Source organism: Pinus tabuliformis, chromosome 9 (genome assembly GCF_031772625.1).
Source record: "Pinus tabuliformis cultivar Carrire ecotype Pingquan chromosome 9, CPIR1, whole genome shotgun sequence".
Classification (NCBI taxonomy): domain Eukaryota; kingdom Viridiplantae; phylum Streptophyta; class Pinopsida; order Pinales; family Pinaceae; genus Pinus; species Pinus tabuliformis.
In genome coordinates, this window is record NC_142307.1 from 826,503,920 (window position 1) to 826,576,008 (window position 72,089).

Below are 72,089 nucleotides of genomic sequence, written 5' to 3' on the forward strand. Positions count from 1 at the left end.
AGGTTGTATAAGTTTCACAACTTTGGGTCATCCAATCTTCCCTCAGTATTTGTTGCTCATAATGATGAAGTGAGCAAACTTTGGCATGAGCGATTTGGTCACTTAAACTATCGCTCCCTTCAGCATCTATGTAAAGAAAATATGGTGACAGGTCTTCCTATGGTATCTTGCAGAGATGGTGTTTGTTCCGGATGTGTACTCGGAAAACATCATCGGGACAGTTTTGACAAACGTGCCTCTTGGCACGCCTCAGCCCCTTTACAGCTTGTGCACAGTGATTTATGTGGTCCTCTTCCTGTTGCTTCATTCTCTGGCTGCAAGTACTTCTTAACTTTCATTGATGATTTCTCCAGACGCACTTGGGTATACTTCTTAAAACTCAAGAGCGAAGTATTTACCACTTTTTTGGCCTTCAAAGCATTTGTTGAAAAACAATCTGGACATCAAATTCTTAAGCTAAGAACTGATAATGGTAGAGAATATGTTAAAAACACATTCATCAACTTTTGCACCAAAAATGGAATTCAAATGCAACATACTGTTCCATACACTCCACAACAAAATGGTGTAGCTGAAAGGAAAAATCGCACTCCTACTAAGGTTCTAGAGAATATCACTCCAGAAGAAGCTTGGAGTTCCATTAAACCAGATGTAAGTCACTTTCGTGTGTTTGGAAGTGAAGCATGGGCCCATATTCCAGATGAAAAGCATAAAGCTTTAGAACCTAAAAGTGAGAAATGTACTTTTGTTGGATATTCTGAAGATGTAAAAGGTTATAGACTTATTCCATTTAAGTCCAAAAATGTTATCATTAGAAGAGATGTAAAATTTGATGAAAATAAATCGGCCTGCGAGCCTAGTCCGGCGGATGTGCCACCTCTTCCTATCTCTTCTATCTTTGAAAACATTTCTTCTTCAGATGATGAAAGCGAGGATGATAATCCTCCCCCACCTTCTCAGGATCCTCAACTTCCAAGATGGGTCCGTGCCACTCGGGATGCAGCAGGTGATCTTGCCGGTGATCCTACAGATCAGCGACGTACACGTTCTCAGTTTGAAAGAGCCTCTTCTTTACTGGCTCAAGCTCCAGTAAATCATGATCCTGACACTTTTGCAGAAGCTTCAGGCCATCCACATTGGGAAGCAGCTATGAATGAAGAATATCATTCATTGATGACAAATGATACATGGGATCTTGTTCCTCTACCAAAGGGACGCAAACTTGTTAGATGTAAATGGGTTTACAGAACCAAGTATGGACCAGATGGGAAAGTTGATAAACATAAAGCTCGTCTCGTTGCTAAGGGCTTTTCACAGGTTGAAGGCATTGACTACACTGAAACCTTTTCTCCTGTTGCCAAAATGAACTCCATCCGCCTTGTTCTTTCCCTTGCTGCCTCTTTAAAATGGGAAGTCCATCAGATGGATGTTAAATCTGCCTTCTTGCATGGGGACTTGCAGGAAGAAATCTATATGGAACAACCCATTGGCTTCATACAAACAGACTCCAGCCTTGTTTGTCGACTTAAGAAATCCCTTTATGGCCTCAAGCAAGCTCCTCGGGCTTGGTATGCCAAAATGGATAGCTTTCTTTTAGAATCTGGCTTTTCTAGGTGTCATTCTGACAATACTGTCTACACCAAGAAAGAGGGCAACTCTCTTATCATCCTTGTTCTTTATGTTGATGATCTTATTCTTACTGGTAGTGATCCCAACCTTATAAACCATGTGAAGTCCAGCCTTAAAAAGAAATTTGAAATGACAGACTTAGGACATTTACACTATTTTCTCGGTCTTCAAGTCTTGCAATCCCAAGAGGGTATTTTCCTTTCCCAGTCCAAGTATGCTTGTGATATTCTTCGTCATTTTCACATGGAAGACTGTAAGCCAGCCCCTTCTCCCTTTCAGTCTGGAGTCAAACTTTCAGTCTCTTGTACTCTCCTGAAGTTGATGCTACCTTATACCGTCAACTTGTCGGAAAACTCCTGTATTTAACCCATACTCGTCCTGATCTTTCCTTTGCTGTTGGCCTTGTTGCGCGTTTTATGCAAAACCCCCGTGAAAGTCATTGGAAAGCAGCTAAAAGAATACTTCGTTATGTTCGAGGTACAGTACAGTTTGGGATTCATTACAGTGCCAAAGCAGCTCCTCTGTTAGTTGGTTTCACTGATTCTGATTGGGCTGGTGACCCTGATGATCGGAAGTCTACTGCCGGTTATGTCTTCACTCTTGGTTCAGGACCTATTACATGGGCTTGTAAGAAACAGGCTGCCATTTCTCTTTCGTCAGCAGAAGCAGAGTATCGTGGTGCCGTGGAAGCTAGTAAGGAAGCCTTGTGGCTTCGTCAGATCCTATCAGAGTTTGGCTTTGAGCAGCAGCATTCAACCACACTTTGGTGTGATAATCAAAGTGCCATTCAGCTATGCAAAGATCCAGTCCAGCATCAGCGCAGCAAACACATTGAACTACACATGCACTTCATCAGAAAGCTCATTCATGACCATGTTCTTGAAGTGCAATATTGTCCAACAGATGATCAGGTTGCAGACATCTTCACAAAGGCTCTCACAGAGGCGAAGTTCACTAAACTTCGATATATGCTTGGAGTTCAGGAAGTTGTCACTAAGGGGGGATAGGCTCTAGTGCCTCCTTCCTTCTCCTATTGTGTCATATTTGTAAATCCTTCAATCCTATCCCAAGTTGTTCTTAAGGGGGGATGTTAGGATATTCCGACACATAGGATATAGTTAAGTTCAACTTGGTCTAGTATAGAGTTAGGTTAGAGTTAGGTAAAGTGTGTTTCTTTACCGTTGTACATTTTGTAACTTACAATCCGACGGTCACGATATGTAGTGATCCGACGGTTCACTCTCACCTCGGTATTACCGACACTTGATCCGTGGCTTGACACCCGATTGGTCCATGAGTTCTATTTAAAGCGCATGGAGGGTCATTGTTCGGGTAATCCGTGCATGAGAGAAGCTTATGTAAATTTTCATTCTTTGATTAATAAATTGCCTGTAGTACCCACGTTGGGACAGGCCGTGGACTGTTTCCCTCCTTGCACTCTGAGGGTTTTAACCACGTCAAAAATACTGGTGTATTGATTTGAGATCTAGTTGTGAGCGGTGTCCTTTTGGTATTCTTTCTGTGGAACTTACCCTGTAAATTCCTACAGGGGTAATGCTCAGGAAGAAAGGAAAAACAGGGAAGAGGAAGTAGAGGGATCCATATCAAAGGAGAATGATAGCACAAAAGACAAGGAGGAAACTAACAAAAAACAAGGAACAAAAGACAAAAATCAGAAGGGACCATGTAAACCCAAGGCTGAAATCACTCCGAGAGTAGTATTAAACAATCCTGAGCTACAGGCGCACAGGGAGCACATGCAGACTTATGCTATCATATGAAAATTCATGGGGCTATGGCCCACTGAAAAAGCATTACAAACTTGGATCAGATACCACTGGAAGCCTAAAGGAAGCATTGATCTTCATCTAGGGTCCAAGGGTTTCTTCACTGTGGTGTTCACCAACATGAGGATAAAGACAGAGTGTTTAAAGGCGGGCCCTACTTCTATGTAGCAGTAGGGCTCTATATGAGGCCATCGATGATGAATTTCATTCCGGAGAGGGAAACTTTCACTTCAATCCTGGTTTGGGTAAGACTCTATTCTCAACCTCTTGATTATTGGCAAATAGAATCACTAGCGGCCATAGGTAATAAATTAGGAAGGTTTGTAAAAGCTGCTAAAGCCACAAGGAGGGGAAAATATACCTCCTTTGCTAGGATCTGTGTGGAGATGGATCTATCTGGAGCTCTTTCGGATGAAGTCATCTTGGAGGTTTATGATGAGGAATGGGTGCAGACAATAGACTATGAGCATATTCCATTTAGATGTCATAGATGCCATGAACATGGGCACCTTCTAAGAGACTGCCCTCTTAGTAAAGCAAAAATCAAAAGAAATATTAACCCAATGAAAGACACAGACAATTTTCACAAAGTAATTCATAAAGGAAAAAGTGGCAAAAAAGGGCCAAAACAACACTAAGCGGGAGGAAAAAAGGCTAGTCAGAATCAGTTCCAAGTTCTCGAAGAGGAAGAAGAAATAGTAGGAGAAGATCAAGTAATGAAGGAAGGTTATGATAAGAGGGAAAAGGAAGAAGATAAGGAACAAACACAGGAAAATGCAAAACAAAAAGGGAAAATGATGAGTGATTCAGAACTGGAAATGGATTAGGAAATGAACCAGAGTGAGATGGAAACGGAAGACAATGAGCTACAAGAGATTCTTGACAGAGAAAACCTAGATCTAGAAGGGTTCTTGCATCAGGGAACTACAGGCGGGGTAGAATCACTACCACAAGAAGAGATCAATAGAATACAATAATTACTCCTATGGAAAACTCAGGCCAAGGGTTTGGAGGAAGTAAACAACACTAAAAGACAGAGTAATGAAGGGGTGAAAGCATTAAAAATAACTCCGGGACTAGCACCGAGATATTCAAGAAAAAAAGAGGGAGGAAAAAGCAGAACGAGCTTTTGATGGAATGCAGAAAGCTCATGGTAGACTTAGGTAAGATGAAAGATCTAACCAGTTACTCCTTTACCAATCTTTAATTATGAAGTTCACAACTTGGAATATTAGAGGTCTAGGCAGTAAGAGAAAACAAAGAATGCTGAATAACAGAATGAAGCAAGCAGCTCTGGATATAATTTTTGTCCAAGAAACAAAATGCTCTATTCAAAAGTTAAGACAAATCCATAGTAAATGGCTTAGTAGATTTGAGTTTCTAGAAGTTAAAGCTGAAAACACAGCTGGGGGTATCCTCACTCTCTGGAATCCCCTGAAGATTGGAATACTTGATGCGGAGGCATCCAGGAATTATTTATCAATGGTCATACAACCTGTAGGAGACAAAGACACTTATCTAGTCACGAATGTTTATGGCCCTCAAAGGTTAGATGATAGAATAAGGTTTATTGACTCCTTGGTGGATCTCCGAGCCAGACATGAAGGATTACCTTGGGTCATTGGGGGAGACTTCAATATGATCATATCTCTCTCAGAGAAAAAATGGGGCACAAGAGGTCTAAATAAATATTCCTCAACCTTCCAAAACTTTTCAGAAAACATGAAGCTTGTTGATATTGATACGAACAATGGCTTTTGCACATGGAATAATAAAAGAGGAGGGGATTCCCAGGTAGCCTCCAAGCTAGACAGATTCATGATCTCGGAGGATCTCATGCTTTTAGACAAGGAAATAATTACAGAAATTCTACCTTTTGGAGGCTCATATTAGTGGTCGATTCAATTGGAGATCAAGGGCATAGGCACCCCAAGAAACCAACCCTTCAGATTTGAAAATGTTTGGCTTTCACACCCAGATTTCAACAGCAACATTGAAAAATGGTGGATGGAATATTTGCAGATTCAGGGATCATCAATGTTCCTACTACACAAAAGATTAAAGCACATCAAGATGAAGCTAAAAGATTGGAACAAGAATGAATTTGGAAATATTTTTGCAGATAAGAAATCGGTTGAAAATAAAATCCAGGAGCTCAACCAAGCTTTGATCAAGGAAGGATTTGATAAGAACAAAAATGATCAGGTAGAGAAACATCATCAAATATGGGAATCGTTGTGTAAACAAGAGGAAATTTTTTGGAGACAAAAATCAAGAGTTCAATGGCTAAAGGAAGGGGAGCGCAAGACTAAACTTTTCCATAGATCCACCATAGCTAACAGGACTCACAACAGGATCTCTTCGATCAAGGACGAGGACAGGCAGATTCATCAATCCCAAGAAGATATAGAAGCAGTGTTAGTTAGACACTTCAGAGGTATTGCAGAGGAAAACATCTTAGTAAGGGAACCTTTCATCAAAGACTTCACTAAACACATCCCTAAGTTGGTATCTAGAGAGGACAATTTTAATCTAAACAGACCAATAACAGAAAAGGAGGTGAGTGAGGTACTCAAGGAAATGCAAAACGGCAAAGCTCCAGGTCCGGATGGATTTAATGTGGATTTCTTCAAAGTTTGTTGGAACATCGTCAAAAAGGATATTGTAAGGGTAGTGGAAGATTCCAGGCTAAACAGATCTATTTTGAAAGCTCTCAATACCTCCTTCATTTCCCTTATTCCAAAACAAGAAAATGCTCAAACACCAGAGAGGTATAGGCCTATAGCCTTATGCAATGTAGTTTACAAAATAATTTCCAAGGTGGTGGCCAACAGACTCAAACCTTTGCTGCCTACGCTTGTTTTGAGTGAACAATCTGGGTATGTGGAAGGCAGACAAATACTAGATAACATCATTCAAGCTCACGAAGTGGTTCACTCGTTAACTAGTAGAAGGAAAGCGGGTATGATAATGCAATTAGACATAGCCAAAGCTTATGATAAAGTAAACTGGACATATATCAAGAAAGTGCTCACTGCATATGGTTTTGATCATAATTGGATCAGATGGGTCATGGCCCTGGTGACTTCCTCCAGCTTTTCAATTTTAGTTAATGGCTCTCCCTCTGAAATTTTTCTTCCTTCTAGAGGTCTCAGACAGGGTGATCCGCTCTCTCCTTTTCTTTTCATCCTCATGATGGAAGGGCTGGGGTGGTCCATTAAGCGTGCTAAAGTAACGGGCAAAATTCAAGGACTCCAACTATCGGAGAATGGGCAAGTTCTGACCCATCAACAGTTTGTTGATGATACCATGTTACAGGGAATTCCCACAGTCAAGGAAGTGCTTGCTTACAAACAAATTTTGAATGACTTTGCTATGGCAACAGGTATGGAGGTCAATCTTTCCAAATCAAAAATTTTATTCTTTAACACCCACATTGCCATTCAAAGAAATGTCTCCAGAATTCTTGGCTTTCAAAGAGAATCCCTCCCCTCTATGTATTTGGGAGTTCCTCTAACGGCTAAACCTTTGCATAAGAGCATTTGGGAACCTTTAATCAACAAGATGCAAGATAATGTTAGAAAATGGACAATCAGATCGTTAAATCTGGCTAGTAGACTAGTCCTAACAAAGGCTATGCTTCAAGCTATCCCAGTCTTTATGCTATCTGCTCTCCCAGTTCGAAAAGGGGTCTTACAGCAATTTAGAAATACACACAGAGATTTTCTTTGGGGCAAGGAGGAAATCAGGAAAAAATGGGCTTTAGTTTCATGGGAAAAGATCTGTAAACCTAAGAACCAAGGAGGCCTAGGATTGGATGATCCAGAGATTCTTAGTAAGGTTCTCGGGGCCAAGCTTTGGTGGTGGTGGGTTAAAGATCCTAAGGCTCAATGGACAAGCATCTGGAAGGAAAAATATGCCAGCTCCTGGCATTATTTTGAGCTAATAAGAATGTCTGGAAATATAAAGGGCTCTCCCATATGGAACAAGGCCTGGGAGAACAGAGAGGTGGTTCAAAAAAATAGTTTCTGGGAAATTAGAAATGGAGATCAGGCACTATTCTGGGAGGATAAATGGCAAAAAGAACCAACACTCTTGAGAGAGGTTTTTCTGGGCCTCAGACATGAGACAGACAACAGAGGATTAGTAAAGGTAAAGGACTTCTGGGATCATGCTCACAATACAGGAAAATGGAGAACGTGGAGAAAAATAGATGGCAGAGAGGACATAATCATCAAAAGTAGAGCCGAGATCCTAAAGAAGATGTTGGATCAGAGGATGATTCTTGTCACTGAAGGGCAGGATCAACTAAGATGGGGTAACAACAAAGAGGGCAACTTTAATATTAAGGAAGCAAAAGGTATTCTCTTAGGGCTAGAATCCCAAGAACCGGTCAGAATTTGGCAGAAACTATGGAGGAGCAAAGGCTGGATGAAGATCAAACTCTTTATGTGGAAGGTTCACCATAGGAAAATCTTAACCTGGGACAATATTAGAAAGAGGGGTATGTTGGGGCCCTCCAGATGCCAGCTCTATGAAGCACAAGAGGAAACAATGGAACATCTTCTCTATAGCTGCATTTTCATCTCTAGGTTATGGGATTTTTCTGCCACCATCTTCAATCGGTCCGATAGAGACAAAGAGAGTATCACTAACACCCTAAAAAATTGGAGGAATAATGTTTTGGATAATGAAGTTCTTAACTCTTCCTGGGCTCTCCTGCAAAGTTTCATAATATGGAATGTGTGGAAAGAAAGAAACAAAAGAATTTTCAAAGAAGAGAAGAATTCCTCCAACTATTGGAGCAGATCTTGAAACAATTAAAAGAGATAGTGGGCACAACTGTTAGGGATCTCCCCAAGAATCCTTCCTTAGAAACTGAATTGAGAATACTCAGGCAGTTAGACATGGAAGGGTTCATTTCACAAGGTCTGGACAGGAAAATAAGCATGAGGGAAATGGTTAAAGATTTCTGGAGACCCCCACCGGAGGGTTTTTTGAAGTATAACATTGATGGAGCTTCAAAAGATAACCCGGGAATGGCAGGCTTTGGAGGAGTTCTACGGGATGAAAATGGAAGCATCATCTCCCTCTTCCATTGTCATTTAGGAAAATCCACCAATAACATGGCGGAACTAATGGCATTGGAGCAATGCTTAGATTTTCTGAAATAGGACAACTACCAAAATGTGATAATAGAAGCTGATTCAGAGTTAGTTATCAACGCAGCCAAGAAAATTAGTCATGGAACAGGGCCGGAAAAAGTCACAAAACACTGGAGGTTAATAAGGGTGCTCCAGAAAATACAAGTTCATCTTCAGGGACTACGCACACTCACATTCATTCATCTACGTAGAAAAGCCAACAAATTGGCGAACATTCTAGCCAACCAAGGTGTCACCTGCAAGGATAGAAGAAGTTCGATGGGTTGGCTTGCAATGCCACAGAGCTACCTAAAAGAACTTTGCCATAACCAGGTGGAAGAGGATAAAAAAGTGTATGAGCAAAAAACCAAGGAAGCCAATACACAATGAGCATATTGCTGCAGGATTCACATTTTTGGTCAGACAGGTCTACGGTGGTTGACTCGCCTGGGGCGGCCTCTGCAACTTTGGTTTTCACAAACACTGGAATTCCCTGGAGGTGGGCGATGGGTTGTTCACAGACTGGAGAATGGTTGAGAATTTTAACCGTTGGCGACACTTTCCCATTTTTTCCAGGGTTGGGAGACTAAACCACTTCTCGAATGGTTTGGGTGCGATCGCACTGCTTTCAAAACGAAGATGGTTTCGAATTCTCGGCAACGATACCATACAACTATGGATACGTGGATGAGGGTTGGGTCGGAAAACCACCCTCATCACACATTAAACTCCGATTATTTCAGGCGAGCGATTTTCAGCGCTGCTATTGGATCTTGGCAAGCCTGATCAATGATCAGGATTGTTCGAGCAGTTTGGTGGGGACGGGGGTTAAAATTCTTGCTTCTTTATGGAGTGAATTGCATCTCCAGCGTTGGGTTTAGAAAGGATAACGGATGGCAGAGATTTAGAGGCAGGTTAAGGGTTCGCTGGGGCGGGTTTTAGTGGGATGAGTTCTTGTGCCCACAGACTCCCGTCGCTTGTTTTTGTCGGTTCTCAAACATGTTTAGCGAGCACTTTTTAAGGTTAGAAGGCCTAGAGTCTATAGGATTTTTCCTTTTCACCTTTCACCACTCAGTTTGGTGGAAACGTGTAAATATTGGAATTATTAACTGATTTAATGAAATTGAAGGTATGACTCTTGCTTAAGCAAAATAAAAAATAAAAGATTCTACAATCACTCAATAAATCATCCATAAATCTCTCATGCTTTTCTTTTCAAGGTAGATTTGTTTTTTCCTTATGAACAAAATATCACTTATCCATAGCTTTTCTAAAACTATTACTCATTATTTCTAAAACTCATAAAATATACCAACTTGGAAATATAATTTATTTAGATAGAAGAATATAAATTCTTCTAAATAAAAGAATTAAGAATTAATTCTTGTAATATTCTTATAATTAAGAATTACAAGAATATTCTTCATGTAATATCAATATAAGAATTAATAATATTTAATTATTCAACAACCCTCATTTTACGAGAGTTTTTATGGTAGCTTAGGCGAGAGATATTACACATCTTCTTTATCGAGCAATGGTTAGATTTTGTGTTGGGAGAAAATTTTTGTGAGTTTCATAAAAAATTGCACTAAATCAATGGACATGCACGTGCATGATTAGTTGGATGTGGTCCGAAGGGATAGATCTCAGTGAACTTGAGAGGGGTCTTCGCTCATCAAAATAAAATAAATTAAATTTGTATGTTGGATTACAACATGAGAAGCGTGTAGTGTATTGTTTGTGGTTGCTACATTGAAGCATGGTGCAGTGAAACAAAAACATGGTATCCAATACTCTAATCATCTAATGAGAACTGAAAAGCATTAATGTCGTGGCTGAGATTTCTTAGCATTGCAGTCAATGAGACTCTAATGCATTCCCTGATATGGGTTATGTAGTTGTTGTTCCATAGCCATTGGTAAAGTAGTGGAAGCCTTCTAATCTTGAGCCTAAGGACAATGAGAACCATTTAGGAATGACATCGAAACAAGCCTAAGGAAGTGGAAGACCTTTGATGATTCATAAATGACCACCTTTGGAGTTAGGACTGATGTTGGAAGTTTTGATCAAAATATATTGAAGGCCCTAGTTCTGTGAGTGCAATATTATTCAGAAACTAGTTCCAGATTTAAAAGAAAGTGGTAACCTTTATAATGATTTTAGTTTTAGGTGTAATGTTTTTTTAAATGGTCCTAGCGGAATATAAATTCAAACTGTGGTGATAGATTCAATCTTATGTAACCATTTGTACAACACAAAACTCTGAACACATCTCTACCAAAGCCTGTAGTAGTGGTATGGTGCCTAACTAAATTGTTGGGTCGTAAGTGGTCCCATTAGAATGCTTTCACAAGTTGTTGCTCTTTTCATTTTTTTAAGTTGTTGTTTTTCCAATTGACAGACAATGCATTCAATTCCTACAATTTTTTTTAATCTTTTGTTATTTGTGCTTGTAAGGGATAGAAAGGCCTATACGACTAAGAGTAGGTTTAACTCCATATAAAGTTATGTCTACTAGGAATTAGAAAGTCATATTTTTGGTTGAAATTGATAATTTATAAGCATATTTCTTGTTTGAGTCATTTTGGGGTTTGAAATTGAGAATTTATAAGCATGCTTCTTGTTTGAGTCATCTTTTGGTTGAATTTGAGAATTTATAAGCATGTTGCTTGTTTGGTATGCATATGTTATTACACTTCTTAATAGAGAAGTATAATAAATTGAGAGTGTTTCTTCCTTGAAATAAAAAGAATAAAAGAAAAGAGGAAGGAGATAAATTGTTTAAGAAGTAAACTACTCGTAAGATCAATTATGCAAAGCATGCCACCTAGAGCTAGAGGAGTGGGAATAGGCCAAGGAATACCAAAAACCAACTAAATATTGCTTGAAGAAGTAAGGCACATACAGACAATATTAGATGCAATGGATATGACACGAAGTAGAGGCATCGACACCGACCGATTAGTGATCAAGAAGAGTCCTCAAAAAAAAAATTGACGTTGAAGAAGAAGCTCCAGTAGAAAAATGATTAAAATAATTGTAGGATTGAGCATCAAAACAAGATTGGAAGTGCCTAAGTATGAAGGCAACTTAAATGTTGAAGAGTTTATTGATTGGATTAGCACCATGGTTAAATATTTTGACCACGAGAATGTAGCCGAGGAGAAGAAGGTAAAAATTGTAGTTACCAGATTGAAGGGACATGTGTCACTATGGTGGGATAACATACACAAGCAAAGGAAGGAACAAATGAAAAAATAAGATTGCTAGTTGGGATCAAATGGTTGTGAAATTAAAAGGTAAATTTGTACCCCAAGATTATCAGTTAAATCTCTTTAGACAAATGCAAAACCTCGAGCAAAAAAAATGTTTGTGAAAGAGTATAAAGAAGAATTTTATAAAATAAGTATAAGGGCTAGTCATGTAGAAGAAGACGTTCAAAAGGTAGTTATATATAATTAATGGTTTAAGATATGAAATCCAAGAGGAGCTAAGTATTTTTCTTTTAAGAACCGTTGAGGAAGCATACCAGGTAGCTCTCAAGGTAGAAGAGAATCTAGCAAGAAAACATACACAAAGAGAAAAGGGGTGTAATACAATGGGAAGCAGAGGATAAACAAACAGTCGAGGAATATTTCCAGACCATGTAGTAGAAGGAAATAGTTCCCATCAACCATACTAGTCATTAAGAAGAGGATATTTTAGAGGAATAAGACCATATCAAAGATGTAGAAGAAGATATTTTTTTGTTATATGTAACACATACAACATAATTAGCCATAAATCAAATGGATGTCTAGAGATCATTTCCACAAATACAAAAAGTGTACACAATGCACAGATAGATACAAAAAGTGTGAAGGTCTTTGTACATGAGATGCACCAGAAGTCGAATAATCTCTTATAATGAAGAGAGTATTATTGAAACTTTCCAAAGAGATTAAGGAGCCTCTGCAAATAAAAGAATTATTCAGAACCATCTACAAATCGATAGGTAAATGTTGTAAAGTTGTTATTGACAATGGAAGTACTAACAATTTGGTGTCTACAAAGATGGTGTAGAAGATAAATCTAAAGAGGACAATAGATCCTACTCCATAAAAATGTCATGGTTGCAGAAAGGACATCATATATTGGTAAACAAACAATGTGAAGTAGATTTCGACATTGGATGCTTCAAAAATAAAGTACTTTGTCACGCCATGTCCATGGATGTACATCACGTTCTGTTAAAAAGACCCTAGAAATATGAAAGCAAAGCAATGCATGATGGAAGAAGCAACACATACACTTTTGAAAAGGACGGTGAGAAACACACCTTGCTACCATTGAAGGATGAAGGTGTAGTGGAAGAGAATAGTAATTAAGTGCTAATGATGAGTGAGAAGGAGTTTTTCATACAAGAAATTGAAGAGAAAACAAGGTATACATTACCAAATGAGACAGGACAATTGTTGAGGTAATTGATTTTCCTTTATAGAATTAGATTTTGTTAAATGAGCATGATATATGATGACTAACAAATTATGTAGTGGAATGTTGATGAAAGCAAAGATAGATCATCAAGTGATATCTACTACAGAAAGGAATTTTCAAAAAGAGATTATGAAGGAAGGAGATAGTGAAGAAATTGTAATGTGTGAACAACAAGAAAATGAAGAGAAAGAGGTTTCCTTGAGAGACAACAAGGGTTTTTTGTGTGAGAAACTTGAAATTGATACTGAACATAAATATTGTCGTGAATAAATTATAAAATACAAAGTATATTTGGGTTTGAGGAAGGATGAACATGAGAAAGTGATACAAGTTGAATTCCATGAGGCACCAAAATGAGATAGTGGAGCATATATGTGTGGAAGGAAGGATAAAGGAATATGAAGACAACTTTCTTTCAAGGTTTCCTAGAGGTTTTTTACATGGCAATGATTTTTATGGCCAAGGATGGGCTTCGGGCTTCAAAATCTTAATGAACAAATTATTTTCTTTAACATGTTTTCTTCATGTGTAGGTGAAATCAAAGAAGACAATAACAATTTAAAGATAAAAGATGAAGGAATAAATAATGAAAATACTTTAGTTATGCAGACAAGATTATTATGTTTTACCCAATTTCCAAAAGAAATTAATGTTCGAGATCGAAACACAAAAATACAAATTGAGAAGCAAACCATGTCTAGATCTAGCGAACAAACCTTGGGATCCAGGAGGAAAATAATTGAAGAACACTTTATTTTACCAATGCACCCAGATCATTTTAGACTTCTAAATGAAGGAAACAACAATGAAGAATTTATGGACAGAAGTCCATGAAGAAATTTGTTCCTCGGGAGTCTCATGCAATATCCTCTTACCTTATGAAAACTATATGTATTAATTTTCCGTCTAAAAAGGATCTAGAAAATACTAGATTATACAAAATTCTATAAAAGAAATGTAATAAAAAATAACTCTAATTTCTTAGAATATAGTTAGGATAGGTTCCTAAGTTTGAGAAGATTCCCGTCAACTTCCTCCAAATATGTAGGAGAGGAATTATCTCTTGAAAAATCAAGATCTTTCCTTCCCCAAGAATAAATAGGGATGTTCTCCCATGGTAGGTGACGAATCGAGCTGCATGTCATTGTAATGATGGGAACATATGGAATTAGTGGCCACTTGGCCCTCCAAACACTCTTTCCTGGGCATAAGTACAATTCGTTAAATCCTCACATGAAGTGGGAATTTATGGACTTCGGGTGGATGTACTATTTCCCCCATTCAACTTACAGACTCATGATATCACTCAATTATTACTAGGAAGGTTTCCTTATGAAGATAGAAGGGTATAATGTCATGTGGTGGTGGTGCCTTTCTTCGGATATGCCTCTGTTCTTCATGAGCAGTATTGTTTATCTTTTTGCGCGGTTATATATGCTTGTCTCAAGAAACTATGTCGGTTGTTCTCATTTCTTCCATGCATTATTTGGTTGGCTTGACTCTGGGCATCTATTTGTTCTCTTGGGCTTGGAGAATTTGCGTTGTTATGCACCTTTCGTTGGGTCCTCTTTATCATCTAGAATTCACTTGGATGCTCTAGGGTCTAAGTTGGCCTGCCAGATTCACTCTAATAGTATATCTCTCATGTTGAATTTCTTTCCTTATATAAATTTGCAAAATATTTTAACTAGGCTCCAAGTTAAATTTTGTGCCATGGTGGGTCTTAAATTGATTTTCACTCTCATCTCTGACTTTGGCCTAAACTTAACTATCAAGGATTTCCCTATGTCTAAAATCCTTAGGGTGGAAGCCTTCAAAGTTTGGTTTATAAGAATTCCAATGGTCATTCAACATGGGTCTCAGTTACATTGGTGTGCAATATGCTTTGGTGGTTAGTTAGTGGCTCAACTTACAACATGCTTTGGCAGGCATTCAGAGATTCACATTGTTGGGTGGCAATTCAACAACTTAGGCAGGAGAATTTTTGTAGCTTGTGGTTCAGGCGTTTGTGTCTTGTGGTTCAAGAGTCCGTGGTATAGCTGGTATCTATAGGAAACTTGAGTTGTGTGGCTCTAGGTAACTCACAACCCCACGACATAGCTCTGTTCATATATAGCTTGGCTTTGCCTATCCAAGTTTCAATATGGTGATCTTCTCAATCTAACAGTGCTCATGGAATATCTCATTTTTTACACTGATACATGCACACTCTTTGTTTTAGTTGGTTTGGTTGTGTAGAGTGGGGCCTTCATGCCTATTGCCTCTCAACACTCTGTGTAAGCTTTAACAATACTTTGTTTTTATCTCATGACATGGTTAAGCGGGGTCTCTGTAACCTCAAGACTATAAACCTGTGCTACAGGGTTGGTTTCCCATCGGGCATGCCAGTAGCATAGAGAAACCTCTTCTGTAATTCTCTATTTAAGTATTGAGACACCGAACTTTAAACAAAAACAAAGAGTAAATAGGGATGTGATGCAATTTATGAGCAAATAAGGAAAGTCCTAAGCTTCAATATTAAATAAAAGTTTGTTTTGTGAGTAATAAATGGAGTTATGACTAAATTTGTTTTAATGTGAGAGCATTAGTTCTTGATCCCATTAAATATAGGCCAAAATATAATTGTAGAAAGCAAATAAAACAAAACCATAGTATTTGAATAACCATTAGGCGAATTTTGAGGTCTAAAATGGGTCTCCTAAGAAAAATGTACAACCAAAATAAACTAGATAAGAACCAACAGGATTCAAGATGATGATGTCAACAATGGGGGATGATCCACCAATTTTTGAGTAAAAAAGTAAAAAGATTAAAAAGTAATAAAATAATAAAACTACTTTTTTCAACTCATATTTTCAACTTATCTCCCTAAGGTTTTACTCAAATTTCGAGCGGGAGTACTCATTGGATGCAAAATTCAATTTCTTATCCAAGGAGTACCCATGTTTCATACTTTCAATGGACCCTACTAAATGAAAAATGAGAAATACATGGAAAAACATGATTGCAATAACATTTTTCATGTATTTCTCATTTTTCGTGTAGTATGGTTAATTGAAAGTATGCAACATGGTAACTCCTTGGATGATGAATCAAATTTTGCATCAAACGAGTGCTGTCGCTCGAAATTTGAGTAAACCCATAGGGAGATAAGTTGAAAAAATAGTTTTTTCTTTTTTCCCTCTAAAATTTGATGAAGTAATCTAATATTATTTTATTATTTCCACTATTATGTTATAATTTCCTTAGGAGACCCATTTTAGATCTTAAAATTCCCCTGATGAATAATAAACAAACCTTTATTGATATTTTAACTACGAAATATTGTTCAGTTGCCTCTTTGAGGGAAACCTTTAATTAAACAAAACTGCAATACAATATCAATTATTTAAAACCTAATTACATAATTTTTCTTATTACAATCAACTTTTAACTAGTGAAAAGTTGCTTCTATTACATTTTTTTATTTTATAAATTGACATTTCAGACTATCAAATGTAGTTCATCACTAACTCTATATATATATATATATATATATATATATATATATATATATATATAATCTTACAAAGAGATACTAATAAGAACAAAAACAATAACTCAGGTAATTAACCCATATAAAGGAGAAAATGTAAATTAATAATAATAGAAAATCATAAAATTAATAATAAGGAAAAAGGTAAAACAAAAATACTAATAAAAATAAATTGAAAAAAAATAGTATTTAAGTGCAACTTTTTCGAGTTTTTGATTGATTTCTGGGTGGAATCTGATGAAAAAAATTGTGGTCAAGTATTACTGAGTGAAGACTTTTGTGATCCATAATGTTTAGAGTTGTATTTCTGGGATTCATCACATCAATCTTCTCTGGGTCGAAGTTTCGAACCACCCACTATGGTTCATCATCAGGACATACATGGAGAGACTGATCTAGCTTGAGAAATAAATAATATAAAAATTCTCTTAAAAATTCAAATTTGCGAATTGAAAAATCAAAGATAATTACTAAATAACAGTCAAAAAATCACATTTTAACTCATTAATAACAAAAAAATTTTATTCCTAAAATAATTAATAAAATCAAAAGGTCTCTTAAAAAAAATACCAAAAAAAGAAAAATCAACACATGGAATTCAAAAATGAATGTTGAAGCAAACTAAATTTGACTCATAAAATTAACTAATTAAAAAATATAAATATAAATAAATAAATAAATATAAAATAAATTAAATTAAAAATAAAAACAAAGGAAATACAAAATTAAATACATATATATATATATATATATATATATATATATATATATATATATATACACTCTGCATTCTAGAGACCCTAAAAACTTATTAATAAATTTAAGAAAACGTTTATATGGCTAACAAATTTGACAAAGAAGGGAGGAAATTAGTTTTAAACCAGAAATTAATAATTATAATTTATTAATTACCAGTTAAAACCAATTATCTATTTTATATTATCTTAATAAATTGAATAAGAACAAAAAAACCAAAAAAATAGTCTGTTTAAGATTATTAGAAATAAAGGCATTAAATAAATTATTTTTTGAATAATTAAAAGCCAAATAATTATAAAAGAGAGGCAGTTATTTTTATCTATTTATATACTCATGTACAAATATGCAACAACAAGACAAAACAAGGAAGAGGTTTAAAAAAGAATAAACTATAAAGAAAGGGCCTGAATCTAATTCTCACTTTTTTTTCATCTTTTGTCAAATCTTGATTCGTATTGTTTAAATTGGTCTTTCTGCCTGTATATATGAATTTAACACCCTAAAAACCCTTGGGACACTTCGATCATGAGTTTACCTATCAAACTTGTGATTTTAGTGAATCTCTGTTAGATTCTAGACAAATTAGATCGAAAAATAAATAGGGAAACTTTACAAAAAGTCGCACTTAAAGACTACTCGACAAAAAAAACTAATAAAGTAAGAAAAATCTCATACAATATAAGCATAACAATAAATGCAAAATAAACTTAAAAGATAATGCAAAATTAATATTATTACTGATAACATTAATAAAGGTTAAATATTATTATTATTAGAAAATTAAATATCAATAGTAAATTAATGATAATAATGTAAAATTCAATGATATTATGATAATAATAATATAATAATAATAAATAGTCCACACATTACAAGGTCAATTGGTGATTGCCTTGGTATGAAGTATTATGTAAACCATGAGATCAAAAGTTCAAATCCCTTGTGGGTCAAGCCAACAGGAAAAAAACAATAAGAAAAAAACAACCCACGAGGTTTTGAATAGATGTTGATTCAATGTACTATTAAGGAACTTCTTCATATTAAGGTTGTTGGTTCAAAACTATTAGGTAGTCTACTCATTTAATACATACACACACAAAAAACAACAACAACAACAATATAATAAGAAAAATAACTTATAAAAACAGAAGAAAAGGCCAACAAATTTTAACATTGGGCCTAATGAAAGAAAAATAAAAAGAATGGAACAAGAAGGGAAAGGATGAAATAATATCATAAATGACAAGGGAACCAAGGTGGAAGGAAGAAGCTAAAGGAAATAAAGAGTTAGGAGAAAGAAGTGTTATTTGGAGTCACACCTTGATGTTTTTGTAGAAACCCAATTCCTACTAATCAACCAACTATCATTCTTATTAAGATTATTGGGGTGCTTTTCTATTTCAATTGCTTCCCTAAACTTTATATGATGGTAGTGATCCACTTTGGTTAGAATATTAGTGTATGAAATCAAATGTGGTGTTTTGTCTTCTTATAGTGTTTTTTCAAAGAAAAAGAATGATGCTAGTTATGCTTGAGATTCGCTTAGTGCTCTTGAATCCTAATCTTAATAGAATGATCAATTCAACCAACATAAGTCTCACCACATGAGTAAGGGATCATGTATATGTCTTTCTGTTTAGTAAGGTTAGTAAGGTCCTTTACAGATTTGAGAGAGCTTTGAATATTGTTAGGGGGTTTGAAAGTGTCCATAATGTTCTTCTTCCTCGAAATTTGGATAAGATTGTCTATAGTGCCTTGTATGTAGGAACTGAAAACTTTGGGAACCTCACTATTGATGTCCTTATTTTCTCTTAGTCCCTTAATAGCATTATCAAAGACCTTAATTCCTTAATATTTCTTATAGTCATTATTCTTGAAAATCACAAGGAGATGGGATTTTTCAACTTCCAAATGATCTTCATCAAAGATTCTTAAGACTTTGGTGGCTAGAGTGTTCAGAACCCAAGGTTTCCAAGTAACTTGATGATGGTGGGATTTGGCATGGAGATAATGTTCCATGTGGGGCTTTCTTCTATACACCTGGTGCACTATGGAACCATATTGTTTTCTAGTAACAAGATCATCAAAAGCAGAAGGTTACTATTGACCTCAACTTCCATGTGAATTTGATGTATTTAGATTGATGATTGAGGTGTTGCTTAAATATTTCCAATTTCTCATGATCATGGGGCCAAATGATAAAAGTATGATCTACGAATCTAATCCAAATCCTTAGTTGTAAGGGAGTAGAGGTAAGGCCTCTTCTTTCAAGATCCTCCATAAACAAATTTGCTACAATCGGAGAGATTAGGGAACCTATAAGAACACCACATGTTTGTTCATAATTCTCCCGAGAAACTAAAAGATGTAGGTTTTAAACAAATCTCAACCAACTTAGTAGTATCTTAGTCAATGATCTTATTGATAACCTTCATAACACCATCAATAGAAATTTTCACAAAGAGAAAAACAACATAAAAATTTACTAGAATGTAATTATGGTCCAATTTGCATTCCTTGATTTATTAATGAAAAGGTGGATTCCTTAACAAAGGATTTGGTTTTACCAACTAGGGGTTTTAGTTTATGACCAAGTGTTTGGTTAGTTGGTAAGTGGGCCAACTAATAACATGAACAACTTGATTTGATGGAGTTGGAGATGCCCTTAAAAATATCTCTCAAGGGATTTATCTTCATATTTTCTTCATTAGGCTCTAAAAGTGGATGGAACATTGCAAAGGCTAAATGGGATCACCAAGAACTCGTAGTGGCCTTCATATGTGTGGAAATAAATTTTAGGAATATCAACTTCCCAAGTTGCATGTGACTTTGGAGTGGAAAATTGATCTTTGACTGTAAATTTGCTAAGAGCGTGAAAGCATGGAAAATGTGATTAATGTCTTATTTCTTAAGGACCATAACTACTAAATAGGAATAGGGTTGGACTTGGGATGAATCACAATTTCTACCCACAACTCCTAGATGATATTTTTTATTTTGTTTTTCTAAGAAAATGGATTGTGATGTGTGCACATTGGGTCGTTGGCTACCTAATACCAATGGGATATAATGATCATGCTAATGACATTAGGGTGGGCATCCTTGGAGAAGTTTGAAGACCTACTAATCTCTGTCCATAACTAACTACAAGATAGAATGAACAAATTGTGAAGCATCCTCAAAGTCTTGAATAACATGGAATTGTGTAATAATGTTGAATGGCCCTTCTTCAAGAAAATTTCATATATGGTGGAACTAACTATTTCCAAGTTGTTTTCTTTGAGTGTATCAATGCCCATCCTTGTTTAAATTCTTGTATAATTCCAAGAGTTCCATGGTGATTGCAACTAATGTTCGCAACCATTTGACAACCCAAACTATAACATGTCTATATGTTTCCATGGAAAACACACGAGTTGTTAGGAAATAATCACCCATTTGGTGTTTCAAATTTTCACACTTGTTGCCACATTTCATGGGTCCCTCCATTCTAACCATTATCTGGAAATTGTTAACAACATGGATATAATAGAGCATTATTTTTTGCAATGTGGTGATGAATAAAATTATGGGTACTACCATTGTCTATTAAGTCAACAATCTTCTTATTCTTGATACAGCCAACCAAATTTAATGTTTGAGGAGATGAAATATTAGTCAAGTGAAGGAGATTTTGGGTTCATTAGAATGCTAAGTTGGACTAGGAGTGCCTTCTAATGGAGGTGTGATTTTCTTTAAGGTCACCCCATCAATTTCATTGTTATAAATGTCCTTAGAAATTGCTGTAAATAATTTTGTTCCTTCCATTTATTCTATGGAAAATATATTTCATCATAATTATAAAAGAGATCCTTAAGATGATGATCCACCATTTCATCGTATGTCAACACATGAACTTTAAGGGGTGGAGCAAGTTGTGTGGGAGACACAATATTGTTGAAGAGGCACAAAGCAAAAATGGTTTGACATTTAGACTAGGCATAGAACATGACTTGTGAATGCCTAGCTACTTGAGAGGCCTCCAACCAAGTAATGGGCCGATTCATCTTAACTTGGGTTTTTATATCCTCCTTAAGACCACTAAGAAAAAATTGTTTGGAAAAATAATTCGTAGAATTTTATGTTATAACTACCAAGTGCTTAAAAGTATCAATATGTTCTTCAATGATATCCATCTTATGCAATTTGATAAGTTGTCCCACAAAATTGGTATCCCTTACAAAGTGAGAAAAAAGAGACTTCACAAATTGTTGTAGGTGATGTATTCTTGAGAGGCTTTCTTATGCCATTTCCATAACCACCAATATTTTTGATCTAGATGGATAACTATAATTCAAAGTTTTAATAAGTCATCCTTTATATGATGTAGGGGTAGTGTTGCATTTGGTCAACCCATACTATCAAATTTGATCTTATTTAGATTACCCTTAGGTAAGTGGTGCAACATATTAGGAGAAAAGTTGGAAAAATGGTTCTTGTGGCTAGAGCCAGCACCACTAATTTTTTCATCAGCAACATGCTTACCCTTGCCAGACCCTTCACTTGAGAAAAAATCCTCATCATATTCCTTACACTCAAGTTGCTAAATTTAATCAAAATAGAGTGAGAGTTACCCATTGACCATAATCATGTTGTTTTGAATTTGGTCCACTTTCTAAGTGAGATTTTGAGTTTGGTCCACTTTCTAAGTAAGTATTTCAACTACTTGCTTGATGCCTTCCATGGTTTTCATGTTTCAAACATGGGTTATGGGACCATGAGTACTAACCAAAGGGGTACCCAGAGGATCTTTCAGTGCAATCAATGTTGCAAGATGAATCTTTTGAGATAGGTCACAAACAATGGTATTATCAGGCCCACATGAAAAAGGTTATTTGAGAGTTATACCATTGTAATCAATGTCACACAAGGAGTCTTTTGAGATAAGTCATATTTTTACTCTAGTATGAGTATTACTAGATGAAATTTGCAAATTCTTTATATTCCAAGTTTTATTGTTTTATATTCTTTTGTTTTCTCATTCTTTTTCTTAATTTTTCATTTTGCAAAGCTTAGGGTTTGTAGGGTTTTAACGAAAAAGGAATGTTACTTCTATCCATGGCTATTTAATATACTTGAGGGTTTTCACCATACCTTAACCATACTACTAAATTCCTTGGTATATGAGTGTGATAGCCTATAGTGTTTTTTTTTTCTAAAGCAAGTGTCGATCCTTCTATTTCATTAAGCCAAAAAATAGCATACAATATTTACAAACGTCCACCCGATGCCAAGGAATCAGAAAAAATTAGAACACTAGCCACCTAGGGCAAAACCTCTTAGCCTTACAAAGAAAATCACCGATCCCAAGGAATATCAACCAAAATTACACCCCAGCCCCCAGAAAACCCGCAAAATCTCCCGCACCCTAGCCCCCGAAAGAGCCCCTTTAATCTAAGCCATCCATTTCCACACTCAAACCAACGACCAAGGAGGAAATCGCTCAGCAAAGACGACTGATGTTTAATGGTCCCGCCCCACCAAGCTGCACGATCAAACTTGACCATTGATGCACTCAACGAAATCCTATGGATGAGATTAATATCGCATCGAACAAGATAATCAGACATTAGTGTGCGATGAAGGGTGGTTTACGAATCCATCTCCCTGCCACGTGTAGGAGGCTAAATGGAATTGCTACAAAATCGATAAAACCATTTCCCACTTGAAAGCGATGCAATCAGCCGAAAACTGCCTAGGAGGCAGTTTTACATGCTGAAACCCAAAATTCTGAATGATTCGGCTGCTGAAAAAAACTGGATTCTTCCCTCACATTTTATTCTTCCTTGCCTAAACCTAGAACCAAGTAAAGATAAGAAGCTTTCCACTAATCACAGAACTGTGATGTCTGTTTCGCTCACCCCGATGAACTGAGATATTTAACTCGTTAACTTCGGGATTTTCAGCGGCCAGTCGTGGTCTGCCCCCCGCCAAAGAACAGTTTGCAAGATATTGATGACGCATACAGAGGACAAATCATTTTGAGCTAGCCTCCATGTCTTTGTATCTAAACACTTCCCTATCTTTTTTCGCTTGCTCGAACAAAGAGCTCTCAGTCTGCTCGGACGCACCTCTTGCCACTCCATCGAAACCTTATCATCTATACAGCTGACACCCTGGTTGGCAAGAAGATCCGCCAGCTTAATTGCCTTTCTACGAACGTGGTGGAAACTGGCAGTGCGAAGGCCTTGGAGATGATCCTGAATTCTCTAGAAAACCCGGATTAATTTCTAATGTTTGGAGACTTTCTCCGGTGCTATTCCACTATTTATTTTTTTCACTGAGTTAATGGTTAACTCAAAGTTTGCCTCTATCATCACATTGAAACAGTTATCTTGACTCAGAAAATCCAGGCATTGCTCCAAGGCCATTAGTTCAGCCATGTTTTTGGTGGCTTTTCCTAGGTGTCAATGGAAGATGAAGATAATACTTCCCTCTGCATCCCTAAGGACTCCTCCATACCCAGCAATTCCCGAGTTTCCTTTTGAAGCCCCATCAATGTTGTATTTCAAATAACCTTCCGGGGGAGGATGCCAGAAATCCTTCTCCGTATCCATAGATATAACCTTCCTATCTAGGCCTTGAGGAGTGAGCCCCTGCATCCCCAGCTGCCTGAGAATTTTTAAATCCACCTCTGAGGGAGGATTTTTAGGATAGTTACGAACAGTGGTTCCCACTGTCTCCTTAAGCTATTTCAGGATTATCTCAAATGGGCGGTGTGGGGGATTCTTTTCATCCTTAAATGTTCTTTTGTTCCTCTCCTTCCAAACGTTCCATATAATGAAGCTTGGTGTAAGGGCCCAAGCTGAGCTGAGAATTTCAGAATCTGAAAAATTTCTTCTCCAATTATTGATGGTATTAATGATGCTCCCTTTGTCCTTGTCGGATTGCTGAAAGATTGTGGCAAATATGTCCCATAACCAGGAGGTGAAAATGCAGTTGTTGAGTAAATGCTCCATTTTTCCCTCTTGAGCCTCACAGAGCTGGCATCTTGAAGGCCCCAGTACACCCCTCTTCCTGATGTTGTCCCAAGTTAGGATTTTCTTGTGGTATACCAACCACATGAAGAGTTTGATTTTCATCCGCCCTTGGTGCCTCCATAGGTTCTGCGAGATTTTGTTCGAACTTGGGGATCCAACTCAAGGAGAATGCCTTTCGCTTCCTTAAGATTAAAGGTGCCCTCTTTGTTATTGCCCCATCTTAGTTGGTCTTGCCCCCCTGAAACTAAGATCTTCCTTTGTCCCACCATTTTCATGAGCGCCTCTGCTTTTGTTTTCAAGGGAATGTTATTTCTGCAATCAATGTTTCTCCAGATTCTCCACTTTTCTGTATGATGAGTATGATTCCAGAAGTCCTTTACCTTAATTAATCCTTGGGAATCTATCTCATTCTTAAGGTCGATGAAGTCTTCTTTTAACAGAATTGGTTCTTGTTGCCACTTATCTTCCCAAAAAAGAGCAAGATCTCCTTCTCTGATTTCCCAGAAACTATTTTCTTGTACTAGGCTTCTATTCTCCCAGGCTTTGTTCCAGATGTATGAGCCCTTTATATTTCCTGACATTCTTATGAGATCACTGGTTTTCCAGGAGCTTGCATATTTTTCTTTCCAGATGCTTGCCCATTAAGTCTCTGGATTCCGAACCCAACGCCACCATAGTTTGGCCCCTAAAACTTTGCTAAGTATTTCCTAATCATCCAAGCCTAGCCCTCCATGGTTCTTGGGCCTACAAATTTTTTCCCAAGACACTAAGGTCCATTTCTTCCTAGTCTCCTCCTTACCCCAAAGGAAGTTTCTTTGAATATTTCTGAATTGTTGTAGGACTCCTTTTGGAGCTGGGAGGGCTGATAACATAAAAATAGGGATTGCTTGCAGAACAACTTTTGTAAGTACCAACCTACCAGCAAGATTTAAAGATCTAATGGTCCATTTACTGACTTTATATTGCAACTTATTGATCAAGGGTTCCCAAATGCTTTTGAGCATCGGTTTAGCAGTTAGAGGAACTCCCAAATATTTTGAGGGAAGGGAATCCCTTTGAAAGCCTAGAATTCTGGAGATATTTTTCTGAATAGCAATATTGGTATTGAAGAAAAATATTTTTGATTTGGAGAGATTAACTTCCATACCTGAAGCCAAGGCAAAGAGATTCAGTATTTTTTTGTAGGCTGAAGCTTCTTTGACTGTGGGGATTCCCTGTAACATGGTATCATCTACAAATTGTTGGTGAGTCAGGGCCTGACCATTCTTAGTTAGTTGCAGGCCCTTAATCTTTCCTGTTACTTTAGCATGCTTTATTGACCGACCCAGTCCTTCCATCATGAGGATGAAAAGAAAGGGGGAGAGCGGGTCTCCCTGTCTGAGGCCTCTTGAAGGACTGAAATCTCTGAGGGAGAGCCATTAACTAATATAGAAAAACTGGAGGGAGTCACCAGTGCCATTACCCATCCGACCTAGTTGTGATCAAATCCAAAAGCAATAACAATTTTTTTGATATAGGTCCAGTTTACCTTGTCATAAGCTTTGGCTATATCCAATTGCATAATCACGCCCTCCTGCCTCTTGCTAGTTAATGAGTGAACCACCTCTTGAGCTTGAATGATGTTGTCAAGAATTTGTCTACTTTCCACATAACCCGATTGTTCCCCTGAAACCAGAACAGGAAGTAGAGGTTTGAGTCTATTAGCCACAACCTTGGATATTATCTTGTAGACCACATTGCATAGGGCTATGGGTCTATATTTATCCGATGTTTCAGCAATGTCCTATTTGGGGATCAGGGAGATGAAGGAGGTATTGAGCACTTTCAGAATGGTTCTGGTCATCCTGGAGTCCTCCACAACATGCAAAATATCTTGTTTAACAATATTCCAGCAAGCTTTGAAAAAATCTACATTGAAACCATCCGGGCCTGGTGCTTTGCCATTTTGCATATCTTTGAGGACTTCACTAACCTCCTCGTCCGTTACTGGCCTATTAAGGTTGAAATTATCCTCTCTAGACACCAGTTTCGGTATATTACTAGTTACCTCCTTGATGAAGTGCTCTCTATCTGAATTGTTCTCCTAAGATATACCTTGGAAGCGCTAGACTAACACAGCTTCTATAGCTTCATGAGAGATATGAAGCTCCCCCTCCTCATTCTTGATCGAAGAGATTCTGTTGTGAGTTCTATTGGCAATGGTGGATCTGTGAAAAACTTTAGTGTTACACTCTCCTTCTTTGAGCCATTGAACTCTAGACTTTTGTCTCCAAAATATTTCCTCTTGTTTACATAGGTTCTCCCAATCTTGATCATGTTTATCCACTTGATCACTTATGGCTTTATCAAAGCCTTCCGTGATCAGAGCTTGGTTGAGAACCTGCATTTTGTTTTCAACAGCTTTTTTCTCCACAAAAATATTTCCAAAATCCTTCTTGTTCCAATATTTACGCCGGAGCTTGATGTGCTTTAGTCTTTTGTGAAGTAGGAACATTCTTGTCCCTTGAATCTACAAATCTTTTGACCACCATTTTCAATGTTGTTGATGAAGTCTGGGTGTGACAGCCAGATATTCTCAAATTTGAAAGGTTTGTTCCTGGGGGTACCAATACCCTTAATCTCTAATTGAACCGGCTAGTGATCTGAGCCTCCAAAGGGAAGAACTCTCGCTGTTACTTCTTTATCTGTCAGCATAAGATCCTCAGAGATGATGAATTTGTCTAACTTTGAGGCTACATGGGACTCTCCTCCTCTTTTATTATTCCAAGTAAAGAGGCCAGTATTCCTATTAGTGTCAATGAGATTCATATTGTCTGAAAAGGTTTGAAATGCTAAAGAGTCTTTACTTAGAGCTCTGGTTCCCCCTTTGTTCTCTGAAAGAGATTTGATCATGTTGAAGTCACCTCCCATGATCCAGGGTATTTCTACATGTCTGTCCCTGAGATCCACAAGGGAATCTAGTAACCTAAGTTTGTCATCTATTCTCTAAGGGCCATAAACGTTTGTGACTAGAAAGGTATCCCTGTCTCCTACCGTTTGAATTAATACTGATAAATAATTCCTGGAAGCCTTAGCATCTAAAATGACAATTTTTTGGGGCTTCCAAAGAGTGAAAATGCCCCCCGTCGTGTTCTCTGCTTTGACTTCAAGAAACTCAAATCTACGGAGCCATTTGCTATGAATTTGTCTTAATTTTTGAATGGAACATTTCGTTTCTTGGATGAACATTATATCCAATGTTTCTTGTTTCATTCTATTACTAAGCATTCTCTGCTTTCTCTTACTCCCTATACCTCTAATATTCCAAGATGTAAACTTCATTATTAAATATTTGTAAAGGAGTAGTTGGTTAGATCTTTCATCTTACCTGAATCAATCATTAGCTTTCCACACTCCATCAAGAGTTCATTCTGCTTTTTCCTGCCTCTCTTCTTGCCTGGGTTTCTAGTGGCTAATCCCGGAGTCATTTTCTTTGTTTTAACGCCTCTGTTGTCTTGCTTTTCGATGATTTTTCCTCTTTCTAGCGCCTTAGCCTGTGTTTTCCATAAAAACAACTGTTGTATTCTATTGAGCTCTTCTTGAGGCAACGAATCTACTCCTCCCGTGGTTCCCTGTACCAAGAACCCTTCTAGATCTAGGTTTTCTTTGTCAAGAATTTCATGTAGTTCATGGTCCCCTAGGTCCATCTCATTCTGGGTCATTTCCTGATCCATCTCCAGTTCTACATCACTCATTGTAGCTTCTTTCTGATAATCAATGTCCAGTGTTTGTTCTCGGTTTTCTTCTTTCTCCTTTTCCACAAGATTTCCTTCCATTGCTTGATCTTCTTTTGTGATCTCTTCATCTTCCTCAAGCACTTCGAATTTGTTCTGACTGATCTGTTTTCCTTCATCTTGATGTTGTTTTGGTCCTCTTTTACCGCCTTTTCCTCGATTTACCACTTTCTGGAAGCTGTCTGTTTCCTTCATTGTGTTAGTTTTGCTCTTGTTTACTACTTTACTGAGCAGATAGTCTCTGAAAAGGTGTCCATGTTCATGCCATTTGCGACATCTGAACGGAATGTGCTCATAGTCTACTGTTTGCAACCATTCTTCATCAAAAACTTCCAAGATCACCTCATTCGGTAGAGCTCCTGAAAGATCCATTTCCACACATATTCTAGCAAAGGAAGTATATTTTCCCTTTCTTATGGCTTCAGAAGCTTTGAAAAAACGACCTAATTTGTTGTCTATGGCGGCTAACGATTCATTTTGCCAGTAATCAAGAGGTAGAGAATAAAGCCTTACCCAGACCGGTACTGAAGTAAAAGTTTCCCACTCTAGAACAAAATTCATCATCCATGGCCGCATGTAGAGTCCAACTGCTGCATAGAAGTAAGGCCCTCCTTCAAATACTCTGTCCTTGTCTTCAATATTCGTGAACACCATAGTAAAGAATCCCTTTGACCCAAGATGTAGGTCAATGCTCCCTTTCGGTTTCCAGCGGTATTTGATCCACAACTATAAAGCTTTTTCAGTGGGCCATAATCCCATGAATTTACAGATGATGGCATACGTCCGCATGTGATCCCTGTGCGCCTACAGAGCCGGATCATTTAAAATAACTCTGGGTGTTATCTCTGCTTTGGGTTTGCAGGGTCCCTTTTGTTTTTTGTCTTAAGTTCCCTGTTTTTTGTCTTCTGCCTCCTTGTCTTTTGTGCCATTATTTTCCTTATTTATGGCTTCTCCTTTCTCCTCTTCCATGTTTCTTTTCCCTTCCTCCACAATACCTCTAGCATTTTCTAGAGGTTTCTTGCCTCTACTAGCAACGACCTCCTTATAGGAGGGAGTGGAGCTCCCTCCTCTGCAGCCCTCCATATGGATCACCGACTGCAACTATCTGAAGCCCTCGCTGTTCGCCCTCGCTCCCCGCTGCCTTCAAATCTCGTGATAGCCTTTAGTGTTGTTATGAGTGTACTATAGTAATATAATTGATGAGAGACTTATGTAAGATTGTTTTCAAGTGCTCTCAAGGGGCATTTGAAATTGAAGATACATGGAAGATCAAATCAATAGAAAAATTTTGTTTGATGGAATACTATTTAATGTGTACCAACCGAGGTGTACAAGGGTGTCCAATTAGGTGACTCCACTTGTATTTCTTGGTATCTATGCTTCTCCAACCACAATCCTACCCTTTAAATGATGGATCCTCATGTACATATATAAACATATGTATATATACAAATGTGTATATATGTGTGTGTGTGTGTAGAAGAAAAATAAAACACAATCACATTATTGAAACAATAATAATAAGCAAACCTTTATTGATATTAAGAATAAAAAACAATGTTTGCTTGCCTCTTCAAGGGGAAACCTCCAATTAAATAGTGCTCCATTATAATTTCAATCGCTTAGCACCAAATTACATAGTTTCTACTACTATAAATAGTTTCTAACCAAAAACCTAAACACCTAGTGCCCCTTCATTGACGAGGCTACAATAAATAACTAGTGGGCCTTCATTGATGAGACTAAAATAACTAACCGGTGGGCCTTCTTTGAAGAGTCCACCTTACATTTATTGATTACACATTTTGACTACCTAATGGACCACAATAAATTAAACAACAACCAATTTCTTAATCAAGGGAGTTAGGGACATTATAAAATTTAAAGTTTTTTTAATATTTATTTATATATATGTATGGTATTTTACAGAACGCGTTCTTTAGAGTGAAGGTATGTTATTCACAATTTTTATGCTTCTAAGATAGAGAACATCTAGGGAAACATTTTTACACATCTCTTTTTTGAAAAACTCAAGGAAACACAGGGGGAATGTCCTCTACTTGGGGGCATCCCCATGAATTTTTCCTAACAACAATAATTTATAAGTGCTTGATATTTGACCCTAAGACCCTATTAATGTTATGCAATTAATGGTAAAATTCATTTTCATCCTTTTACTTCCATTTTTAACATTACTAATAATTGTTTTAAGACATTTGAGATTGATTTCAACCTCATTAGATTTCATGCGGAGGAAGTAGAATTTTAGATCCCACTCAAAATCCAGAAGACTTAACAATTTTTATGATTTCAAGATTGGAGGATTGCAACATTTCCACTAGATTCTATCATGTATGGGAGTACGAAACTAGCATTTAATCAAGAGCATCTAGCCTTGTATGTACCTCGATGTTGGTGGCATTGATTATTGAACTCCTCTATCACGATCCTAGTAAAAATGTACCCATCACTCAAACAAAATCTTAATTTTACATGTTAAGCTTTTTCTATCTTATTTTAATGCTTCAAGGGTCAAATTGATGATAAGGATCCCAATATATGCAATGATTTGATGGTATGTATGTATTTGTTGTAGCATGATTTTTTTGAGATTACATAGGCCATCTAGAGCTTCTTTGTTGATGTATTTTTGGTTGAAACACAGAGTGTACTCACTGTTGTTTTGGGTATATGCACACTTACATTTGATATATATTAGAAACTTTGCTTATTTGTGTATGATGGTTTGGATTCATATGGATGCACATGAATATTTATGTATTTTTCAAAAGTTGAATATTTATGTATTTTTTTGTCGACTGATGTTGTTGTTGTTGCTGTTTTTTTTCTTCAGTTCCTGGTTTTGAGGTCACTTATTTTGGTTATGATAACAATTGTTCATTGTCCATTGTCCATTTTCAGTTTTAACTTTCCATTCTTGACTCTAGATATCGATGACCTCAAATCGAGTCTTTGACTTGCCACACTTTATTGCTTTTGAGTTTGAGTAATTTCAACTTATTAATCCAGTCTTTAGGCTTTAATATCTATTATTTTTCTTAGTACTAATCAAATTCTAGAATATTGAATGATGAATTTAAATCAATGTCAATTTTAGAATGATGAATGATGAGTTCAAGTCAATATAGGTTTTAGAATAACAAATGATGAATTTAAATCAATATGTACAATATTTTATTATTTCTATTTCATTAAATCATTTATGATGTATCCATCTATATATTTCATTTATGATGTGTCCTCCTTAAATTCCCCTAAAATTTGTAATATCTATTATTTTTCTTAGTACTAATCAAATTCTAGAATATTGAATGATGAATTTAAATCAATGTCAATTTTAGAATGATGAATGATGAGTTCAAGTCAATATAGGTTTTAGAATAACAAATGATGAATTTAAATCAATATGTACAATATTTTATTATTTCTATTTCATTAAATCATTTATGATGTATCCATCTATATATTTCACTTATGATGTGTCCTCCTTAAATTCCCCTAAAATTTGTAGGGTGCTGTGACATGTTCTTTGTGCATTTTTCTATTCCCACATTTCCATCTTGAAAACTTGATGTATATATATATATATATATATATATTAATAAAATAAATAAACTTTATGTTAAATTTTAAAAATGTGTACAACTCTTTCGTATTAAGTTATATATCAAAATAGCCTTGATAGGTAGCTTAGTTGGTTGAAACTTGTTATCAAATCATTGGTCCTCTGTCATGAATTGTGGGTTCAAATTCTCTTTAGGTCCATAAAAATTCCCTTCAAATAGACCCATCAAAATTATTACAGTAATATATATATATATAAAAACCTTTCACCTCATAAAAACCACCCCAATACCTTAGTACCTTTCCTAGCCTTGTAATTATTATAATGTGAACATCACATCTTGCAATCACATAAAAAGGCTAATAATTATTTTAAAGTCAGGTACCAAAATACATGTAGATATAATGTAAATATCACATCTTCAAATCACATTAAAAGGCTATTAATTATTTTATAGTAAAGTCTCAAAATACAGTTGTATAAGATCGAGTGTAAAATATTACTCACCCTTGTATTTCCTTATCAAGGAAACAAAGCTATGTGCTATTTGATTTTGTTGAAATGGATTGAAGCAAAATATAATTGTAAAAAGCGCCAACAATGATGAACATATTTAAAATCAGAACCTGTGTCGCTGCAAAACCTAAAATAATCACCCGACTGTGACATCCTTATGCATTTGTACATATGCGTTAGGTGTTGACCATTTGGTTTTGTCGTTCTGCATTTGATTGGTTTCTGCCCAAGTCATTGTTCACAGACGAGGGAGCACTTGGAAAGCTCTATGGTCCCTTCTCCTGTAAAAATTAAAATTAAACCTCCCACTCTATAGTGTGACAGTGTATTTAAGTAAAATTAAATTAAAATTCAAACCCTACTGTTTGGTATACCTGCCTCTATGTGTGCTGTCATGAAATTCAAAACCATATTAAATCAAGTTGTTCTTCAGCGAAGTACCATCATCATTGGTTTTGTCATCATTACCCAAGTGTAATTTTGCTAACATCGATGCCATTACTTAAATAATGTGCCATGCCATTATCCATACGTTTCCTTTTATACACACATGTACTGTTCACCGGGTCCTAGTTGGGTTCCTTCATGTGGAAGCGAGCAAAAAATTAATGAGAAGAGTACTGATTCTTCCTTGCTCTGGGGAAGAATACGAATACTTAAATGTCTCCCCGCCCCTACTCCAAGGAAAGGAAGAAAACCGAAATGAATGCAGTACAAGGAGTTGGTTGGGAAGACCAGTGTTCTGTCAGTGCCATTGTACGTATCAACCCTGTCACAGAAGTAAATGGATAGACAGATGCATATAACAAGGGAAATCTGAACCCTGTGAAGTGTCCCTGCAGTCTGACCTGTGTTTTTCCTGTTGGTGAAAAAAATGGCATTAATTTCAGCTGACTTTCTTTACTCATTTGAGACTCACACGCACATGCTTTCGACTGCAATCATGATGTGAATCTCTATGTTGGCGTGTTGGGTGTAGACAGCATTGGTGCTTTTCCAACGAGGAGAGGACTCCTTTTCACTCAGCTTTGAATCCATGACCGACCGCCTGCTCTATCCAAAATGCAAGCAAACCCTACCAGTGACGCCAACCACCAATGCCTGCAAACATGGGCCTAATGATTATCTTATTAATACATTCATACCTGTTCTGAGCTCTGGAAACAGATCATAGCCTCTCGTTGCCACATTCATACTTGTAGGCCTGAAAACATTAGCAATAGAGGCCAATACAATCGGTAAAGTGCGAGGAGTTTAACAGGTCTCAGGAACTTCAGCCAATACGTTTTGATTAGGTTCCATTCCCACCCGTTGTTAGATGACCTTGAGGTAGCCATGAGGTTACTTAGATATAGGGATTAAAATTATGGTACCAGGAGATCATTACCCATGTGTACAAATTTGAGCTCAAATCCACTCTCCGTTGAAATGTGATTCCTTGGTAAACTCGTAAGAGTTTGTCTTAACTACCCCAGGTTCTATTTTCAGCCTTTTTGGTGCATGCAGCAATCTCATCTACCTAGTTTGGTGCTTGCGCCTCTTTCAAATCCCAGAGATACGCCCCAGGAGTTTCGATCTAGCTTGAGAAAAAAATTGGATGTTTTCTATCAAAAACAAATAGAGATATATTCAAACAGTTAAAGGAAAATGGAAGCATGGCTAATTGGGCTCATAGCAGCCACTTCTCTAATTGCACTGGCTCTTCTCTTCTTATTTATTATTCGTACATCTGTGTTGGTAGCTAAGCACATACTATCCATTTCAGAGAGCAGACCAGCAAAACTAAACAGTGGTCATAGAGGTGAGCTAGCCTTTCATCTGTTCTATCCTGCATATTACATTAGAAACTGAGATAGCCTGTGCCAGGCAGTGTGAGCTTCAATAACCATGTTAGGTTTTAAAGATAACATAATGATGGCTTTATGATTCATCTATTTTCTGTTTTGTGCTCTGAAATGCAGATAGAAAGGAATATACATTGAAGGAGATTGAACAATACAGTGAAGGCTTCAGTAACAAAATAGGAGAAGGAACAACCAATGACGTGTTTAAAGGAATTTTACCAGATCACATGGAAGTGGCAATCAAAGTGCCGAAAAGAGATGTAGCTCACAGTTCTGATGTTGAAGCACGCTCCCGCTTTCAGGCATCCATACTTCATTTATCTCTGTTGTGTTTTTATTTTTTCATTTTATGTAATACTAGATGATTTGTCAGACGTTATATTGTTGACTAAACTGAGTAGTGAATGAGATGAATAAAATTTATGGTAAATATTTTTCTTAGTTGTCAGTGTACAGTCCGTGATGTGGTATCTTCATATTGTGGTGTTTTGGCCGTGATATACAAACATCTTATATTAAATGGTGCAAGAGTTCAGACTTTATAATGTTCTTATTAATACCACTTAAAAATAATGCATTTTAGTACTGTGTTGGGAATATCTCTCTCCCTCAGCTGCACATATGGCAGGTTCCTTACCAGGTCAGGAGTTCCATTCATATGCATGTCTGTAGAGCTCCTTTCCGACTAAGCTGGCGTGATCCTGCATGAGGAATGGCAGAGAAATTAGTATATCTAGCAGACCATTGCAGGCATTCATCCACACTGCACAGACCTATATATTTATTTGATCTCGTTACTCTATGGGGGAGCCATTGTCTATATTTAGCATATTTAATGTCTGTTTTGTTCTTTTGGGTAACTTGGAACACCACATAGGCAGCTTTACCTTTTTGGGAAACCTACCCATTCACTACCAGGACTAACAAAATTAGGGCCTGTCAATCCTAAAATATTTTCAACCCTTTCTAAATTTAAGCATGCACAACTGCAGGTGGAGTGACTTACATTGCCAAATAGACCATGGATTGCTTTTAACTGTTTGATCCATTGTTCATACTTTCTCAAAATATATATTTGCAGAGAAGGGAAAATTTTGTCAACTACTTCTACAAACTATATATAATCTAATTCTCAGCTAAATAAGAGGCGAAGCATGTGTTTAGAACTTGAACATTCCCTCAAGGCTCTATTTCATTCTTCATAATACATATATGCCACAATTTTATGGATTCAAAGTTTCTACTTCTGTACATGGGAAATAGCTTATTCCTGAACGCTTCTATGCTTTGGAACCTTGTGCAGTTAGAGTTGTTGTCACGTATTCGTCATCAGCATCTGGTGAACCTAATAGGATATTGTGAGGATGGTTGCTGCAGGCAAGAAATGCTACCTTTCAAATCCTATTAACTTGAGTTTCTGTGGCTTTGTTCTGGTAGGGGAACTGGAAGATGACTTTATTCTTTTTTAATCTGCAGAACGCTCATCTTTCAGTATGCTGCAAATGGAACTCTCTTCGAGAACTTACATGGTGTGCAACTTGGATATGTGCATATATAATCATCTTTGTAATTCGGGGTTAGTTTATGCAAATTACTATGCAAAGATTTATGCTCGACAGTTACAAATACTTCAGTTATCCTACTTATTCCTAGTTATTATATGTACAGGATATGAACATCTCACTTGGAAACAGAGGATGAGAATTATCATTGGAATAGCATATGGACTGGCATACCTACACCATTCATGTGATCCTCCAGTTATCCATGGGGATCTTCGTTCATGCAATATTCTTCTTACGGAAGATTATGCTGCAAAGGTGATTTAAATACATGTTTCAACCTATTTTGGTTTCTAATTTGTCCCTTATCTTGCAGTGTCCGTTTTCTAGTCTTCTTGTATATTTTAATTTATTTTATGGAGTTCTTGGAGTACCATAGTCTGTCATGGGATTTTTACCATTTAATAACATGTTTTTAGCTCTGTATATTCTTCTTGTAGACTACCAGCTGTAATATAAGCTATATATTTTTAGAGTTTCCATTGCGTTGTCATTCAAAATTAATCTTAGGGAGTGAGTAATGATTTTAGGTTTAACCATCTTTCATCCTTGTTCCCGTTTCACTTTGCTGTGTTTCTTCTCATGTATATTGTTTATACAGATAAATGGCATTGGGAAGGTGCCAGTATTAGCAAGTTCAGAGCTGGCTCCAGTTAGAAGAACAGGAGCCTCTGTAGATCCAGAAACTGTTCACAATGGCGTGTATAGTCGTGCAGGGGATGTGTATTCTTTTGGTATACTCCTGTTGGAAATTGTATCAGGAAGGCTACCATATAGTGAGAAAACAGGCACACTAGTTGAATGGGTATGGAAATTCTCTTTTAACTCATATTTTCTGTTAAAATGGAACATCTGAATGGTTATAAGAGTGAAATCCCTACAAGTGCTAATGATGAAAAGCGTATGCTGGTTGAAGCAGGCAGGGAAATTTCTGCAAAGCAAAGAGCAGATGGTGGGGCTGGTTGATCCTACACTGAACAAAGTAGACGATGCTGAACTCTGTTCAGTCTGTGAGGTTGCACGCCTATGCATTCAGAGAGATTCATCAAGCCGACCTGTCATGAGAGATGTGGTGGAAATGCTGACAAAAGACCTAAAGATTGCCACAGAAGCAGCCGCACCTGCCAATAGTCCTGTCACACTTAGGGGTCTGCTGGAAATATTGTAGTATATGTTTTGTTCTATCTTTGATCTTGGTGCGCACATAGGCAAGCATGGTTGTATGAGGAGCTTATTCTAGGTTGTGTTGATTTTGTACTTATGCTTTTAACAGTAAATGTCTACTGAATTTGGGATTGTCTTCCTCATCTGTTTTTGTTTTGTTTGTTTTTTCACATTACCCCTCTTTGAAGAACCATAAACACACACCACTGCAAAGATATTTTGCACAACAGTATTTAACTGTACCCCGAGTGCCCCACGCATACTGAATGTTGCAGAACCTATTCATGTCAGAATGCCTCTACCACTTACTGAACCTGGGCCAACCTTTGACAGGTCACCATTTTGAAGGCTTGTAGTCCTTGGATATGTCTGAAAACATGAAACCTATTTGCTGTACCAATTCCCCTCTGCATTGGGCGGTTTATAGCTCTGTTTTTTGTCTGCAGTTATATTTTGTTGAAATCTTGAGAACAAATTTCAATGGCTGCCCTCTTTTTATTGATTTTGAAATCTGATACTTGGCAAGTTGTGTTTTGATCTTGTTTCACAAATTGTCCTTGTAGCTCGAGTTTGAGCATGTTTAAAAAATGCTAAACGTAAATTCATTTTTCTATCTCTCTTTATGTGCAGTTCTGGTTATTAGTTGCCTTGTTTTGCATTCCTTGCTTTCCTTTCCTGTTCTCGCCTTTGCCGCTAAAATAGAAATACACCTCAAAGGACCTTGTCAAGACTAATGGCAATGGATCCCCATGTACATTTATGATGCTTAATTATCAAGTATTGCCACATAGAAGGTAAAGAGGTTGCTCTGATGGTAGGGTCTATACTACAGACTGATTCCATTCCCTTTTTCTACCCTTTGGGGAAGAAAAAGAATTATTTGGTCAAGATAGAAACTTGGTTAATCGTTACTGAAGGGTTGCCTTGTATGTGCATTAATTTCAAATATCTATAATTCTTCAATGACCCAATATTTTGGAGCATCTAATATCAACAAAGACTACAAATATAAATGTGGATAAAGGGTCTAGAAATGCAAGAGTCAATCACTGGACCAGATATTGCGAATTGTTTCATGGAGTTCATCATTTCTAACGTGGCTTCTGGTAAATTTGTATACCGTCATCAGGCATGCTCCTCAATAGGAGACAAGCTGGCCTTTCTATAGTTGATTCATTGATGTGAACTTGTGAAGCTTGCATATCCATCTCAGTGAGAACATCTCTATGTTATCATGGCTACTTGGGTTAAGCAAGCTATGGAGATTCATATGGAACGATAGATTAAAGGTCAATATAAATATTGGCTTGCTTTAGCCTGTTAAATGCTTTTGTTTGACAGTTGACCTTATTTTCCAAGTCACAACTCAACTGAACTCACTCTCCATTTGAGTTATGTACTCTTATTGGATATGGAATTTGATATATCAGTTGTGGACTCATAAATTCATATTGTTGTTTTTGTGTCTGTAACAGTACAAGATAAAAATAAGTTAATTTCTTAATTAAAAACATAAGTAGACAAATAAGTTCATACCTATATTACCTGTAATCGAAGTGTGCCAGATGACAACAAGGTTTTGGGGACGACTCTCCACCCAACCGTAGGCTCAATTGTGCAAGGATCTGCAACAACTGGCCACCCCCGAGCCCTCAATCAACATACTACTGCTAGTGATTCATAAGTCTTAGAACATCATTCTCCCAAGAGAATGCAAGATAGAAACTCAGAAAGATGGAATGCAGGGATGCCTCTCATCTCTCTCCCATCTATTAAATAGAACAAATATTGAAAGGGAAACCACATGCACACACTCCATGTGTCTACATGCAACTTTCTTTTGATTTTTTTAGCTTTCTTGTTTTATTTCTTACTTTCCTTTTGATTTTTAGCTTTTCTTGTTTTATTTCATTTTTTTTGATAGTTTCCTTGTTTTATTTTTATTTATTCTTATCTAGAGCTTATTTGTTTTCTTTGTATATATTTTTAATCTTATTTATTATTTAACATTTATTATTTATTATTATTTATATTATTAATTATTATTTTTGTATTATTTATTATTTTCATTATTTATTATTTATTATTATATTATTATTTATTATTATCTATTATTTATTATTATTTACTATTTATTATTAAGGGGAGGGATAATACATACTCTCCCACTTTAAGGAACTTCGTCCTGAAGTTAAGTTGAATTATTTATTATTTAATTTACTTCATGTTGCCAACACCCTCTGCTGAACTAGTATAACCAACAGGCATCGAAAGTCCCCAACACCCGGGAAATCTCAAGGAATCTCTGCCCTTTTTCCCACTTTCGGCACCAAGCATAAGCCTGACTCGGTTTGTATCCTAGTCCAAGGATGGCCCCAAGGCTCACGCCTAACTCAGACCTCATCTGCCCCAAGGCAGGCATTCAGTCCGGTACTCAATGACCCCGGGCATCTTGCAAGGCTGGCCCACTCCCTCCATAACTAGTAAGGCGCACAGCCCCAGGCAGTGAAGTCCTTTACATCCCTTCCAGACTTTGGCACTTAGCCTAGAACATTAGGCACTTGGCCTCCTCAAGATGGTCTCGTAGCTCTTCAAGAGCTATCCATCAAGAGCTATACACAAGACAAAGGAACCACTGGCATATGTACTGTTGATTGAGTTTTGTCCCCAACCCATATGGTATTACTTATTCTCCCTCATGTGTATGGGCTCGCACGAGATCATCAAATAAATCGGCTCTCACGGCCCAATGTGTAGTCTTGTCGATCATTACAGCTCAACATGCAACAATGCATTTGCTATATCATCATAGTATCATAGAAAATAATCCACATGCGAAGTCTTTTATGTCATCGTGAAAATATTTATCATTGTTAATAACAAACTGCCTGCTCATGCATGTCATTTATGTGCAACTATTACATGCTTCACCATTTTAAATTATGATAGGCACATATTGCATTAGAGATATATGATGACTTTACATAATAGATGAACCATGTGTAAATAAACCTCATATCGTAGCATCATAAATCCTATGCAAATCATAAGGATACAATATCACTATAAGAACCATTTGTGCATCATTATATCATATTAGTCAAGTACTTGTGTTAACTAAGAGCATTTCCACACATTTTAATCAAGTAAATAAGGAAAGTCTTGAAAAATAACAGCTGCATCTTCCCAGGTGGTTGACCTTGGGCTATATTAGTCCCATTGGACCTTGACTTGCTCAAATTCATGGTTCTTGAGTTGAGGATCCCGACGATCTAGTATACAGAATGGTTCAACTTGAAGGACTCCTTCCTCGGAAACCTGCAATTTTTCAAATTTCAAAACATGGGACGGGTTGGGTACATATTTTCTACGCATAGAAAATATGTAGGAATTTACAGGGTAAGTTCCTCAGACAGAACACCAAAGGACACTGCTCACAAACAGATCACAGATCAATACACCAATACTTTTGACGTGGTTAAAACCCTCAAAGAGGGAAACAGTCCACGGCCTGAGCCAACGCGGCCACTTCAGGCAATTTATTAATAAAAGAATGAAAATTTACATAAGCTTCTCTCATGGACGGTTAACTTACAAATGACCTTCCATGCTCTTTAAATAGAAATCATGGACCAATCGGGTGTTAAGCCACGGATCAAGAGAATGAACCGTTGGATCACTACATATCGTGACCGTCGGATTGTAAGTTACAAAATGTACATAGTAAAGAAATACACTTTACCTAACTCTATACTAGACCAAGTTATACTTAACTATTTCCTATGTGTCGGAATATCCTAACACATGAAACACGTTATGCATCCTTCTTAGATGGAATATCAGCTCGAGCTTGTAAGCAACTAGTCCAATCCTCTCTAGGATCGTGAATGGCCCAACAAATCTAGGTGATAACTTTGTTCCCTTACCCATCCTTAAGAGACTTTTAAAGGGTTTGATTCTAATAAAAACTTGGCTTCCTTCCTCAAAGTTTCTATCAATTCTCTTTGCATCAGCATAACTTTTCTGGCAATCCCTCGCTTATTTTAGTCTCTGTTTAATTGTGGCCATTTGTTCTTCCATTTCTTGGAGCATTTCAGGTCCCAACATGACTCGATCCTCTAATCGATCCTAGCTTAACAGAGTACGACATGGTCTTCCATACAAGATTTCGAAGGGAGCTGCCTGTATTGAACTGTGGTAACTATTGTTGTATGCACACTCCACTAAGGGAAGGTATTTCTCCCATTGGTTTTGTTGATCCATGACATACATTCTCAGCATGTCCTCCAACACTTGGTTTACTCTTTCTGTTTGACCATCTGTCTCTGGGTGATATGCTGTACTGAAATTCAGTTGTGTTCCCATAGATTGTAATAGACTTTTCCAAAATCTGGAAGAAAAACGTGTGTCTCTGTCAGATATTATCTTTCCTGGTACTCCATGAAGGCGAATTATTTCTTTTAGGAAAATTTGAGCGATAGCTGATGCTTCAAAGGTGGTCTTCACTGGGATGAAGTGATCACTCTTAGTTAATTTATCAACCACAACCATAATACAGTCATGTCTTTGGGATGTCATAGGTAAGCCTCCGACAAAATCCATCGAAACAACTTCCCACTTAGTTTTCGGTATATCATGGGGTTGTAAAAGCCTTGCTGGGTGACGATGTTCAGCTTTAACCTGTTGACATTCTAAACATCGGGCCACAAACATTGTTATATCCTTTTTCATTCCTGTCCAAAAAAATAGTTGTTTTAAGTCTGCATACATTTTCTGGACTCCTGGATGTGTAGCATATGGAGCTTGATGGGCTTCCTTCATTATTAAATTCCGAAGATCATCATCTTCTGGGACGTAAACCCTACCCTTATATCGTAGCAATCCATCATTTTCTAAGGTGTATTCCTCCCACTTGGTCGCCACAGGTACCTCTTCTTGTAAGGCAAATTTTATTTGCTGGTAATGTGGGTTCCCTACTAGATGATTTAGAATCCGGCTCCTCAAGGCTATCTTTAATGATGATATTGAATGAAGTGTAGGTCTCCTGCTTAAAGCATCTGCAACTTTGTTCTCTTTTCCCTTAATATAGGATATCTTGAAATCGTAATCACTAAATAGCTCACTTCAGCGTCGTTGTCGAGCATTAAGGTCCTTTTGTGTGAAGATATACTCAAGACTTTTATGATCTGTTTTTAATTCAAATTGACACCCCATTAGATAATGTCTCCACAATTTCAAGGCCATTACAACTGCTGCTAATTCCAAATCATGAGTTGCGTAATTAATTTCATGGTTCTTAAGTTTTCGTGAAGCATAAGCGATAACCCCTTCATCTTGCATCAAGACTGCACCTAATCCTTCTTCTGATGCATCCGTGCATACAAGAAAGTCCTTGTCCATGTTGGGTACTTTTAATATTGGAGCCGTTGTTAGTCGATGTTTTAGCTCATTAAATGCTTTCTCACATTCACTTGTCCATTCAAACTTAACCCCTTTCCTTTGGAGGTGGGTGATGAGATTAGATATTTGCGAGGACCTTTCTATAAACCTTCTATAGTAGCATGCCAATCCCATAAAGCTGCGTACTTCTTTGACATTCCGAGGAGAGGGCCAAGTCATTATAGTTTCAATCTTACTATAATCAACTGCAATGCCTTTGCCACTAATTGTATGGCCTAGATATTGAATTTCTTTCTCAAAGAAGGAACATTTAGAAAGTTTTCCATATAGCTTATGTTCTCTAAGGCATTGTGGTACCAACCTCAAGTGTTCTAGATGCTCTTTCTCTTTACGGGAGTAAATGAGGATGCCATCCAAGAACACTTGGACAAAGCGGTCCAGATGTTTTCGGAAGACACTGTTCATCAAGTTCATGAAGGCTGCTGGGGCATTAGTCAAACCAAATGGCATAACAATAAACTCATAGTGTCAATATCACGTTCTGAATGCCATCTTAGGTATGTCTTCCTCCTTGATTCTTAGTTGATGGCAACCTGACCGTAAGTCTATCTTGGAGAATATTGAAGCTCTTTTTAGTTGGTCAAAGAGGTCATCGATTCGAGGCATGGGTTACCTATTCCGAATGGTGGCCTTGTTTAGATCTCGGTAATCAATACATAACCTAAGAGTTCCATCCTTCTTCTTTACAAAGATTACTGGTGCACCCTAAGGTGACACACTGGGTCATATAAAACCTTAATCAAGAAGTTCTTTGAGTTGTATACTCAATTCGTTAAGCTCTGGAACAATCATTCGATAAGGTGTTTTGGATATGGGTTCCACTTTTGGTTTCAAAGTTATGGAGAAATCAATTTCTCGAACTGGAGGCAAACTTGGTAGCTCTGGAGGAAATACATCTGCAAATTCGGAAAGTAGTGGGTGCAATTTATCCGAAGACTTCTCGTTGGTAGGAACCATTTCTATCGCATAAATCTTGTACCCTTTCCTCATACACTTATTAACTTTCTTCGCTGATATGAGGCGCAACATAACATCACGTCTAATCCCTTTTATTAACTTGGTTTCTCCTTGGTCATTTTTTATGAGAACTGTCTTATTATAACAATCCAGTATAGCTTGATGGGATTCAAGCCAATCCATTCCCACAATTAAGTCATACGTCTTGAGAGTCGTACTATATAGGTTCACCTTGGTATCACACCCCCCAATGTTAACACTACAATCTCTTATCATAGATCCTACTGATCGCTGAGAGCTTGATGCCATTTCTACCATTCTAAAGTTACTTTGCTCATGAGCTGTCAATCCACATCTAAGTATTGTTGAAGGTGAAATAAACTATCAATGGTACCTGGGTCAATTAACACAGATAGAGGGATGTTATTGATCATACCTGCAGACTCTACTACAGTGGCTTGGTGCTCAGCCTGGCGATGGTTTATGGCTGCATGAATTCGATGTGGGTTTTGTGATCTTCCTCCTTTTGCTTTGTATTCTTGTTGTTTGATCCCTGTTTTATAGCTTGGACAATATTTTCTATAATGTGGACCTTTACATTGCCAACATTCTACAGGTGCCTGCTTCTTACATTGTACTTGTCCTTGGTCACCAAATCTTCTACCCCACCCACTATTCAGGTAAGGCTGACCCTTACGTCCCCCTAGAGGCGATCGAGAAGTTGCGCTAGCGATCCGAGAAATAGTGTTTTGTCTTCCCTGGAATCTATATGGCTGCCCCCCAGGTTTATTTAGCCTCATTGTGGAATGCTCCTTTCTTGAATTTTCATCAACCACCATTTGTTTCTTCATATTGATTTTCCTCAGGACTTGTTTGGCTAAACTAGTGGTTGTTGCCATAGTGGTGGTTTTCCACATGGTGACTTCTGCTCGGACTAAGGGGTCGAGTCCATGCAAGAATCTTTCAGCGTGACTTTTATCATCAGCCATATAGTACACGTGATGGACCAACGAATAAAATTCAGCTTCATAGTCTTCGATAGATCTACCATTCTATCGTACTTCATGGAAAGCGCCTACTTGTTGGTGTTTGTACTCTTCTGATAGGTATCTAGTTCAGAAGGCTTCCTCAAACTTTTCCCAAGTAACTTGCACTGGTGTGACTTGCATCTTTGTTTTTCATTTACCCACCATAATAAGGCATCACCTTTTAGTAGACTCATTGATATCTGGGCCTTTTCCCTAGAAGTGTATGCCTTAAAACTAAGTGCTCTTTTGACAGCCATTACCCATGCTTCTGCGTTTGAACCCCCTTCTGGACCTGTAAACTCTGGTAATTTGGATTTTTGGACTTCTTTCATAATATCAAGTGTTGCTTGTCCATATTTGGTATTGAATTGAGAATTTAGGTCTTGTCTCCGTTTTTGTTCCAATTCTTTTTGCACATTTCCTTGATCTCGTCCTTGGCTTGAGACCCAATCCTTAAAGATATTGGTCATTTCCCCAAGGGAATGTAATATAGCTTGCTCAGCTGGGGTTCCTATCTCTGAAGTGGCGGGAGGTGGTGTTTCTACCTCAGGGTTGTTTTGGGTTTGTCTTAGACGTTTAGGAGCCATGATCTACCCTGTAATATTTAGTTAAATTATATATTACTTTTATGCCAAAAGCTACAACAAATTTAGAATATGTTCAAATTTAAAATATAAATTTAATTACTCAATTGAATTACAAGACTTAACCATAAATTATCACAAATTTTGTAGTATAGAAACATGGAGTTTATGAGTTCCATAAATTATTAATAATCACAATACTTAAACCATATTTTTCAATAATTAAACCCTAAATTATCAACAATCACAATTTTGTAGTATAAAACCATAAAACTTAGAGAATTGGATCAATGTAAAATAAAACAAAAATTCGAATGAGTAAAGCTTAAGAATATTGGTGACATTATTGTGTTAAGTAAGAAGGTATTGAATTTTGGAAAGAAGCATTTTATGTCACAATAATATTAATTCTTCAGTTTCATGACTTTAAGTATCTGTTTATGCAATCATTACTTATGTAGAAACTAAATGGACTGTTTTAAAATAAATTGTTAAACAAGTGTATCTTGAGATCCTTATGACTATTCTAAGAAAATTTATGAAACCAAACCATCAAGAAATATTCCACACCATAAAGAAGAGACATTGCCACTCGACCCGGAACCGGATTGGATGACCGGGAAGTTTATTCCTCCCTTACACAAAATAATATCATTTTATTAATTATATGGCCTGCTTGCAAGCACGCCCGTGAAGGCAACACCATATCGAATCCCTTAAATTACAATACATTTAGCCATATTAATTGCCCGAATAAGACATAAAATTGCCTGCATAAGACATGAGACATAAGATTGTAAGCTTGCGGCCATGGCTATGCGTGTTCCTACAAATTTCATTGTTCCTTTCGACAATCTGCACTCACTATAAGGTCAGCCTCACATTGTGGTTCGAAACATTCGTTGAGAGACAGTACCATTTCCTCATCCAAGGTAGGTAATTGTTCCTTTAGCAAATTATAAAGAACTGCTATTTGTTTATACTCGTTTAGTCAAGATCAGATTGCTTCAAAAAGTGACTAGAGGTCAATGAAACACGCTGGCTGTTTTTTTTTGGTACTGAAAGCCGCTGAGGCACTAATTTGGAGGAGCTAAGACAAAACAACAAAAAAAATGAAATAAGTAGTAATGTTAAAGCCCTTGGAATTGCAATTGCATTGGTTCTCTAAATATTCTAAATATTAGAGAGGATTGATGGTCTTGACAATTCTGTGCACCAAAAGCTACAATGCCAAATACATACTACACGCTACAACTCTATTAACATCGAAAAGTCAAACAGTGTAAAGAATGAATCAAACTCTGTTGTGTTAACAATAAGCAAAGAATGATTCAAATTCTCAGCAATGGAACCTCAATCTCAGCAATGGAATGACTCCCAAACACCAAACTTATTATAAGCAAACACATACAGTGAATCAAATCCGTCAATTCAACGGCCTACTAATGATTTTTGCAACATACCGAGAAACCATTTTTACGAATTTAGGTCTCGACGCTGTGTAAAAGAACACAGCGCGTAGGTGGCGCATAGGTCTCATCGCTGTGTAAAAGAACACAAGAACCCAATTTAAAACCAAAGCCCGACAACCCAAATTCAACAAGAAACCAATTTAAGAACCCAGGCGTTGCCCCTTTATAAAAGTCGCAAACCTAATTTAAAACTAGGCCCATTCGATCTAAATTCGATGGATTCCAAGTAGCTTACTGGAAATTCTAGCTCCCCCATGGTAAGTTTTTGAGTATGGATATGAACGCTAATATGATTTGGTACAGGAAAAAAAACAAACATCTCATACAACTAAAATTTTAAAGTAATAAAATTTCATTCTCTCGTAGCAAAGCAGATCTAAGCCTCTGTAGAATATAGAAAGCAGAAAGCACAATAGATAGAATTGAGAAAGAAGAAAGCACAACAGATCATAAGATTTGACTGTCTGAATTTCATATAGTGGAGGAGCATATATGAATGTAAAGCCTGCATAAAAATGTTGAGTTTTTCTTTCTTTATGACCCGCTGCGATCGTGGATCTAGCCCACTGTAATCTGTGAGAAGAGCGGCAGCATAAGTCCTATCCGTGAGCCGATTAGCCAGGAAGGTTTTGGGCATTGAGAATCACCTTTTCATTAATGTTGGAGCTATTATCAAAAGTTTTATCTTACAGTAAGAGATTTGAAATATATCTTAAATTTGAAACATATATTCATATGACAATCTGGCACACACATATGATGTGATCATCTTCATTTCCTCACTATTGTATTATTAAATTTAATTCAATAAGAATTCTACAGGATTAAAGTACCACCAAAAACCCTATGGCGAAACAATATTTTAAAGATTTTGAACTGAACCCTAAAAAAAAAACTCAAATTCGAGATCAGTAAAAGCTTAACTACAAATAAATCTTGAGTCTGACAATTAACAGAAAGTTACTACAGAATTAGACTGCTCGCACACATAATAATAAGTGTTAGAATTGTAAACTCCGTCTAGGCCGAACCCTGCGTCTGATTGAATAAATGAGGGTTTCGATAAGAAAGAACAAAAAGTAAAGATTTCCAAAGGATTGCCATCAAACTCCACTCAGGAATGCCAATTACAGTGTTCACTCGAAAATATCAATAATAATATAAATACCCACAACCAGTCTCAAGAATAAATCCTGATCGGGCAATAAGCATCCTGTAACTTTCAAAAAAAAACAAGTCAAGTTAAATATTTCGACAAAATAATTTTTTATTTTTTATTTATTTATTTTTTATTTTATTTTTTTTTCAGATGCCCATAGGCCCTAAGGGTTGAGCCCTGCTCTGATACCATATGTAACAGTACAAAATAAAAATAAGTTAATTTCTTAATTAAAAACATAAACAAACAAATAAGTTCATACCTATATTACCTGTAACCGAAGTGTGCCAGATGACAACAAGGTTTTGGGGACGACTCTCCACCCAATCGTAGGCTCAATTGTGCAAGGATCTGCAACAACTGGCGACTCCCGAGCCCTCAATCAACGTACTACTACCGGTGACTCCTAAGTCTTAGAACATCATTCTCCCAAGAGAATGCAAGATAGAAACTCGGAAAGATGGAATGCAGGGATGCCTCTCATCTCTCTTCCATCTATTAAATAGAACAAATATTGAAAGGGAAACGACATGCACACACTCCATATGTCTACATGCAACTTTCTTTTGATTTTTTTAGCTTTCTTGTTTTATTTCTTACTTTCCTTTTGATTTTTAGCTTTTCTTGTTTTATTTCCTTCTTTTTGATAGTTTCTTTGTTTTATTTCTATTTATTCTTATCTAGAGCTTTAGTATAGTTATTACTATTTTTCTTTTTATTTATTTTCTTTGTATGTATTTTCAATCTTATTTATTATTTATTATTTTTATTATTTATTATTAAGTGATTTATTTAGTATTATTTATATTATTAATTATTATTTTTGTATTATTTATTATTAAGGGGAGGGATAATACAATGTCTCATTTTGACTATATGACAAAACTCATATTAGTCATGTCTGGTTCTCGTAGTCATATTGTGACGAGACTTTGGAAGATTGCTCCAATGTATTTATATCTAAATTGAAGGGAAATGTTGATGGAAGGAATTCACAAAGCGATTATGCACATGCTTAACATGGAAAGGAAATGATTATTTTGAGATCAAGAAACCAAACCAAAATTATGAATATCCAAGGGTTCATTTTAATTATACTTCAAGCTGTAATAAAGGGAAACACCCAATGTTCACTCTTGCATCGCTACACAGTGAAATTTGCACAAATGTATGGGACCAAATCAAATAATTGATATGATATTGATGATTTGGCCCTCTGGATTTATTAATAAGTTTTAAATAATATAGTAATATAAACATTCTATATTTATTTATAACAAAAATTCATGACCATCAAACGTTGGTTCACTAATTGTTTATTAAGGTTTCATTTATGTTTGGTTAATTCCATTTAAACATCCATATTAATAAGGATGTAGTTAGGTATTGATTTGTAAATTATTTTGGATATATCAATTTATTATCTCATTATAACATATATATATATATATATATCGTATTTTGGTTTAAATATCAAATATAATATTACTAGCTTAGTGCACAAGACAATAAAATAACTTGAAATTGAAAATGAAACAAAGTAAATAACAAACCAACCATGCAATGAGCACAAAATGTATTATAAGAAAATCTAATATTTGAAAAATTCAATTAGAAGTTGGCATTTATGCCTCTCTCTTTTCTTCTCATTTGTGAAATGCAAATACATAAAATTTGCACTCTTTATGTAATTTCCATGGACACTATGCCTTGAATGCATTAGAATGTGTTTTACTATTGTGCAATGGCTTGGTTTAGTTTTGTACTTGGGTGTCATACATGATCACAACAACATTTGCGGGGAACTTACACATGTAACAATATGGTCTCACTAAACTTTTATCATTTTACACATTTGCAAATGGAGATAGTTTAAGGAGTTATTTGATAGTGACCTCTTTCAAGTAATGATGACCTACACTCATATGCCATTCTTATCCAATAATTTTTGATATTTTGATGATCGTATTATCAATGTTTGTGGATTGGTTGATCTCCACACATGATTATGTCTTTTGCTCAATGGTCCAATTTCCTTTTAGTTACTATAAGTTGAGGCAATTCACTATGGATCAAAGAGAGTAGAGGAATGACTTATTTTGTTAGTAGTTAGCTTGGACATTATGGGTTCTTAGGCTAGATCATCCATATAAATCCATATATGTGTGGTCTAGCTATTTTAACTAGGAGAGTTATATAAAGAATAGAAGGCCTTGCTTCCTTGGATGTTTCCCCACCTTAGGGTGTTATCAAATAATTATTTTTAGAAAGCCTAGCTTTTGTGGATGTTCCTTACCTTGGTGTTTTACTACATAAAATTTGTTGGAAAATGTAACTAGGTCCGGTCTTCATAATAACTTTTGTACTTGTAACAACCCTGGTGAAAATTCCATGTAATAAAAGTTAATAAAGGCAAAAATAATAATCATGGTTTACGAGACACTTATTCCAAGTTGAATACTGGGCAAAACATCCTAATGGGTATTCATTTTGATTTATTATGGCTAAGAAAATTGGCAAAGACAATGGCTAAGGCTTTGAAAGACAAAATGACATTTTTGACACATTTATTTATGAACATAATGGAAATGAGGAGAAAAGAAATGTGAAAAGTCACAGGTTGCATGTGAGGAGGAAAATGAAAGAAATAATGGAAAATGAGGAAAATAGAGGCTTAATTAATAAAAAAGCTTCTTAGGATTAGTTTGTAACCTTTTGCTAGTTCAGTTTTAGAGCTCTCTCGTTACTCTCTCTCTTTTGGACACTTAGTGTTTTTTTGGAGCACTTTGACATTGGATCAAGAAAGATAAAGAAGGCAAGAGGAAGTAGAGATCAAACAAGGAAGAGCAAGATCAAACAACTACAACAGTATTCTTTGCAGGTATCGATTTGCATTTGTAGTTTCCTTGCTAGATTTGGTGTGCATAATATTGCATGTGGTTCTTTTGCTATTATGGCATGGGTTTTGCCAGGTGTGACAATGTTTTCAACCTAGTATTTCCATTTTCAGAAAGCCATGGTGTGATGGGGTTTTCATGTTTTGGTTGAGCTGGATTGCTGGATGGATTAGAAACTGATTGAGGTGGATCTCCAAATGATAAAGCACATGGCTTAGTGGTCCCTGAACTAGACTATGGATCACAGTAAAATCACTGACCTAGTAACCCCTGAGCCAGATTGTGGGTTACTCTAAAGCCAAGATTCCATTGCCTTGATGGGCATATGAATCCTTGCAGGTGAATGACATGATATACAGTGAAGCCAAGAGGTGGATTGCTCACCGTTGGGCCTAGTAATCCTAGGTTGGGATATGTGGTAAAACCTAGAGAGTGAGTCTCGATTTAGGGCCTATATATCCGGTGTGGATTGCGGTAAAGCCTGAGAGACTAGGAGACAGGAAATTCCTCAAGGTGTAGGTGGAGAAATTGGTGGCATCCATGCTTGTTTGGCTTAGTGATGGGGTGGTGTTAAAACTAGCGACTAGGGAAAAACTTCATGTGGGTCATTTTATTCATGGCTGATAATATTTTTACTAGATTCCTCTCGTCGAGAAGTGTAGGATTGATATAAAAATCATCTGATTTCGATAAGTATTCATGGAGATATGAATTTATTTTGATTATGGAATTATTATCAAGCCAACCTACAACTTATGTAGGCTCAGAAACCCAACAATCACATCTATTCAAACACCAACATTGTGTATAAATACATGAGGACTTTTCCTCATTTGGACTCACTCATCTCATCACATCTTTCTCTCTCTACTGCGCAGAAAAGAGTCTCTTCTCTACTGTGCAGAAAAGGGTCTCTCCCTCACACGTGAAGCCGGAAGCTGCTGAAATTGAAGCTGCAACTGCAGAAGTAAAGATGGACCTGCGTGGACAAGAAGATCTCCTCATTTGAACTGCGTTGTAGGTTCATCTGAACCTCCTCTGAAAGCGCAACTTTTGGTAGTGGAATCAAGTCAATTCGACGGATGGTTTGCAAGATATCGACTGCCCTAGTTTGAAGCCAGAAGCTGCCAAAACTGAAGCTGCAACTGCAGAAGTAAAGTTTGACCTGCATGGACTAGAAGATCTCCTCATCTGAGCTGCGTTGTAGGTTCATCTGAACCTCCTCTGGAAGCCGCAACTTTTGGTGGTGGAATCAAGCCGATCCGACGGTCGGTTTGTGAGATATCGTCTGCCCTAGTTTGATGATGAAGCTGTTAATGCTAATGTTGCTGATATAGAGTTTGCTACTGCTGATATGAATAAGATTTATTGTACTATTTCTCTCTGTTGAATTATTGAAGATAAAAGAGTATTTGATCAAAGGGTTTCCCCACACATTGTGGGGTTTGTCCTTGGCTAGCCGCCACATATTGTCTCTTGTCTTGGCTTGTTTTCTGTTGATCGTTTAATGTTCTATCTGCACTTTACTTTATGTACATGTGATTGCTAATCTGTGGAATATAATAAGGAAAAGAAGTAAACTATTATAAGCATAGAACATACCATAACTTAACATGGGATTGAAGCTAAGGTGAAGACAAAGCCCGAGCAAGAGCAAGAACTATCACCGAAGAGAATATTGGCAAGGCTATCCTAAAAGAACGATGGGGTCCTCAACACTCTTCCCTGTCGAAGACAAGCTCTGTGAGAAAGCTGATTATCACGGGTGGAAGATGCCTATCGATCTAACCCTTGAGGATCAAGGAGTGTTGGATCATGTGAGAGGCAATATTGTTGAGCCTCCATCAAATGCACCTCCTGCTGTCAAGAACAAATAGAAGAACAGAGAAATTAAAGTGAAGAAGATCATTCGAGACTCTATCGACAAGCGCTTGGTGGCCTACATCTCTGAACTAGACACCTCCAAGGAAATCTACGATAGACTGGTGAGTTTATTTAAAGTTAATGATGCAAATCAAGTTTTGTTTCTTAGAAATAAGCTGAGGGAAATCAAGAAGGGTAAAGATGAGAGTATGCAAGCATACTTCTTAAGAATCACCGAGATCAAGAACGATCTCCTATCTTTTAGGGAGACTATTACTGACAGAGAAATGGCATTCATAACTCTTGGAGGATTACCATTCAAATGGTACGTGTTCAGGACTTCTCTTCTGAACAATAGTGTAATTCTTGGTTTCGAGGAATTAATGGCTAGATGCATTCAAGAAGAAACAAGGGTAGAAGAGCAATAAATGCCCTTGCCTAAAGGTCCTCCTGCTGCTTTTCTTCTCATGCTAAGAAAAGAAATAATTCTGGGTCTAAATCGAAAAGAAAGGCTGGACCTAAGGGTTGAAGAAAAGGACAATGTTTCATTTGCAATAAAGAAGGTCACTATGCAAGGGAATGTTCTGATAGAAAGGACTCTCACCATGACGATGATAAAAATCCCTCTCATGGTAATCGAAGGAATGGAAAATTCAACAACAAAGGTAAAAGGAATGCTGGAAATCAAGGAAGAGGGAAACCATTCAAGAAGGCTAGAAATTCTAGGTATGAATCTAACACTATTGACAATAAGCAAGCTGAATATTATCTACCAGCTGCTCTATCTACCTCCGCTCCTTCGGACTCAATGGGAATTTGTCTCATTGATAGTGGTGCCTCAAGACACTTCACTGGTTACAAAGAAGTACTCCATAATCTGGTAGAGAAAGAAACTAACCTGGAAACTGTCATTGGAGATGACATGAAATACCCCGTGAAAGGTGTAGGCAATGTTTCTTTCAAATTGAATCAAGGTAATACGATTCACTTACAAGATGTATTATATGTATCTAATCTCAAAAAGAACCTGGTATTCATCTCGACAATGGAAGACAAAGGCTACAAGGTAACCTTCAACGATGGCAAGGTACGTATATGGAAAAATAATGTTAAAGATGCTTTCACTCTTGGGTTTTGAGTTTATTCTTTATATCATGTCGGTGGAAGTCCGCTAGGTGTCATGTCTTGTGACACAACCCTTTAGTCCGAACTTTGGCATTGGAGGTTTGCTCACCTTCATTACAAAGCTCTACCTGATGTAAGAGAGATGGTAACAGGGATGCCCGAATTCCAAGTAGAGAAAGAAGGTGTATGTCCGAGATGTGCCGAAGGAAAGCTCAAAAGGGGACCACTCCCTTCAAGTCAAAGCAAAACCTTCGATATATTACAACTAGTTCACTCAAACATATCTAGTATGATGCATGTGAACTCCTTGGGAGGATATTCATATTATCTTACTTTTATAGATGACTATTCTCGAAAGACCTGGATATACTTCTTGAAAAAGAAGGATGAAGTGTTCTCTTGGTTTCGACACTTCAAAACCTCGATAGAGAATCAAACTGAAAAGAAGATCAAGATCTTAAGAACTGATAATGGGACTGAATATGAATCTAATGAGTTCCATGATTTTTGTAAAGAGGTTGGCATCAAGAGGGAGACTACTACACCATATACTCCTGAACAGAATGGTGTGGCGGAAAGGAAGAACCGCACGATTATGGAAGCTGTCTGGGCCATGCTACATGACCAAAGAATTTTGAAGTTTCTATGGGTTGAAGCTGCAAACACTGCTGTATACGTACAAAATCGATGCCCTCATCAAGCATTGGGTTCCAATACTCCTGAAGGAAAGTTCACCCATAAGAAACCTGATGTTTCTCATTTTAGAATTTTTGGAAGCCCTGTATATTTTCATGTGCTGAAAGAGAAAAGAAATAAATTGGGTGCATTTGGAAAGAAGGGAATTTTCGTGGGCTATGGTGAAAAAACTAAAGGCTATAGAATCTACGTAGTTGGTCAAAGGGAAGTCGTAATTAGTCATGATGTCACCTTTGACGAAGATATGGCTCTCAGCAAGGTGAACAATCTTCTGACTTTGAGGAGCTCTCAAGAAGCCAACACCAGGGAAACGAAAGAAAAGGATGATGAATCAATGCCTGATGTAGAAGAACCCATGAATCTGATTGATCCTCCTCCACATGAGCCTTCCTCTTCTAGGAAGAGGCCTTCATGGCTTAGGGGGCTACTTGATGATGCTAAAGGACATTTTATACCTTGAGGAACCTTTCATGAAAGTAAGAAACCTAATAGGTATCAGGGATACCTGACCATCATGAGCACGATCATACAAAATGAGCCTTCATCATTCTCAGATGCCGTCAAGCATCAAGTATGGAAGGATTCTATGACCGAAGAATATGAGTCTATCATGAAGAATGATGTCTGGGAAGTAGTTCCCAGACCTTAGGACAAGACAATTGTTACTTCCAAATGGCTTTACAAGATAAAGCATGCAGCAGATGGAAGTACGGAAAAGTATAAGGCTCGTTTTGTTGCTCGTGGTTTCTCCCAGAAGGAAGGTATAGACTATGATGAGATATTTGCCCCTGTTGCCAGATAACGACCATCTGCTCGATCATAGCCCTTGCCGCTTCACAAGGATGGAACCTACATCAGATGGATGTCAAGACTGCGTTCTTGCATGACTCGATCATAGAAGAGGTCTACGTGGAGTAACCCGAAGGATTTGAGATTTATGATTGAAAATTTCATGTATGCAGGTTGAAGAAGGCTCTCTATGGGCTGAAGCAAGCACCCCGAGCATGGTATGAGAGGATTGATAGCTACTTGTGTTGGCATTATGATGCATGTGTTGTACTTGATGGCAACCCACTTGTTGGTACCATTTCATTACCATCATTTTCTTATAGAAATCCATCATTTGTCTATCTTTTTCTCCCATAAACCTCTCATAGTCCATTGAAATTGATTAATCAAAGCATTATAGTTGTTAATTTACATTAAATTTAATTTGTGAATTTTTATGTTAAAAATTCAGAATTTTCAACAAAAATTACAGGATGTCATGACTTCCTGTAAATGGTTTATGATGTGACACGTGGCATGACAGGAAATTCAAAACAAAGGATAGGAACGTGATATGGAATGTACATACATGGTGAAAGATATATTCAATAGCGAATCTAAAGCTCCTGGATACATGGTCAACGCTGGTCAAACCCAGCCTTTTTGGTCACAAAAGCAACAAAAAGCCAGAGTTTCTCAAACTGATTTCGTTTTCCTTTGGAAATCAGTTAAGATTAGAAAAGACAAAAAATCACTCTTTTGTAAAAGCAGAAACATCTGCATAGTGTATGTACATTCGATTTAGAGGGAAAGTTAGTGAACATAGGATAAGAGACAAGCAGATAAAAGACTGCGTATTGTATTGTCCAGAACGATTATTATTCTTGTGTATTGTTTCCAGAACATTGCTCTTGCATGTGATTTCGACTTCCAGAACTTAATTACAGTCATCGTTTTACCCTTACAGTGCTTATGCGTTAACATTCTCATTGCTTGAAGTTTCTTAAGTGTGCCATTGAAGCGTGGACGGGCCCTACGTGGAGATTGGTATACTTTTATTTTCATTTCCATAGCGTTTTCGAATCTGAATAGTGTGAATAGCGTTTAATGTTATTTTCTTTTCTGTGAGTTTATTGATTTGATTAGAAGTTTCTGCAAATAATATTCATGGTGATAGCTTGAGAATTTGATTGCTAGATCATTGAACAATATCTTGTAAAATATTTGGTCGATCATTAGATTTCGAAGTATCTCTGTGGACTCCGTTTTCATGCATTTAAAATTTCAGTGTGCTTAAAAGAGATTTTGATTTTCATGAATGCTTAGTGTGTTAGCTGGAAAGAGCTTTTGTGGATAATATCCTTGTGAGAGGGTTGAAAACTCAGTCTAGCAACATGCTGTTTCTTTAGAACAGTTAGATAAATTAGATGATCTGAGTGTTAAAGTGTGAGAGGAAACATATTTCAATCTCTTGTAAAGGAGTGCTGTAGCATGTCACAGTAAACACTTAGTTAGGTACTTGAGATCCTTTTAGGTCTATAGACTTTAGACACATGCCTCTAAGTTTACCTACCTTGGTTGATATTAAATCTAGTCTAATCTAGCACCCTAGATTGGCCACTACATTTTGGCGCCATTGCCGGGGAGGCACAGCTAGAGGATTTCTAAAAACAAAATAAAATAAAAATAAAATAAACAAAAACAAGCAAAAACATAGATTTAATTTTAATTCATCATTTTAGAAGTCATGTTTACTTATGTCTAGATCTAGAGATGATAAAGGTAGATTCATAAAACCGCCCATCCAAAAACTAACCTACCATCAGGAGCAGACCCTTTAGGAAAAGTTGAACACACAACACCAGCTGGGAAAGTTACCATACAAACATTAGAGGATAAACAGAAACCAGGGCAAAGACTCACACTCATCGAGAGACAAATTCTATTAGCACACGAATCACAGAAGAAACATTTACCTGAATTCTCTATAAAAAGAGAAAGTAGCACAGTAACTCAACAATCTTTCCTTGAACTTCTCTTTGAAACAAGTGATAATGAACAAGAAATTAAATCAACAGAGAAACCTATCAAAATGGCTGAGGAAGGAGATGGATCAGGAAGAGGACCACCAAATCAAGGTCGAAGAGAGGAGGAAGAGTCAACCTTTAAATTTCTTATTCAAGAACCAAAAGAGGATGAAGAAATAAAAATGAAAAACATACCTCCATCTGTGCTACCAAAATTTTATGACATGGCTTCAGAAGACCCAGATTCATTCTTGTTTGAGTTTGACATTTTATGTCGAACATATGGTTACACAGATGATGCCCATAGGCTTAGACTCTTCCCAGAAACATTAAAAGCATCAGCATTAAGATGGTTCATGGGGCTTGGTGAGCATGCAATAACTGATTGGGATGGCATGAGAAGAATATTCCTAAAGAAATACCAACCTTATTGTAGATCGAAAGATTCCAAAGATGATATCTTTAGGATGAACCAACTAGAGGATGAAAATTTAGAGTACTTAGAGTGGTTTGTTTACAATTTACAAAAATCAAAACATAGAACCATGCCTCTTGATCTGATTCGAACAATATTTTTGAAGGGCATTCGAGAGGAATACTTAGATGATCTTAATTTGATGGGCAAAGGTGGTATTTCCACTTTACCTTTTGAAGAAATTGCTGAGTTATGTGAAAAGTATTCTAGGAGAAAAAGCCAAAATTGGAAAAAAAACCATATCATCCAAAGCCACAAAATCTGCTTCGCAAGTGTCACAAGAGCTGAAATAGGAAACCTGTTAGAGGAATTCAAAACAGATCTATTGAGTACCCTAGGAACTCAAATTGACACTCTCAAAGCTAAGAAAAGACAAGAAGATGAAGATCAAATGATGCCTGTCTTTTGTCCAAAATGCCGAAGAAACATGCCTTAAAAGACTGCCCATTAGAAAACATTCAAGTTTGTGCCTTTTGTACTGAAAATCATGATATATTTCATTGCTCTAAATTCAAGATTTTGCATAATTGTAATGTGGTAGCTAACATAGATATGGAAAATGTGTATTTCATGAGTGCAAAGAGACCATGGCAGCCAAAACCTGCACCTCAAGGTATGTTCCCAAACCAGAATTTGCAATTTCCTGCACATGATCATATGTATGCTCAGAATTCGTGGAATGTACCCATGCCATGGCAGCACCAAAATTACCCACAACAACAATGGAGACCATCTCAGCAATACTCTCAACAATATCAACCATATCCTCAACCATACCAACCATATTCGCAACCATATCAACAATATCATCAGCCATATTTGCCATATCCTCAACCATATCAGCAATATCCTCAGCAGCAAGTTGTTTACCCACATCAACCCCAACCCACTCAACAAGCATTACCTGCTCCTCCACCAATAAATCCACCACAATTACAACTTCTATCTAACCAACAACCTCCTAGACCTACTCAAATCCCTGCTCAACCTGTACCAAATCCAAATAACAAAGCAAAGAGACCAGCTTATAATGTAGATGAGGGACCATCATATCCCACATTACCCTTGCAAAATATCAATTTGAGGTCTGATAAGATACTTCACAAAGAATCTCCAACAGCTGATAAACAAGAAGAAAACGAGGAAAATGAAAATGAAACTCCAAGTCAAAGGAAACAAAATGATGACATCAAAAATAAACAAATGCAACTGTTGCATCCACCACCTTTTCCAGACAGATTGGTCCAAGCAAAACTTCCCATGTCTATACCACAGTTTGATGTTTTAGATGAGCTAAAGAATGTCTATATAAAAATTCCACTACTACAAGCCATAAAAGACATTCCCATATATACTAAAGCCATCAAATAATTGTGCCTTAAAATGCCTACTAGGAAAAGAGTTGATCCACAAACTATTCATGTTATTGGACATTTAGCTGGCCTTATGACAAACACCATTTCAATGGAAAAGTATGTTGATCCTGGTATTCCTAGAGTCACTACAATCATTAACAACATACATATTCCAAACACTTTAATTGACCTTGGGGCCGCAATAAATGTGATGACTCTTGAAACAATGAAACACTCTAGCTCACAAACTTGCAGCACACAACAATTGTTCTAGAACTCGCTGATAGGTCTAAAGTGATTCCTGAAGGGATTTTGGAGGACATAATTGTTTCACTGGACTCTTGGGAGTATCCAGTGGACTTTTTAGTTCTTCAGCCAAAATCCAATTTAGGAGGACACCTTATCATCCTTGGTAGACCATGGTTAGCAACTGCTGATGCATTCATAGGATGTCGATCGGGTAATATGATCATTTCACGAGGAACTGAAAGAAAACAACTCACTCTTTACCCATCAGCACAATCCCTAGTAGTAGCACACAATTTATGGCTTGATGATAAATACAATTATAAGGCAGAAGTTCAATCTGTTTTCAGCATCAACCAAATCTATGATTTTCAAGAACATAATAATGATGATCTGGTAGAATTGTTCCTTTCTTAACCTGATGTTTCCGAAGAATTGAGAAATGACCAGTACCATGCTGCAGATGAACTTTTGGCACAAAATTTTCAGGAAACATGCACCATTCATTCTTTGCAAACAACATTTCAGAACGTTTTTCCTATCCAATCTATCACAAACACACAGAGAAAGACCATAGAGATTAGTCCAGGAAAAACTTTGAATATTGGCACTCACCTAGACTCATCTCAGGAGGAAAAATTGATTCAATTATTGAGAAAATACCAGAAAGAATTTGCTTGGGACTACACCGATATGCACGGAATTCACCCTGAAACATGCACTCACCATATTTATACGGATAGTAATATCAAACTAGTGAGGCAACCGCAGAGACGAATGAATCCCATGCTTCAGGATATTGTTAGAGAGGAATTACAAAAACTGTTGAAAGTCAATTTTATCTATCCTATCTTTGACAGTCAGTGGGTATCCCCATTGGTAGTAGTGCCCAAGAAAAATAGTAAGTGGAGGATTTGTGTTGATTACAGACAATTGAACAAAGCAACCCTCAAAGATTATTTCCCACTACCATTTATTGACCAAGTGCTAGACACATTAGTTGGGAAATCATCATTCTCTTTTCTTGATGGTTTCAGTGGCTACAACCAGATCAGGATAACCTTAGAGGACCAGGACAAAACCACTTTTACTTGTCCTTGGGGCACTTATGCTTATAATGTTATACCATTTGGACTTTGCAATGCTCCAGCTACATTTCAGAGAGCTGTATTAGTTATTTTTGCTGATTTAGTTCATGATTGTGTTGAAGTTTACATGGATGATTTTTCAGTGTATGGTAATTCATTTGAGCATGCATTAGAGAATCTTGAAAAAGTTTTGAAGAGATGTATTGAAGCTAATCTGTCCCTGAGCAATGAAAAGTGTTTTATGATGTTAAATGAAGGGATAGTATTAGGCCACTATATTTCTGTTCAAGGCATTAAAGTTGATCTATCAAAAATCCAGATCATTGTCAATTTGCCAATTCCGAAGACTCAAAAAGAGGTAAGAAGTTTCCTTGGGTATGCAAGCTATTACAGAAGGTTTATTGAACATTTTAGTAAAATAGCTTCACCTCTGTTTAAACTTATAGCAAAAGATACACCTTTCAACTGGAATGAGAATTGTTAGCAAGCATTTGAAACACTCAAAGAAAAGTTATCAACCACACCAATCTTAAAAGGACCTAACTGGAACCTACCATTTCACATCTTTATAGATGCATTTGATACTGCAGTAGGTGCCTCATTAGGCCAAAAAGAGGAGTCTTTTCATTATGCCATCTATTTCATTAGTAAAAATCTAACACTTGCAGAATTAAACTACACAGTCACTCAAAAAGAAATGCTTGCAATCATACATGCTGTGAATAAATTCCAACATTATATAACTGGTTATGAGGTTTTTGTACATACTAACCATTCTGCCATTAAGTATTTAATGAATAAACCAGTAACTAATGGCAGAGTTACCAGATGGCTGTTATTATTACAGGAATTTAATATCACAGTGTTAGATAGACCAGGTAAAGAGAATCAGGTGACATATTTTCTTTCTAGATTGCAAAATCCAGGTGAGGTTGTTCCAGTTGAAGATTCTTTTCCAGATGAAAATTTATTTTCAATTTCAATAGTAAATCCTTGGTATGCTGACTTGGCCAACTATTTGTCCACAGGAAGAACACCTCCATATTTTACTCCAAAGGAAAAGAAGAGGCTAATCAAACAAAGTGCTCGATACTCATGGGTTAATGGAGATTTATTTTACACTAGTTATGATATGATTATTAGACGATGTGTAAGAAATGATGAAATAATTGATATTTTAAAATCTTGCCATGATGAACCGTGTGGTGGGCATTTTTCAGCTAAAAGAACAACATTCAAGATTCTTAGTCTTGGATACTACTGGCCATCTATTTTTAAGGATTCCAAAAGTATGTGAAGAGTTGTGATAGCTGTCAAAGAATGGGTAGGCCAACAGCTACAGATGAAATGCCACTTTAGCCTCAAGTACACTTAGAGCCATTTGAAAAATGGGTTCTCGATTTCATAGGACCCATCAATCCAACTTCCAAAGGTAAAAAGTACATCCTAGTATGTACTGATTACGTAACAAAATGGGCTGAAGCCAAAGCACTAGTCTGAGCAACTGAACAAACAATGGTAAACTTCCTTTTTGAAGAAATTTTTGTAAGGTATGGAGTACCAAGGGAGATAGTGACAGATCAAGGTACTCGGTTTACTTCAAAGCTAGTTAAAGACATCACAGAAAAATATCAAATCAAGCACAGAAAATGTACACCTTACCATCCACAGGCAATGGCCAGGTGGAATCCACAAATAAAACATTGGAAGGAATTATCACTAAGACCGTAGCAATGAACAGAAAGAATTGGGAAGAGAAGCTCAAAGATGCACTCTGGGCTTATAGAATCACGTGGAAGAACACTACAGGATTTACACCATATCAGTTGGTGTATGGCAAAGAGGTAATGCTTCCTATTGAATTTCAAATACACACTTATAAGATGGCTGCAGATTTAGGAATTGATCTCAATGAAGCCCAACAAGAGAGGATTCAGCAATTGAACTAGCTAGATGAAATGAGGCAGCAAGCAGATGAGACAACACTCCTAATGCAGAAACAAAGGAAGCAGTGGCATGATGCACACATCAAGAAGAAACAGTTCAAAGAAGGAGACTGGGCTTTACTCTTTGACTCTAAATTCAGAGATCATAAAGCCAAATTTACCACACATTGGATGGGCCCATATGAAATAGTTCAAGTTTATGAAAATGGATCAGTCAAGCTTATTACCATTGATGGAGAAGGCCACCCCTTTCTTGTCAATGGCCATCGGTTGAAACTCTACCATAAGCCCATCAGCAAGAGGATTTTATTCAAACTGTGTCTCAGCAAAGGGAGGTTGAGATATTGCAACTTTCAGCTGTGATATCTCTACCTTAGTTCATTTCATTTCAATTAAAAAAAAAATAAAAAAAAAAATATAAAAAAAATTAATTAAAAATATATATATATATATATATATATCTATATATATATATATATATATATAAAAAAAAAATATATATAAAAAATAATAATTTAATAATGGTTTAGATGTGAAAACCAGACTCTGGCACACTCTAACCCAAAATTCTTACTTGAAAACCAATTCTTTGGCTGGTAAGAATTCCTTGTTCTATTTGTTTACTGTTTGGTTCATCGCTTCAATAATGACTTGAGGACAAATCAAAGCTTTAGTGGGGGAGAAGCATCAGCATTTTTGTTTTCCTTATCTCATCTCCTCATTGTAAATTTTCAAAGAGTTTGTTTCAGCGTTTCAGTATTTCAATAAAGAAGTTGTTTTTGTCTTTGTTCTAATCAGAGGGACCTATTCAAGCAATATGCAGTGGGACCTGTTCAGAAGACTATGTTACTAGCACTAATATTAGAGGGACCTGTTCAACAAACATTAAAGGGACCTGTTAAAGACTGCTACATCAGGCTACTTCAACAAAGTTTCAACATAGTTTCAAAGGTTTCTTATCATCAAGGCTACATCAAAACCAAAGATCAAGGAAGCTGCACACACATAGTTCTTAAGATTTCAAAGAAGCTGCACAAACATTCTTCAGATCTCAGAGGGACCTGTTATATCCAATTTTATCTCAGAAGGGACCTGTTATGGACAGTGAAGATCAGTCCTACCTGTAGTAAAGATCAGTCCTACCTATAATGAAGATTAGTCCTACCTGTACATGCCAACTCAACTTTTGGTCAACCAACAAAGTGTAATGTATTGTTGTAATTTTTATTTTTAACATTTAAAATTCTTGAATTATTTTAGTGTTAAATATGATGATTATGATTGCTTATATTCAATTTCAAAAACACCCCTATAACCATCACCCTTGTAACATTCCTAACTACTATCATTTCCCAACACACTCTAGCCTATCGCCATATTCCTCCTATGATTTTTTTTTTTTTAAATCTTCTCCTACACCACCCTTCAAACCTTGTCATTAACTCTTCATTCTTGAATCGGCCATCAAACCTTATCATTGATCCATCATCTTCTTAATCGGCCAAGTACCAACAAGTAATGGACAAGTGGTGAACCATTGGAGAGCCAAGCGTTAAACGATTTCATTCATTTTTTTTGAATCGACCAAGCTATAAAATGATCGTTTGACCCAAGTCGACTCATGCAAAAACTATCCGTTATCATCACTCCAGCACTCCTTATATGTCTACAACGTTCTCATGATTGTACCTATGCAAACTAGTACATCTCCTCTGTCTTTGTGATATGAATGCGGTCTGTATTATCATTATAGTAAATTGGTTAAAGTCGGTTGTTAAGTTTCATTTCATTCTCAGTTCGTAAAAAGGGCATTACCATACTAGTAATTCAAACTCTGTGATTTCAAAGAAGGCCGAGAACAACAGGCGCTACAAAGGGAGAGCATAGTAATTGGGCTCACCACGAGTTTCTACCTCCGCCATAATCCAAGGACATTAATCCGGTCGCTGCCCAAGTCATTGAAGAAGGAGACCCCGAGAAAAGAGGGCGCTACCAGGTCGGTTGAGTGGAGCGCAAAACAGAGGTAACAAATTAAGAGACCCTTGTTGAATTATTAGGCAAAAACAAAAAGGGTTAAAACAGGTGTTTCTTTGTCAAAATGACCAATAGAGTAGAGCCTACGGCATTTGATAGTTCCCAATATCATGATGACTGCATTACAATTTTAAGGGAAAAACAATGGTTATCCTTCCTAGAGAAGTTTAATCGGAACAATGAAGAAGTAACCAAGCAGTTTGCATTTACATTTAATGGAGAGAAAGCATTGATAGGCAACTTCTCTTTTAGGATTTCAGAGGATACCATAGCACAAACCTTGGGAATCAATCCAGAAGGAGAAAAATATTTCAAAACAAAACAATTTAAGGAAAAATCATGGACTCAATTCATGTCCAGGTCATGGGTTTCCTCTGTCAACTGGAAAAAAGGTGTCCCTAGAAGCTGGCTGATGCACCCATGGGATGCAATGGTGTACATTATTAAGAAATTTGTTACGTGTGAAGGTCATTACAGCATAGTCTATCTATATCACATCAAACTCCTGTTGCACTTAAAAGGGCAATGCACCATCAGTTTACCTTACTTCCTCTTACAGAGTTTGACTAAAATGGAAAAGACCATTCAGAAACGAAAGGGTAATGAGGATAAGAGTTTATGTCATTTTGGGTTGATCAAAATTTTAATTGAATTTGAAGTGCAGAGGAGGGGAAAAACATGGAAGGAATTTTTGGTTGCTAATCAAATCAAAGATGGAGAAGATGAACAGGAACAACAAGAGCGCTCAAAATTTATGCTTGATATTGATGAGGAAATCCTTGTGCGCAAGTCAAGCAATGTTCCTCCACACAGCAGTAGTGTAAGGACAAGAAAGATGAGGTAAGAAGCTGCCCAAAAAATTGAGCAAGACAAAATTTTCACTACATATACAAGAAGATCAAGGAGAAGACAAAAGACCCAAACACAAGAAGATCAACCAGAGTGAAATGCACATGCACCGATGGACATTGAGAGCAGTGCTCATTCACAGCCAGGACCGAAAGCCGAAATGAAAGTCGAGAGTAACAATGGACAAGGGAAAGAGCCAGCACCTGCAAACAAGAAACAAAGGAGGTTAGAAAAACAAATTGAAAAGCTAAAAGAAGAATTGATGGAGGCCAACATGCTAGAGAAGGTCATCAAGAAGGAGAATGAAATGTTGAGAGCTCAGAGCAAGGAGACTCAGCAGAAAAATGAGAAGCTGAAGGAGCAAATCAAAGAACTCAAGGCTAAACAAACTGACATTTGCAAGTGGGCAACCAAATGGTATACTCAAAAGAAAGCTCTCAAAGAGAAATACAAGAATTTGAAACATGAGCTCCACGTTCAGAAGAATGCCCAAGCTCAGAAGAATATAGATGCATTGTTACAAGCGGCAGAGGCACAGGCAGGAACATAGTATAAAGGGAGCACATCAAGATTAGCATGAGGACATGCTAAATCATTGAGCTTGGGGGAGATGTTGGTACCATTTCATTGCCATCATTTTCTTCTAGAAATCCATCATTTGTCTATCTTTTTCTCCCATAAACCCATCATAGTCCATTGAAATTGATTAATCAAAGCATTATAGTTGTTAATTTACATTAATTTGTGAATTTTTATGTTAAAAATTAGGAATTTTCAACAAAAATTATAGGATGTCATGACTTCCTGTAAATGTTTTATAATGTGACACGTGGCATGGCAGGAAAGTCAAAACAAAGAATAGGAACGTGATCTGGAATGTACATACATGGTGAAAGATCTATTCAACAACAAATCTAAAGCTCCTGGATACATGGTCAACGCTGGTCAAGCCCAGCCTTTTTGGTCACAAAAGCAGTAAAAAGCCAGAGTTTCCCAAACTGATTTCGTTTTGCTTTGGAAATCAATTAAGATTAGAAAAGACAAAAAATCACTCTTTTGTAAAAGCAAAAACATCTGCATAATGTATGTACATTCGATTTAGAGGGAAAGTTAGTGAACATAGGATAAGAGACAAGCAGATAAAAGACTGCGTATTGTATTGTCCAGAATGATTATTATTCTTGTGTATTGTTTCCAGAACATTGCTCTCGCATGTGATTTCGACTTCCAGAACTTAATTACAGTCATCGTTTTACCCTTACAGTGCTTATGCGTTAACATTCTCATTGCTTGAAGTTTCTTAAGTGTGCCATTGAAGCGTGGACAGGCTCTACGTGGAGATTGGTATACTTTTATTTTCATTTCCATAGCGTTTTCGAATTTGAATAGTGTGAATAGCGTTTATTGTTTTTTTCTTGCATGTGAGTTTATTGATTTGATTAGAAGTTTCTGCAAATAATATTCATGGTGATAGTTTGAGAAATCGATTGCTAGATCATTGAACAATATCTTGTAAAAGATTTGATCGATCATTAGATTTCGAAGTATCTCTGTGGACTCTGTTTTCATGCATTTAAATTTCAGTGTGCTTAAAAGAGATTTTGATTTTCATAAATGCTTAGTGTGTTAGCTGGAAAGAGCTTTTGTGGATAATATCCTTGTGAGAGGGTTGAAAACTCAGTCTAGCAACACACTGTTTCTTTAGAACAGTTAGATAAATTAGATGATCTGAGTGTTAAAGTGTGAGAGGAAACATATTTCAATCTCCTGTAAAGGAGTGCTGTAGCCTGTCACAGTAAACACTTAGTTAGGTACTTGAGATCCTTTTAGGTCTATAGACTTTAGACACGTGTCTCTAAGTTTACCTACCTTGGTTGATATTAAATCTAGTCTAATATAGCACCCTAGATTGGCCACTACACCACTCGTAGAAGAACATCTCACCTATTTATAACTAGAGGAATCTACAGATAGATATCAGATGTGACTGAATGCATGGGATGCAGGATAGCTCAAAAGAATCAGATGACAGTTCTCAGTATGACAAATTAGCTTTGCCATCAAGTCCAACGGGGGAGATTGTTGGCATTATGATACAAGTGTTGTCCTTGATGGCAACTCACACAGATGACAGATCATAGTGCAGCAGATCAGTAGCAAAGAATTGATGATCAGACTACAAAGAATGAAGAAAGAAGAGTATATATGCAGGCTCAGAGTATATACACAGATTCACTATGTACCAAGTTGCGTATATACGCAGGTTCGCTATATACCAAGTAGGTTATACACGCAGCTTCACTAATACAAAGGCGTGTATACACGCGAGATTGCCCATCAAAAGTCGCGTATGCGTATGTACGCACTTTCATGCACGGAAAAGCGCATACATGTGGGAAAGCTTATTTTTGGTTCCGTGGTATTTAGACCTATGGTTTTGGTCCTTAGTATTGCGTCCGAAGTGTTGAACCCGGGTATTGGGTCCCTAGTATTGGTTCTCAATGGTTTTGGACCATGGTATTGAGTAAGGCCTAAGACTATAAAAGGAGAAGAAGATCATTAGGCAAAGTGATTGAGAAAGTCTTGAATATTTGATGAAGTATAAGATCCAGTATGCAGGTTATGGGTTGATGATGCATTGCTTGATCTGAGCTAAGGAGGAATCTCATCGGTGGATGGAGAACAAGATCTAAGGATAGATCGGGATCTAATGGCTTGGAATGAATCATCTCTATACGGTTTGATCTTGTTTATTCTAGATCTGTATACTGACGCACGTAATTTTCTGAACTGGGTATAACTTAAGTTTGAAATAGCTGCAAGTCATGATTGAATATTTATAGATCTGTACGCGGGTTGGCTTTGGTGAAAGCGCGTATGTATGCGGGTTTCATTCATCGTAGTAGCGTATACATTATGAAGCATAATATTTGAAGTTGCAGTTAGGTCTAATTGTTATTGCAGATTTCTGTTGTCTGCTCTGTGTTCTGGTGATTGTGTTGTTGATAGGGTTTCAGTGTTTCAGTGATTCAGAGATTGATGATGCTAGTATTGATTGATTTTGTGCTTCAATGTTGTTGATGGGTCCAGTATGAAAATTGGATGAATCGTGGCCTTCAGATTATAGTGTTGTGCTTCAGGAGTATCCAGTCTGAAAATGTATGAAATGTGGTCCTTGGAGGATGAAAGGAGATTGTAGGCTGGCACCTACATACTAGTACATGGATCGGCTAGTACAAGAGCTAAGGGGGTTGTAGCTCCCATCGAGGAGAGTCTGGAAAACGAGAGAGTGTTGTAGCCCTCTGCAGGTAGAAGCCTGTGTACTGGTATAAGACTACACCAGTACAGAACTATTGTAAAATGAAGTTTCTTATTAAAATAAGATAGAGACGACTTGCAACAGGTGGTTTTCACCCACCTTGGGTTTCCACCTTATATCATGGTGTTCATGTGTGCTTCTTATGTGTGATGATCTGTTCTGTTTTACTGCACTTGTTTACTGTTGATATGGTTAATAATGTTCTGATGCACTCATTGAAGATCAACTAATTGAATCATAAGTTTACTGGATATATGCTAGTTGCATTAATCACAGTTGCGCATATACACGGGTATCCTTAACTGAAGTAGCGTATATGAATTTGAGTATGAAAATAAAAAAGTTATATTGATTTGATAATACTGATTCACCCCCCCTCTCAGTATTATTTCCAACAATTGGGATCAGAGCAGGTCCTTTGGTAGAAGCTTGATCGCTTGAAGGAGATCCGTAGATCAATGGGAAAGAAGCTTAAGCAGAAAGCACCTAAGAATAAGAAGACATCTCAGAAGAACTATGACAGTGGGAGCATCGATTGGGGATGATGTGGAAGAAGCACTTTAGGTTCAGAATCACTTCAGAATGAAGATGAACAAGATCTATCAGGTATGAATTTGTTATCCTCTGGTGATACATTTATCCATCCATGTGAAGATGATGAAAGCGATAGCGAAACATCTGAATTTGCTCTTATGGGTGAGCAAGAAAGATATCAAATAGAGGCAGAATTTAAAAGGTTAATAGACAAAATTAGAGATCAACAAGATCTATTGAACAAAAGGGAATGTGCCTTTAAAGAAGTAGCTATCAAACTAAAAGCACAACTAGAGGAAGGTAACAAGGTAAGGAAGCTATTCAAGGAAAAATATCAAAAGTTGCAGGATGAAGTGACATCATTAAGAAATGAAGTAAATGAAAGAAGCACAACAATCAAGAAACTCAGAGATAGATCCAGTTACTATGAACGGCTTGAAGCTATGATCCTCTCGCTAAAGGAAGATCTTGAAGAATCAAAGAAGCAGAATAAAGAACTACTCCAAGCTCATGAAAAACAAGAAAAAGAAGTTCTTGATCTAAGACATCAGTTGGAAGAAGGAAGAAATGTTGAAGAAAACATGAAGAAGCAGTATCTTGAAAAGGAAGAGCAACATCAGGTTGAGGTAAATATTCTAAAAGATAAATTAGAAGAAAAATATAAGCTCTTATGATTTCAAGATAGTACTAAGATCTTGGATGATATTCTTAGTAGTCAAAGGTCTCCTGCTATCAAAGCTGGTCTTAGTTTTCATGAATCTGTTGAAGAAGAATCTAGTTCACAAAGTAAGACAAGGGAATCTAATGCAAAATCTGAAATGCTCAACAAGGAGATGAGAGGTCAACCCCATCAACAGCCAAGGAAAGAAATTCTTCAAAGAAAATCTTTTACTCCTCTAATGAATAAGGTTGAATGTTATGTATATCATAATCTTGGACATGTTGCAACCAGATGCAGAAGAAGAGTGGTGCAAGACCGTCATGCAGAAAGATCATCACATTCCAGGTACTTTAATGGATATTGTTTTTCTTGCAATATGTTTGGTCACAAAGTTGCTGATTGCTACAGGAGGAATATGCAACGCATGAGATGTTATGCATGTAACAAGCTTGGACATATAGCAAAGGAATGCAGGAACAAGGTACGGGCACCACACCAAAAGGAGAAAACATCATCACATTTGAAGATATGGAAGAAGAAGGAAGTACAGTTAGAAAGATGTGGCACAACACCATATACAGACATAACAGACTCAGGGGGAGATGAAAGTATAAAAATTCAGTGTCCTAAATCTCATACGCAAGTTACATAAAGGGAAGTTGCGTATATACGCGAGTTAGACACTGCAAAGTTGCGTATATGTTAGTCTGAGGCAAAGCAGTGGGGATAGGCTCAGAAAAGGGGTCTGATATGATTCGGTCCATTATTTGCTCTGTTTGATAATGGTTACAATCTGCTAATGATGTGTGGAAATGTCTTGATACTCATAAGATGTTTTTAAAGTATTGATGATAATGCCTTGATACTTCTTGCTGGTATATGCATGATCAGATTTGATGCACAGGTTCAGGGGGAGCATATGCTTTTAATAATGCATTGTTGGCATTATGGTTAATAGGCCTTGGTGATGATGCTTGAATGGCTAAAATACATCTTGCTATGGTCTCACATGATTCTTGGGTTTACATAGTTGGTGTTCTGATCAGATTTGTGATTGATTCTCTGATGATGCATATATGGTGCTTACATGATGATCTTCATATGGATAAGGAGAAGTACAAACCTTGAATACACATCTTCTTTAAATGATATGCTGCTATTGTCATATGCATAGAGATCATATAATACAGTTATGATGCATGATAGTTCTTGGCGCTCACATGGATTGATGCTGTTAATGATACCAAGAAGTCTTGATACATAGTGATGATTACTCAAAGTTGCATTGTTGGAGACATGATGATGATGAGTTCCTACCTATATGATGATAGGTTGATACTTACATATGTTGATGGATGCAGATGTTCCCAAAGTGATGCTACTTGGTCATGCAGATCATGATGATAAGATGACTATGGTGTTTTACACATTTGATATAATGAGAATGATTTTATGATGATGATTCAAAAGGATGGGTTGATATCTATATGCAAACATACCTTGTTATGGGAGATTTACAGGTTGCTGATCTTGAAATGGTTTTACGCGAGTTTCATAAGGAGGATCCGCGTATATACGCATGTTTTTGTGGATACAGTTGCGTATATGTTGGTTTGAAGGAAATCAGTGGGCCAGAAAACTCTGATATGGGCACAGATGGAACAGGTGCAGAAGGAAAACTTGATTGCTGATGATTGATAGATGATGATAGTTGCTGATGATCATACTCTTGATATTTGGTCTCTATGTCATTTATTTCTTTTATTATCAAGGTCATGTAACGGCCTATGTTGGTTTCCCCACTATGCCTGGGATGAATGATGTTATACTCTTGTGTAAACTTTTGATATATCCACACTTTGATGGGAGATAGATGTATGTATGAGTCTTTAGTGATAGGAAGGTCATTTATGATGTATAGAGTCATGTTCTTCCTGTAGAACATCTTTTTGCAGACATTGTTTACAGTCAGGGGGAGCATGAATAGCTCTCTTCAGCAGTGCAGAGACTTCAGCATGTACTCAGAGGGAGCATGGACAAATTGGTACAACTTGGCATATACATAGGGGAGCTCATGCAGAAGGTACTTAGGGGGAGTATGGACATCAGAATGTTTATCAAGGAAAGAGAATATCTTAGTCCGCCCTTTGCCCTTGATGTCAAAGGGGGAGAGTGATTTGGTGTTGTTGCCATCAAGTCCAAAGGGGGAGATTGTTGGCATTATGATGCATGTGTTTTACTTGATGGCAACCCACTCGTAGAAGAACATCTCACCTATTTATAACTAGAGGAATCTACAGAATAGATATCCGATGTGACTGAATGCATGGGATGCAGGATAGCTCAAAAGAATCAAATGACAGTTCTTAGTATGACAAATTAGCTTTGCCATCAAGTCCAAAGGGGGAGATTTTTGGCATTATGATACAAGTGTTGTCCTTGATGGAAACTCACACAGATGACAGATCATAGTGCAACAGATCAGTAGCAAAGAATTGATGATCAGACTACAAAGAATGAAGAAAGAAGAGTATATATGCAGGCTCAGAGTATATACGCAGGTTCACTATATACCAAGTAGGGTATACACACAGGTTATATGCAGGTTCACTATGTACCAAGTCGCGTATATACACAGGTTCGCTATATACCAAGTAGGGTATACACGCAGGTTATACACGCAGCTTCACTAATACAAAGGCGCGTATACACGTGAGGTTGCCGATCAAAAGTTGCGTATGCGTATGCA

The 72,089-nt window shown here is 36.9% G+C and overlaps 2 protein-coding genes across 3 annotated transcripts; one reads left to right on the forward strand and one right to left on the reverse strand.

Moving 5' to 3' along the window:
* Positions 1-32,781: 32,781 nt before the first annotated feature.
* Positions 32,782-37,414, forward strand: LOC149151341 (protein MALE DISCOVERER 2-like). 2 transcript variants are annotated; one of them, XM_089441293.1, is made up of 7 exons: positions 32,782-34,028; positions 34,189-34,373; positions 35,375-35,448; positions 35,548-35,600; positions 35,740-35,891; positions 36,235-36,438; positions 36,557-36,760. In XM_089441293.1, exons 1-7 carry the CDS (start codon positions 33,875-33,877, stop codon positions 36,608-36,610), a joined length of 876 nt encoding a protein of 291 aa, XP_089297419.1. In that variant the 5' UTR covers positions 32,782-33,874; the 3' UTR covers positions 36,611-36,760. The 2 variants fall into 2 exon arrangements, with proteins under 2 accessions (XP_089297419.1, XP_089297418.1); XM_089441292.1 differs by having other exon boundaries at positions 32,793-34,028; positions 36,553-37,414.
* Positions 37,415-42,992: 5,578 nt separating this feature from the next.
* On the reverse strand, positions 42,993-43,523 carry LOC149151342 (uncharacterized). The gene has a single exon (XM_089443130.1). The coding sequence runs from the start codon at positions 43,521-43,523 to the stop codon at positions 42,993-42,995; it is 531 nt and encodes a 176-aa protein (XP_089299256.1).
* Between the last annotated feature and the right edge of the window lie 28,566 nt (positions 43,524-72,089).

Bases quoted from the DNA above. Each gene is read 5' to 3' on its own strand.
- LOC149151341 (XM_089441292.1), top strand. From the start codon at position 33,875: ATGGAAGCATGGCTAATTGGGCTCATAGCAGCCACTTCTCTAATTGCA. The intron at 34,374-35,374 runs GCATCCATACTT...AACCTTGTGCAG, and splicing joins AAGCACGCTCCCGCTTTCAG to TTAGAGTTGTTGTCACGTAT. The intron at 35,601-35,739 runs GTGTGCAACTTG...TTATATGTACAG, and splicing joins TCTCTTCGAGAACTTACATG to GATATGAACATCTCACTTGG.
- LOC149151342 (XM_089443130.1), bottom strand. From the start codon at position 43,523: ATGGCATCAAGCTCTCAGCGATCAGTAGGATCTATGATAAGAGATTGT.